A 70,412-nucleotide genomic window follows, 5' to 3' on the forward strand; every position below is an offset into this window, starting at 1 on the left:
AAGAACTATAAAACAACCGATGAATTCCAAATAAATTGACCTCACCGTTCAATCGAAAAAAAACAAAACCCTAAATAAATAAAAATGTGAAATCTCATTCCCATACTCAGGAAAGAAGCCATTAATACAAATCAAAGAATTATCACCGTCGTATTTTGAAATTGAAGCAAGAAACATACCCTAAAAACAAAAATATCGCACAGAAAAATTCTAGGTTGAATCTGAAATAGCGAGAAATTGTAATTAACAAAGAACGAGAAACGAACCTGATATCAGAAGTAGGTTAATCGAAATTGAGAGGAAAGCGAGAGATTTCGTTCTACACATAATTAACCCATAATGTAGCAATCGATACTGACAAATAAATAACCCATAATGTAGCAATGCAAGTCCATTCAAACCAAAATCGACCACCTATTCTTTGACTTCTAGGGCAAAACAGAAAGACACGAAAACCTAACCTTAAAACGCAATGAGATTTCCAGGTATTGAATCCTTCTCTTTCGAATGCAGTCTCTTTCAAATTTGCAGTGTTTATCGTTGAGATTTCCAGGTACTCTGTGGAATTTTTTCCAGGGCAGCGAGAGCTTCGAACGAGAGAGAGTGAAAGAGGGATTTCTGAAAGTCAGGGATTTTGTAATATTAGATTTATTATAATTTTTATAAATGACCTATGAGAGCGCTTTTACCATGAAAGCGCTTTCATAGATGTGAGACTGAGACCTATAAGAGCGCTTTTACCTTAAAAGCGCTTTCATAAGTCTGAAACCCATGAGACCTATAAGAGCGCTTTTACCTCAAAAGCGCTTTCATAAGTGTGAAACCCATGAGACCTATAAGAGCGCTTTTACCTTAAAAGCGCTTTCATAAGTGTGTGAGACTGAGACCTATAAGAGCGCTTTTACCTTAAAAGCGCTTTCATAAGTGTGAAACCCATGAGACCTATAAGAGCGCTTTTACCTTAAAAGCGCTTTCATAAGTGTGAAACTCATAGATGTGAGACTGAGACCTATAAGAGCGCTTTTACCTTAAAAGCGCTTTCATAAGTGGAGACCTATAAGAGCGCTTTTACCTTAAAAGCGCTTTCTTTACATAGGCGAATTTTTTTTCAAGCTATTACAGCGCTTTTTTTAAAAAGCGCTTTCTTTTTGGTGCTGCCAAAAGCACTTTTTGGCGTAGTGCAAAAAGGATCCACATGCACATCTCACCATTTATGCATCACATCATTCATCATACGCAATAATCAATTCAAGTCACAACATCAATAATATCAATAAACAATAAAAACTTATCATCACCTTAACGACACTATCATGATATCATCGACATAACAACATCATTGTCACACAACGGTATTACAACAATGCAATGATTCATCAACCAAACATATAAACCAACACATTTATCGACACAGTCGGAACATAAAATAATATTCAAACATTTCACCAGTCATTATCATATTATATATTTGAGCGCTAGCTTTCCAACGCTTCAAACAACACGTCATTTAGATATACAGATCAAAAGTTATGGTCAAAATCGTCGAACAATGCAAAACAAACATTCTGACAGTTATGTGTCGATGCATGACTCGTATGAGTCAACACATAACTTGTATAACTCGACGCATAACATGTACATGTCGGCACATGTACCTCATTTTTAAAGCTTGTAACATTCTATTTGATGTGCTGAATGCATGTGTCGACTCATGACCTTTACAGGTCGACGCATGCATCGAACAGGTCGACACATGACCTTCATAGGTCGACGCATACTGCTATTTTTTGTCCAAAAATCAGTTTTAATCATACAGGCACTACCTTATAAAACGATAACTTATTTTATGAAAATCTATCATATTAATCTCAAATCTACTACGATCACACCATAAACTCATCTATTACTTCATGGATTTATGAATCAACACATTACAACAATATCATCATATTTATCATCTCTAAATCATCAATTTCCCTCAAATTCAATATGATTCATTTGATTCAAGCACATCAAAACGAAAACATATTAATACACATGGTTACAATTCATGTCACAACATATAAAAACAGTATTATCATCATCAATCAAAGAGATAACAAACCTTATGGAAGATTATGAGTACCTCCACTCTACCCTTTCCATCATACCCCTTATTATTGTAACTATATCCCATCATTAATTGATTTCCAGCAAAATCCCTTTGATCCTTAGAGTTCTTCTTCAACCTCAATCCCTTGTTCTCCCTCTTTGTCTCTTTTACTCAAACTCTCCAAAATACGTACACTCGCAAATTCCCTCTTTTATTCAAAGACCTATTTCCTTCCCAATAGACTCTTCCCTTTTTACCTTCCAACTTTTCCTTGTATCCCTTTCTTATCTTACATATTTTCCTTAATTTCAACCTTGTCCTCAATTTCTCTACACCTTTTATTTCTTATTAATTAATTAATTAATTCAAATAAAAATATTTTTCTAAAATATTATTTATTCTAATAATCAATTAAAATTTTAAATAATTTATAAGCAAATATACCATGCTCTTACTCTCTTTATACCTCCACTTCAAGACACTTACCCCCACAATCACATCATAAAAAATTTAAATTATCAATTAATCAAATAAAATTCTAAATAATTAAATTAAATTGATTAATTGAATTCGGGGTGTTACAAGCTACACATGTTCATCAAGAGGAGGAGTTCGGTATTTCCTACTTTTACGTCGATTTTTCGGCCGAAGAGTCTTGTCTTTCTTCATCCCGCCATGTTCTGGGACGTCAATGCGAGTTTTTCTTGGAGCAACTTCTTGAATTGTATTTTTGCGGGAGGGATCGTTGTGAAGGCTTTCTTCTAGGCATTGAATTCTCACTTTGAAGGCGTGTGAATTTTGCTGTCGAACGATGTTAAACATATTGTTCAGCAGTTCATTAGCACCTTGCATATCGAGGTTTTCCTGAAGAGTGCAGAGGCTAGACAAGTCTTCAGGTTGTCTAATCAGAGGTGGAACATGAGTCTCTATCAGTTTTACTTGAATAGATCAGGTAGACTGCGAAGTTCGAACTAGATACGAATGCAGTGGAACAATCATTTCAAAACCTACAATGCTTTGTGACGGAGGAAAATGTGGTGGATTGGTTGCCGCTAAAGTCGCGACAACAACTTCGCGCACAATGATAGATTTGGTAGCCTTAAATCCAACCATCACCGAAAATTGTAGGAACTAAAAATCTCAAAATGTGAGGAAACGAGATTAAGATTATGCTTAGATGAATCAAGACGTTATGGATCCTCACGTTTGATCACGAGCGCTTTTGTTTCGGTGATCGGAGGAAGTTCTCTCTCTCTCTCTCTCTCTCTCTCTCTCTCTCTCTATATATATATATATATATATATATATAGATAGATAGATAGATAGATAGATAGATAGATAGATAGATAGATAGATAGAGAGAGACTAAATTCATGGAAATCATAGGGATCAAAATCGATTCCCATAGACAACGCCATTGTTACATTTTGAAACCAGAAATAAGAGAAGGAATGACAATGATGGCAAATTGCGATTTCCGATGCAATGAAGTAAGGGGGCATTATGGAAGAAATGAGATCCTCCTTCTTAATGATCAGCCAACATTGATGTAGTCGACCGGATCGACACATAATAATAATAATAATAATAATAATAATAATAATAATAATAATATCTAAAAATATTTAATTTGATTTTGATATTATTAATAAATGATTAGGTAAATATCTAAGATATTAAAAATAACATTAAAAGATAATTTAAATAATATAAAATCATTTAATATTTTTATATCATGTTATTTTTTTAAAATTAATAATGCGATCATTAATCCACTTTTGATAATTAAGTGACTTAATCTATCATATGTTTGAATTATAAGTTCTGTTTGATAATAATAATGGTTGGTTGATAACTTAATTCAGGGCAGTAATTTATAATTTATGATTGATGACGAATGATTATAAAAAAAAAAACAGCATATTTTAAGAAAACATAAAATAAAATGAAATAATTATTTATATTTAATATATAATTATTTTGTTTTATTTGAAAATAAAATTAATTATAAAATGAATTTTAGTTCAAATAATAAAAGTAAAAGTTAATAATAAAAGTAAAAGTTTAAGAAAAAATGATAAATTATAAACTAAAATTTGTTTTTGAAAATAAAGTATAAATTAATAAAATAAATTATAAATTTGTAGAAAACATCGTTATTAATAAGTTATCACTCAAAAAGTGTCCTGCCAAACAGAGTCTTAGATTGCTCGACTGAATATGAAACACCGAATCGGCTTCAGCAACAAGCCAAACAAGTCAAAAGAAGGATCCACCTGCACATACTCTTAACTTTCAAAGGGTGAAAAATGAATAACAAGTCCTTAACAAGGACAAAATCGTAAAAAACACCCAATTCCCCCTTCCGCTGCACAAGAAAAAAAAACACCTTAAACCTCTCTTCCATCTCCATTCTGGTGGCGCTGTTTCTTCTACACTCTTTCTCTCTTCATTCTTCTTCTCAACTTCCACACAATTTATTCTAGTAAGCTCAATCTTCACCATCTAAATTTCATTATCCAAATCTCGCTTACTTCGCAATTTTCTTACACGTTCTCTAAATCACGTATTCAAATTTTTATTTATTTTAGCATGATCGATTCTCTAGGTTATAATCTTATTTTGAATCAGAAATTTGATGTATTTTTGTTATTGAAGATTATTTAGCTTTACAATGGCTTCGAGAGCGATTTTAAGAAGAAGAAGCAATTTCATTCATCAATACTCTAACGCTTCGGGAGCTTCGATTTCATCTTTTCACTCTCCGCAACGTTCTTTCACTACAAAACCTAACACTCCTCAATCAAACGGTACCAATGAAATTTCACGCTACAAAGAGGAGTTATTCAATTTTTCTCCTGTTTTGGGGCAATTCGTCCGTGGATTCGCGAGCGCGGGTTTCCGTGGCGATTTTACGAGATTGAGATTGAATGAGTCCTTAGGTGTGAGGTGGTTGTCGCAGTCGTCGGCGGCTGCTGCGAAGAAAGACGAGGCGGTGAGTGATGATGTGGTTGGGAAGAAGCGGAAAGAAGCTTCTCCGGAGGAATGTGATCAGGCGGTTGAAGGTTTAACCACTGCGAAAGCTAAAGCCGCAATGGCGAAGCGTTCGCAGGAGTCTCAGAAAGTTGTGCAGAGTGTTTTGCAGCGTGTTCGGGCTGTGTTTTTGGGGATTGGTCCGGCTTTGAGAGCGGTTGCTTCCATGAGTAGGTTGGTCACTTCTTTTTCATGATGCCAAGTATTGCTTAATTGCAAACGTTAGTTTTTTTTTCCTGCAAGTGTGGATGACTAGTTTTTGGAAGTATATATGGTTTTAAATTGCAGTTGGGATTATTAAATTTGCAGACATTCTATGATATCAAAATGCGATTGTGCTTGTGTTATGACTATGAATGTGGCAGATATCATGTTATGGGTCCAAAATTATGGACATACTTTCTTTTGAAAGTGTATATGGTTTTAAATTGCAGTTGCGATTATAAAAATTGCAAACATCCTGTGATTTCAGAATGCAGTGTGTTGTGCTTATGAATATTGCAGATATTGTATTTTACAGTTGCATATGCGATTATGGCAGTTAGCGATGATTTATGATTTTAAATTGCACTTACAGTGGTGTTGCAATCATATAGGTTACGGATGTCTTACATTGTGGTTACGGTTGTGTTGTGGTTGTTGAGAATTATAGACTGCAGACTGATGACGGCTTCAATTTGTGGACACTTTGAAAACTATAATATTATGGGCTGCAATTTGAAATCATAATTAATGCTTGGCGATTCTGACATTTGGTTTGCTGCAGAGAGGACTGGGCCAAAAAACTTGTTCATTGGAAAGGGGAGTTCATATCGACGTTGCAGCATTACTGGTTGGGTTGCAAACTGCTGTGGGCTGATGTGAGAATCAGTTCCAGGTTGTTGTTGAAGCTTGCTAATGGAAAGAATCTCTCTAGAAGGGAGAGACAGCAACTGACACGGACTACTGCAGATATCTTCAGGCTAGTTCCTGTCGCTGTTTTCATTATTGTCCCCTTTATGGAATTCCTCTTGCCAGTGTTTCTTAAGGTGTTCCCCAACATGTTACCATCAACATTTCAGGACAAGATGAAAGAACAGGTAGTAGCTAAGAATGTTTATGCTCTTTGTCCATTCTCTTTGCGTATTATGTTTCCTCATAATAAATTGAGCGTACACATGTTTACATGACGATTGTTCTCTCATCTCTTGTTGAAAATAGAATTTTTGAATCATTCTGTCCTTACCAAAGGAAAAATAATAGTATAACTAAACCACTGCAAGGCATGTGCAAGCGAGTGTGGGTGGCCCTGTGTAGAGGACAGCTCCTGAAGATCAAGATTAACATAATGTCCTTTTTGTCACTAATATGCATCTTGGTTTCTAATTGTACATGACTATGTGCTAAGATATGCACTGTTTTCTGGCAGCCACGGGTCATGTATAGTGATTACCTTTATTGGAAACTTTACTTTCTAATGTGACATAATCAATAATATTCATATTAGCTAGTTTATATAAAAAATGCTTTTGTATTATTAATTTGTGGTTGTGATGAATGTGTGGGATTTGATAGTCCATTGTTGGGTGTTTGTGACTTAGTTGCTCAATGTGTAGGAAGCATTGAAACGGAGACTCAAGGCAAGAATAGAGTATGCAAGATTCCTCCAAGATACAGTCAAAGAAATGGCAAAAGAAGTTCAAAACTCCCGTAGTGGAGAACTAAAGAAAACAGCTGAAGATCTTGATGGTTTTTTAAACATGGTTAAATATTCATCTTAACGGATCCTTTGTCAATCTTTTTTTTCCAAATGTCTTTTGTTATATTGTCATATATACCCTTTCTTTTCCTTTTGCAGATTAGAAGGGGTTCAAGTGTCTCTAATGAGGAAATTCTGGGCTTTGCTAAGTTGTTTAATGACGAGCTTACTCTAGATAATATAAACAGGTCAGTTTTTTAAACTCTGTTTGACTTCAATACACTTTTTTTTATTGGTTGTGAGGTCGTATCATGATTTCCAACTGTATCTTCATTGTTTGTAGGCCCCGATTAGTAAATATGTGCAAGTACATGGGCATCAACCCTTTTGGCACTGATGCATACTTACGATATATGCTAAGGAAACGTTTACAGAGGTAAGGCATTTTTCACACTACTTTTTATAACATTTTTATTTACTTTTTGATTGCAAGATGAGATGAAAATTTATTGTAATAAAATCTGGAAAATGTTGAGAATGTTCTGATAAAAATGATCCTTTGTTATTAGGAAAGAATCATTATAGCTAGTCTCCCCTTCTTACTATTTTATTGAAGAACACTAATCCAACTGCTCTAGTATATGGTACACCATTCATTCCGGTGTTATGACTATGATTTGTGTTACTAGTGCAAAGACTCAACTAAACAGTTTATTAACCTTTGAGCTACTTCAATTTCAACTTACTCTGCGACTGCATGATTATGTTTACATGCAACAAATCCCCTTTTTGTTAGCATTAAGGAGGATGATAAGTTGATTCAAGAAGAAGGTGTAGATTCTCTTTCAGAAGCTGAACTCCGGGAAGATTGTAGAGAGCGAGGCATGCTTGGTTTGCTTTCTGTTGAAGAAATGCGCCAACAGGTTTTTGTGCTGTGAACAATTTTATGCTTGTGTTATATTGGAGTACTAAATCTGGATGATGATATTGCAAGTTCGCAACATCATTTGTCACGAATATCAAATGTTACTGTGGTATTTCTATTCTAAAATATGTTCACTTTTCTGTACAGCTTCGAGATTGGTTGGACTTATCTTTGAATCACTCTGTACCATCATCTCTTTTGATACTTTCAAGGTAATTTTAGCCGGGGCCCCCTTGTTGTGAACAAATAATAAAAAATTAAAGATCCTGCTTGATATGCATTTGAATCTTGCTTGGTGACCTTTATAGGGCATTTACTGTTGCTGGGAAATTGAAACCAGAAGAAGCTGTACAGGCTACAATTTCTTCTCTCCCTGATGAGGTTGTAGATACTATACAAGTCACATCTTTACCTTCTGAGGATTCTGTCTCAGAAAGGCGGAGGAAACTGGAGTTCCTTGAAATGCAGGAAGAACGTATTAAGGTAAAATATGGAATTGCATTACTCTTTAGAAGGTTGTTTTGTTTCATTAGGATGATGAAGTTGTCCGCTCATCAGTTTCTGATATTTCCTTTGATTCATGTGACAATTACAAAAAACATTAAATAGAAGTTTAAAGAATAGAAGTTTCAGGTATTGATAAGCAGAGTTCACAATAAAGATCATTTTCTAGGTTTAAAGGCTTCATATTTTGATTATTGATTAAAATTTGGCAACTTCATTTAGAATCAAGATTTCATGGCTCTACACACTGATAAGTCAAGTGATAACTAATATAGTATTATACTTAAAATGCAGAAGGAGGAAGAAAAAGAAGGGGTGGATCAAGCAAGAGTTGAGGCGGATTCTAGTCAAGAAGACAAGGCTTTGAACGAGATGAATATTTCAACAGCAAAAGAAGCACATCAACTCGCTAGAAACAGAGCAGTGGAAAATAAAGAGCAGCTATGTGAAATTAGTCGTGCATTAGCTGTTTTATCTTCTGCATCGGTGAGAGTTTAATGCTTGAAACTCTCAATTGTTACAATTGATGAATCACTTTAATGCATGCTAATACTATTAATTGTGATGGCAGTCTGTAAGTACAGAGCGTGAAGATTTTCTAAGGCTAGTTAATAAAGAGGTAATTTGAAACTTTTAATACTCAGTCATTTGCTTTTAAGTCTTCTATAGTTCTATATATTGGATTTAATAGGTTAAGTTTCTGCATGATTTTGAATAGGTACCTCTAAATCAGCTGATGTTTTTCTCTGTTACGTTACAGGGTGAATTTATAATTTCTTATATTAAAAGTTATCTTATTAGATTTTAAAGTTGGCCGACATCCTATTTCATTTGCTTTTTTTATATTTATAGTAGAATTTGGCTTGAGCTTTACCCAACCAACCGCAAGAGCTAGGTCATGTGGTAAGGGTGTACCCCCACTTATATCACTATCTAAGCCGTATCACTAGTCATTATGGATCTCCAACACACCATTTTCACGTCCAAGACTAGATATTTGGAGTGTGAAATTCGTGGGACGAGACATCTTCTAGTGGCCCAACAATGAATCTAAACAGGCTTTGATATCATCTAAGAATCTGTGCTTGAAATTTAGTCAATCCCAAAACTAGCTTATGGGGGGGCTCCCGTCCCTTATAACCACCATATTGACCATATCACAAATCGATGTGGAGAGTCCAAGATTATACATTTAGAGTAAAGTTCGTGAGACTAGGTGTGAATACAATTATATCATGTAACTGATTTTTTTTTTGTTTGTAAAATGTGAAATCAACCAATCTAAATGTCAAATCATTTAATATTATCTTGATGGCCATATGTACTAAATTTCTTATTATTTTGACTTTCAAAAGCATGCAATCAAATATTAGTATATACCTATTTTTTGCCGTTATGTGGTGCAATGAAATATCCATTTGTTTATGACTTACGTGGAGATTTGTACACTTGATCTACTTCATGAAAAATTTCAATCCAATGGTTGGACTGTTAAATTTATCATTTATAAACGAATTGATAGTTAAAAAAATCACCAAAAAAAGTTATTAATTAATAATCTAAGAATGCCAAGATTTTCACTAGGCCAGTACATTGAGACGCACCCCAAAGTGCCTGTGTCAAGATTCAGTGACACCAAGTGCCAAGTTTCAAACACTTTCTCCATCTAATAACATTTTATAGAATGTGACTTTAATCATTTCAACCGTTGAATCATGTCATAACATTTTGATGAGGATAAATAGCAAAATTTATATATGCTATTAATTGGTATTTATATGTCAAGATAAAATGTTGCAATGAAGTGTCAGGTAATTTTTTAATATTATTGATTTCATTCCAATATCATGAAATTGTTTGAATGAGAAGCATATGATTTTTTATATATTTATTCCAAAAGAAGGCGGAGTTTGCTAATTTGCTCTAGGGAAAGCGGTGTGTGCATGTGTTTGTCATGAATAAATTTCTATGACATAAAATGCATTAATTTCATTTATATATAGTTGTCAAATAAGTAAAAAAACCAATATTTTTTGTTTATTATAAACATATATTTCTTTGAATTTTCTTAAAGTTGGCTTAAAAGATGCTAATTAGCAATATTTTTAATTAGTAAAATTTATTTTCCATAAGAATCTATTGATGTGTTATATCTCACACTGGGGTTAGCAGCCTACCTCAACATGTTTGGTAGTGGGGTTAGGGTCAAAGACATTGCACATATAAAAATACAAATGTTCACATATCATTTCATTTACAAATCAAAGTACAATAATATAAAATAATTAAACCTATGTTCAGTGTTTCTTACGCAATTGCATATATTTGATATTGTCAGTACGCAATTGCATAAAATAATTAAACCTGTGGCTATTAGGCTTCCACTATAGCGAGGTCTAGGGGAAAATTGGACCCATTACGAATCTATAGTATGTAGCTAGCCTTACTTAGCATTTGCAAGAGAGTCATTCTATCTCATGGTATGGTAGCAATTTCAAGAGTTGTGCCAAGGCTTCTCTTCGGCTTACTCAATGGGTGCGCCTCAGTTGGTTATAAACGATATGGAGCTTTTGACACAAGTATAGGTAGCCTTACTTAGCATTTGCTAGAGAGTCATTCTATCTCATGGTATGGTAGCAATTTCAAGAGTTGTGCCAAGGCTTCTCTTCGGCTTACTCAATGGGTGCGCCTCAGTTGGTTATAAACGATATGGAGCTTTTGACACAAGTATAGTAGGTAGCCTTACTTAGCATTTGCTAGAGACTAGTTCTATCACATGGTAGCAACTTCAACAGTTGTGCCAAGGCTTCCCTTAGGCTTTAATCAATGGGGGCAGCTTAGTTGGTTGAACAATATTGAGCTTTTGGAGGAGGATCTCAATTTGACCTCCACATAACACACTCTTGAGAAGAGGCGAAAAACTTTAAAATGATACCTAAGCCCCCGAGCAGGTATTATTCCTTTAACAAATGGCACTACGTTGGCAGGGAATACTCTGAACCCACGGGGGATGCAAATGCTCTAATTACCGTGGGTTAGTGGGCTTACTAGGTTGTTGCCAAAATACATCCTACTCTACCTATTTAATTGATCAAGCATTCTTGAAAGGACCCATCTGTGACGTTATTAAAAAATCACCCTTCTCTACTCCACTGGTAAAAAATCATCCCTTTAACAGGCAGAGGGTGGCTTCTATTGCATGTGTGGGCCACTTGCCCCAATGATCTATAATGTGCCTTTGTTTATGCATGACCGCCATGATGATGTAACTGATCAAATTCTGTGTTATAAATATTCCGTTTGCCACCCTCATCTTGCTGTTATGTATGCCTGCAGATAGAACTCTATAACAGCATGGTAGAAAAGGAGGGTTCAAATGGTGAAAAAGATGCCTTTAAGGCATATAAAGCTGCACATGAGCATGCTGCAGAGTCGGATGATGACGGGGATAAAGTGTCATCCTCACTCATAGAAAGAGTAAGAACCATGTTATTTATCAAGTCTTAGAGAAAACTAGAAACCGATTTTTCACTGATGAATTTAATATTTGAAATCCTGTCAGGTTGATGCAATGCTCCAAAATCTTGAAAAGGAAATAGATGATGTGGATGCCAAAATCGGTGACCGATGGAGGCTGCTGGATAGGTTTGTACTTTCTCTTTGACATTAGTCTTTAATTTTTTTTATGGGGCCACCAAGGTGGTTTATGGGATAAAGTTTTCCTTAAAGGGATTTGGTGCCACATGAGCCAAGGCTCTTTGACACTGTCCTTTTTATTGGCCACAATTTTATCCTTTCTGGCTTACCCTATCGAATCTCTTAAAGTGAAATGTGGTTTTATGATGCATTTGAATAAATTCAGTTAAGCGATTCAAACAGTGATTGTGACTAGAAGCTTAAATGTTCTGCTCTATGATGTCAAGCCCGGATTGCTGAGCGGAGCGACATGCCCCAAAATTGTATTACAGGGTGCGGATAACCGCTATTTGACCCCAAAACTGGGATTTAACGATGAGTCACTGGTCAGTGATGGTTTAGAAGAATTGGAGTTGTCATGGCTATTGGAATGTGAAGAGGCAGGGACGACAGGGACAACAGCTGGCCAGTGAAGCTAGTAGCTGGGACAACAGCGGCTAGCAGTTTTAGTTTGTAGTTCATACGCAGTGATTAGAAAGTAGAGAAGAGAAGAGAAGCTTCACATATTAGAGAAAAGAGGGAAATTGGGGTTTTCCATTTTGCAAAACCCCTAAAATGACTAGATTTTAAGGCTATTTCTGGGTTTTCTATATCCCAACACGGTAGCGCTCATGTCCCAGCAATCCGGACTTGGTGGAAACATGAAACAAGAAGGCGGCTGCGACTCTATTCTGGTCTGGTCTCATGTGTGTGTAGAGTGGCTAGCCATTGTTCCGTTCCACCCCACTGCTATGGCATCACAATGCGCCTCTACTGACAACTTATGTACGCTTATAATGAATTAATAAGTAGGAGTCATTTGAATTTTAAAAAAAAAAAAAGTATAAAACTAAATAGGAGTCATTTGATTTAATTGCTGTTGTTCATTTGCGCCTCTACTGACAACATGTGTACTGCTTATAATGAATTAATAAATAGGAGTCATTCGAATTTTCAAAAAATAAAATAAAAGTAAATAGGAGTCATTTGATTTAATTGCTGTTGTTCATTTGGTTTTTATTAATTTAGTTGGGAATCTTTGTTTAGTCTTTTTCTATCAGTGGTTTGATGTCGCAGAATGGTTTTTTTGTAACTCATGCTCTAACTGAAGAAGAGGGACGAAGTGATCAAGATAGTAAGGTGACTATTGTTGGATAGAATTTGGGGAAAGATATTGTAATTGTTTGAGAGAAGGGACCTTTCTTGGTCAGATCTGAAATTTAGTGAGTGCGCATATTGTTGTGTGTACAAACTCGGGGAAAGAAGTAAAGAAAGTATTCAGCGGCTTACCACCGAAGATACCATGTGTATCCTTTTCTCCTGCTTTTGTTATTCACTTAACTACCAAATAGGGCTCTTTCCATGATAGCTTTCCACAAGAGTCTATAAATTTCACAGCCGGCAGCACTGCTTTGTTGTGCTTTATCATCCACAAAAACATGGATTGCAGTTTAGTTCACTAATACAAAGGGAATTACAAAATTTGATCATATTTTAATTCCATTTTGATTGTGATTTAAGGAGCTGAAGTCTGATGGCAGAGGGATAATAGTTTTTGAACACATTTTCCAAGTTATGACACTGATCACAATCCAAACGGGAAGAATTAATTTTACAGGCTTAGTTATAACTAGTTTGGGATGTCATAGCATGACATTTAATTTCACATCATGATAAATTAGATCATTGTGTAATATTTTTTTTCTTGTTTAACACTTATTCAAGTCTTGTACTTTGGAACATTTTACATTTACAATGATTTACTGTGCAATATGATTGAGAGTTTGGATGTTTATGCAGAGATTATGATGGAAAAGTTACTCCTGAGGAGGTAGCATTGGCTGCAATGTACTTGAAGGATACATTGGGTAAAGAAGGCATCCAAGAACTTGTCAGCAATCTTTCCAAAGATAAAGGTCCGTATCTTCTCTCTCTCAAGCCACCATCATTTTTTAAGTCTTATTAGTTCTAAATTTTGTTTCCTGTGAAGTTCATTTAAAGAAAAGGTCTGTTCTTCATTCTTGCAAATTAAATGACCATGAAACTCATGGAATTTCACCTTCAAAGCAATAGCTGTCTGAACAGAATCTATGACAAACCTTAGTCAACACTATTTATTCTCTATGAAGATTAGTTCTTGAATACAGTAATTACTAATTAGTAATTACTTCTTTTGTTGCTATATATAGATGGGAAAATACTAGTCGAGGACATTGTTAAATTGGGCGGTTGGAGAGAAGATGGTCATACAGCTGAAGACGAGAGACCATGATTCCTCACTTGACTTCCAGATACATCTTATTTATTATTTCATGCTACGGAAAAAGTGTGGCGCAAATATATTTTAGGCCATTCGAAATCCCTTCCTCATTGATTTTGTATTCATGTATTATTACTAATAAGTAGTTCAAGTGTAGCAGTCTGATGAAAATGAAGTGTACACAAGCTCTGTAAATTTTTGACAGCTGATGACACAAGTATTAGCATACTCACATTTACACATGATAGTTAATCAGACAATGTATTATTTTAGTAGTTTTTGCAGAGCTTTTAGAAAGAAACAACATAAATTATTCAATGAAATTAAAGTGTTTAATAAGTTGAGTTCTTTTTATTCCTCAACGATTGCTTTAAGAATACTTGTCAATAATTTTCATTTAATGTGAAATTCTTGAAGGTTTTAGGATCGATGCCATTGACTTGTTCACTTTATCAATTGGATCCCAAGGTATTTGATACATTTAATTTAAGAAAGACTATTTGATTAAAAATCAATTTGTAAACATTGTTTAAATAAATGGTTGAATGGGTTGTTTTATTTACCTTTAAAGCTAAATAGAGAACCAATCACAGATTATAGAGATTCTTATGCATTAAATTTTTATTATTTAATAGTTATAGCTTATAAGATACTGTATAATATAATCATTTATATTAATTTCCATTAGTTTTATAATATTTTATGTCAATTTGTTATTTAATGAATTATATTAATATCATAAAATATGTTAATTTTAGTATTCTCTGTTCAATGACTAGTTGGAAATCAATTTAGGTTTAATATCATCCTGCGTTGGAAATTAATTTAGGTTTAATATCATCCCGTATGTTAAATTTAAGGTTTATTTTAATCTCTTAATTTTAAAAAATATTTATATTAGTCTATCAACTTGTTAAAATGTGTTATATTGATATTTTTAATGATGGAAAAATTTAAAAATAAACTGTTAAATTCGTCGTTAATATGATAGAAAAAATTAAAATGATAAGTTTTAAAGAGTTAGATCATTAGTATAATTTTTTTTATTAAGAGATTAAGAACAACTTATATATAGCATTGGTTAGAGTTGGAACTTGTTAAAATAAAGTATTTGATTTTTAATCAGTTTTTTACTCTCAAGTTGATAAAACACTTAAATATTACCGTGGAACCAGATATTTTAAATTATGGGGCAGTAATTAGTTTATGAATTTGTTATAATTTATTTTTAAAGTATAAACATATATTATATTTATTTTTTATGACATTTATTTTTAAAAAATATTAAATTATTTTTTCAATTTTTTATTTTTGTAATTTTCTCATTTCTTTTCATCAAATCTCTATATATAAATAAATAATGATGATATAATTAGTGATAAAACCTTAATGTTAAAATAAGAACTTATAAATTATAATTTATATTTTAAAATTTTGTGAAAAATTATTTTAAAATTAAACACAAAATCAATTCAACTATATCTTAGTCGAACATATTTTAATTTTAAAATTGACTTTCAAAATAAAAAATCTCACTCCCTCAAAGATGATCCTAAATAATTGTTCATATATTATGTAATTTTATTTTGAATTTTTAATAATATATTTATAGTAAGAATATTATTTCGATTAATTTAAATTATACTATTTTAATTAAATAAATGTATAATGGTATATTTTTTTTAGAAATATAGTGGGCACATGCCCCGTACCAATAAGGAAACCCATCTAATTTGTTTTTTTTTGTCGAGAAAGAATTATTTTCATGAGAAACAATACTTTCTTTAGGATTAATTATTATACATTGTCGGTGTAAATTTTTTTTACACCGTGGATTCATTACTATCATCCGTCTGCATTATTTTATAAATTTTTAAAATAAAAGTCAAATTTATTTTAATATCCACGGTCATGATTAACTGACGGTGTAAAATCTTTTTACATTTCAATGTATTTCAATTAAATTTATTTTCTTTCCTACGTTAACATCTTCATTATTTTTTGCCAATTAAAAACCAACAAATTATCAAATTATAAAAATATATTAAAATTTGAGTCTCATTGGGCAAAATACATGTTGATTGATTCACTCGGTAAAATAATTGTTCACTTAAGATGCATATTTTTTTTTCTCTAATTTTATTAAATTTTATCTACAACTTTCTCCATGCATGAGTTTTATGGTAACAAATTTCATACAGTTAAGAAATAAGAACGAAAATAGGTTTTAAAGTCTATCTATAGGGTTTATAATTTAGCTTTAGAGCATTTAACTTTAACATTTTTAATTAGACCCGATATTTCAATTTTATTTTAAATAATCAATATTTTCAAAAATAATAAAATTTTCAATTTTTTTTCTAAAATAACAACATTTAAAAGAGAATGCGTCAGATGAACCGACACATCTGTTATGGATCAAGAAGAGGCATATAAGGCATTGACGCCTACATTGGTAGCCTCATGAGGAGGCGCCAATGCCCTTGGCGCCTGCATTGGGCCTCATGAGGAGGCGCCAATGCCTCTGGCGCCTGCATGTGTTGCCATGTTAGGCGCATAACCTCTTGGCGTATGCATTTTATATCTCCTCTCTATAAATACGTCGTCTTGGATGCAATATTTTTCACACAAAATCTTCCCCTACTACCATATTTTCTTTCATTCAACTCCACTCTCCTTCAAGTTTTTGTGTTTTAACCATGTCTGAATACATTCACAAGCGAAATGCCGATTTAATATTTTCCGCCGTTGCGTCTCCGATAAAGATTCGACTCTGGAATATAGATTCGTTTGAACGTCTTAATCGGACGTTGAACAGTTTGTTAGATTGAGAAATTGGAGATGGTGAAAGGATTAGAAAAATACAATGCTTTGTATCCACGTTCAACCAAAATGGAGAAGTGCGTGAATGGGTGAATATTACGACTGACCGAGACGTTCGTAGGATGACGCATTACATGTTCAAAATTGTTTTGATGGCTGTAATCGCCTAATTATTGTATTGTAGTTGTTTTAATTGTTTGTGTTGTTGTTTATGTAATGATATTTGCTCACAAACTTATAATATGAAATAAATTTAGTTTTTCATATATTGCAACAGAGGTACATTTGAGTTTATCTAGTTGTACTCGTTCCAACACTAGGACAATTAGTACAGTTAGTACGATTGTGACCTGGCTGACGACATGAACTACATAATCTAACCATTTTGTTCGCCGTATCCATTTCAGATGCTGTTTGGGCGACCCTTTTTCTTCCTTCGCATAACTTCGTTGTGCCAGACGATGTCCCCTTGATATTCTGGCCAGTAATCCTCTTTTGCCACCACGGAAAAACTAATTTTATAAACATTTGATAGGCTGGTGACTTTGTAAACTTCAGATAGCAAGTATGATGTATCCCTTTGAATCTTTCAGCATTGCCACAATGACATGAGAGCAGGGCGTACGAAAGGCTTGGAACTTTCCGCAATCGCACTAACCTCTATATAGTTCGACACTGTACTGTCCCATCGGCATGCCCTCATTGTGATCCATGGACTCGACAACACTATACCAACCTTTAATGCGGTCAAACACCGTAACCACATGTGTGTTTTCTTTGGCAACTTCATGTCTAATGAATTTCATTGAAGTATCACTGAGCAACTGCCCAGATTGCAACACTGAACTCCATTTGGAGCGTCTGGTCTCAAACAACACCATTAGCCTGAAATAAGTTGCCTGCACCAAACCGGTTATAGGTAGGTTACAGATGCCTTTGAAGACAGAGTTCACTGATTCCACAAGATTTGTTGTCATGTGGCCCCAATGTTGACCGTTGTCGTATGCCCTAGTCCATTTCTCCAATGGAATACTATCGATCTGTTGGTGTAAGCCCTAGAGGCCAGTACTTTTGGTACTTGTATCAAATTATTTAAAGGCATTTTCTTTATTATGGTTGATTAATAAAGTCCCTAGAATAGATAGTCCGTTTAATGTATTAAGTGTGACTTAATCATGAGAACACATTAAACATAAGGACACTATTCTTAAAGTATCCGTAGTCGAGCTTTAGTGTGAAGTGAGATAACATTAAAGCATTAAGACTATTATGTTTGTAGACTGATGATCACATCTCATGGATCATGGATAAAGAGTTATCAAGTCTTAAACATAGGTATGAATATTAGGAGTAATATTTATACCGGATTGACCCGCTATGAGAATACTATATAGAAAGTTATGCAAAGTGTCATAAGTTATTCTCATGGTGATAATAGTGTATACCACTCTTCGACCTGAAACCACTATGGATCCTAGATGTAGAGTTGAGTGCCTTATTACTGATCCAACGTTATCCGTAACTGGATGACCATAAAGACAGTTGATGAGTACTCCACGAAGCATGCTGAGGGACATGAGTGTCCTAGATGGAATTTGCCAATCCTGCGTAACAGGATAAATGTCTATGGGTCCAATATTGAACTGGACAAGGGTGACACGGTCTATACCTTGTGTTCAATATAGACATAAGGGCAAAGGGGTAATTATACACATAATTATTATCACAGGAGGTTTTGTCAGATCACATGACATTTTCGTGACTTGGGTAGCAGTGATGTGTTGCTAGATACCGCTCACTGTTTATTATGTTAAATGTGTGATTTAATATAATTGCCAACGTCGCGAAAACCTATAGGGTCACACACAAATGACGGATTGATGAGAGATAGAATAATTAAGGAACATCGTAAGGTACGGTGTACTTAAGTAGAATACGAAATATGGTAAGGTACCAAGTACTTAAGTGATTTTGGCATATTATGAGATATATGCCAAAATGCACTTAAGTGGGCTTTTTGGCTTGAAGCCCACACAAGTGGTTCTATAAATAGAGCTCTTGTGCAGAAGCTTTGTATGGAAAAAAACAACACAACTGAAGAGTTGGAATTTCGTATCTCTCTCTCTCACTCAAAGCCTTCATTCACAAACAGCTAGCACTGCGATTGAAGGAATCCGTTCGTGTGGACTAAGTAGAGACGTTGTCATCGTTCAACGTTCGTGATCGCCCCGTGGATCTGTACCAAAGGTTTTGATCATTATCAGAGATCTGCACCAAAGGTTTGAATCGCCACAAGAGGTAACGATTCTATCACTGATCATGCCCATTCGTAAGGATCACTAAATGGAGAAATTTTTAAATTCCGCTGCGCCTTGGATGGCTATTCTCCAACAGTGGTATCAGAGCCACTTACGAAACCATGAATCTGATATCTGTTTTTGTTATGTAATAATATGATTAAAACAGAATGAATCAAAGGTTAAATTGAGATCGATCAAGTTACATATATGTGATATATGTAACCCTGATGCAAAATACATTATATACGATATAATGTTCTTGTTTCGTTCATTCAAAACCTCGATGATTGTTTTCCTTTGAGCGATCAATGGTCGTTTGCTTCTTGATCCGACATTAGTATGGTGAAGCAAAGACGTGTTGATCAATCATACTGAATTAACAATCGAGACGTGTTTGACGGTCTGAAATTGGTGCATTAGGGTTAGTGACGGCACAAGGGTTGTGTTGTCAGAGAGTTATGCGATTGGGGTTTGAACGCACAAGAGTTGTGCTTCCTAAACATTTTTTGGAACAGTGTTAACCGGTTAACGCGTATGGTTAACCGGTTAACGGAATGCGAAATAATTTTTGAGATTTTCAAACAGTGTTAACCGGTTAACGCATTTGGTTAACCGGTTAACGCAAGGCGGAAAACAGTTTTCCAAGACATTTTCAAACAGTGTTAACCGGTTAACGCATTTGGTTAACCGGTTAACGCAAGGCAGAAAACAATTTTTTCAGATTTCAAAACAGTGTTAACCGGTTAACGCATATGGTTAACCGGTTAACGCATATGGTTAACCGGTTAACGCAAGGAAATTTTCGCCCATTCGGCTAACTCAGTGCTTTAAAAGTGTCAAGTGTTGATACGAAAAGCGACATCGATTTTAAATGAATTGTTCATTAAAATGTGATGATCGGTCGTCGAAATTTAATTTGATTTTAATTAATTAAAGGAATTAATTATAATAATAATAAAGTGTTTATTATTGTCTTGTGGTGATCGGTTATGGCCTTAGTTTTCCTTTGTTTTTGCTTTGGGTTTTTAAAATACGACCTGCGTGTCGTGCCTCTCTTTTAATCTCCCAAATGTAACTTCTTTTCTCATCTCACTCCCTCGTATGTAAAACGAGTTTCTTTCATGTAATGTAATGATATGAAGAAAGCAAAGAAGTCAATGCCAAAGGAGGACAACCTTGAAGATCTTGCTTGGAGAAGCTTAGATCGTTGTAGGTTAGCTTAGGTTCTCTCATTGGCTTGGGAGAACAATTGCGCTAGGGGCCATAACTGTTTCATTTTGTATGTTTGTATGTTGATGCATGTGAATGTATGTTGATGCATGTGAGAGACGGTTTATATGATAAACAAGCCGGTGAGATCAGAAAATTGCAATTCCCTCAAAACTAAATATTAAGTTTTAAGCTTTCCAAGTTTTAACACTCATCAAGACTAGTATCGAATAATGTAGGTTTCGCCTACGCGAGGTGCATGTTCTATATTAGTAAGGTGCGATGGGATAATTGTAATATCCAACTGTTAAAACAATGGGTCAAACTTAACTAAACAAATTATAATAAGATTATATATATGTTTAGAAGCAAGAGTTGGGAATGATCCATTTGGTAGCATGGTATGTTTTAGCATAGAACAAATGAAGGAAATAGCATTAGGGTTAATCTCATATAAATATATTATAAAAAGAGATTAATTACTATACACTGTCAGTGTAAAAAGTTTTACACCGTCGATTCATCACCATCACTCGTTTGTATTACTTTATAGATTTTTAAAATAAAAGTCAAACTTCTTTTAATATCCAACGTCTATAATTAACTGATGGTGTAAAACCCTTTTACACTGAAAGTGTATTTCAATTAATCTCTATTTACATATAAATAAGTTATCAACCAGCAATTTAAAAAAATGTATAATTAGTAGTCTGACTGCTCTTACTTATATTTAAATGAATTAACAAATTAATATATCAATGTTAAGTAAGTTAAAAAAATTATAAATTATTTTAAAACAAAAAATTTAATATAGCAATTATAGTATTGCAAAAATATTATATATATATATATATATATATATATATATATATATATATATATATATATATATATATATATATATATATATATATATTTAAGTAGTTTATGACATATAATCTTATTATAATCTTATTATAATTTGAATTAAAGTCTCCAGATTCATCTAATTCAATTAGCGGTTTAAAAAAAACCTCAACTAATAAATATGAATTGAAATATCTCTATCATTTAAAAATATAAACTAATTAAAATTCCTATAAATCAAACCATTCAACTTTTAAAAATATCTATAATAGATTATAAATTAAACTTAAACCTTAAATTTTTTTAATCAAATTAAACTTTCATTTATTTTATAAAATATAATATCTTATCATAATATTATTAGATTCATTAATACATGTATACAAATCTTTATCGATACTCATTTTCAAAGACTCTACCTCATTCATAATTTCAATGGTACAAGCAAATAGAAACATCAATACTATTATTCATTATATTATTATTAGATTCATTAATTGATTCATTAATACTAGACTCTACCTCATTCATAATATCTTATCATAATATTATTAGATTCATTAATACATGTATAACTAAATAGAAACATCAATGGTACAAGCAAAACAAACTTTTAATATAATCTCAATCCAAAGACTCTACCTCATTCATAATTTCAAGGGAATCCATAGCCAGCATTAACTGAAACCAATAGTAACATATTCAACTTATTTACAGACTCATAATCAATATAAATATGAGTTCAAAATCTCTTCAACTTATTTACAAATTCATTGATATTGTTATCTGAAGTACCACCATGACTTACAGCTTCTACAGCCAATTCTCTCCATTTCTTAGCATGAACCCTCATTTCTCTCCCAACATCATTTTCCAACACTTCCCTAATGCATCTCACAATCTCTTCTCTTGCCACAATCCCATTCTCATTCACCACAACCCTAATTCCCACTTTCCACACATCTTCCACAAACTTAGCATTCAAAGGCTGATCAGTCCATTGTGGAATCCCAATCATAGGCACTCCCAAACACAATGCTTCAAGTGTTGAATTCCATCCACAATGTGTTAAAAAACAACCAATAGCTTTGTTTGACAACACTTCCAATTGTGGTATCCAATTCACTATCAACCCTTTTCCACTTGAAGCAATTTCCTCAACCAACTCTTTTGAGATACTCTTTTTCTCCATATTAGGAATCACCCAAAAGAAATTTGAACCACTTGCTAATAACCCTAATGCTATTTCCTTCATTTGTTCTATGCTAAAACATACCATGCTACCAAATGATACATAAATAACTGACCTATCACCCTTTGATTTCACCCAATCAATGGCTGATGAATCTAATTCAAAGAGATTCAAATCATTCTCTTTGTCATTTGGAACTCCTTTGTCCAAGTAGAATGATGGAACTGCTGGCCCTATTGTCAATATTGGACATACCTTCGACATAGAATCTGCAGCCTATATATGGAAAAATAATAATGAGTACGTCTAATTTACTCACTTTTTCAAATTATTACTGATGTTAACGTGTCAGTGTCAGTATCAGTGTCTTATTTTCAGTGTCTGTGTTTCATCTTATTTTGTTTCCGAAAACCTACCCGGTCCTCAAGCTTGTAGAAGGAATTGACAAGGATGATATCTGCTTTATGGATGTTACAAAATTGATTCATGACCAATTCATAGTAAGCAGGATAGAATTCAGGATGATTAACAAAGGATGGTGTGTCTTTCATCTCAAGCAAAGGAAGCCCTGGAATAGAAATTGGCAATGAAGAAATTGGAAGCTTCAAAAGTCCATGATAAACATAATAATATATGTAATTAACAGCAACCATTTGAGTGAAAAAAGCAACTCCTAGTAAATCAAATTCTTTAGCTACATCCAAAACCCATTGAACCAAAGGGTCATAAACCACACAATCTATAGGGTAATCAGAACTATTGTGTTTTTGAATGAGTTCCTTCAAATTCTTGGAACCAATGGTTTTCATGTGAGATAGATAGGTTGATATGTTGCCAACTTGATAAAAGCCACCTTGGTCATATCCATCAGATATGAAATCAAATTGAAGAGAGGAAGGTAAGGATGATGATGATTTCAGATGCATGGTTTTGGAGATGAAAATGGTTGTAACCATTGTGACTTTAACTCCTTTTGTGCTTAAACGTTTGCTAAATTGAAGCATTGGGTTTATGTGACCTTGGCTTGGATATGGAACCATTAAAACATGCATATTACTACACTTTCTCTCTTCCATTTTTCTATTCTATTATTCACACAAAACCATATGATATGGTTCAAGTGATGAGGAATGTATGATTTTATAAGGTTGCTTATTGCACCCTCAAATTATAAGAGTCATTAATTTTTTTAATATTTTAATAACGCAAGATATTTCACACTACCTTATCTTCTCAAACTTGTGAAAGTTTGTTTTTTAGAATGGACCACTTGAAAAATGTTGTTTTTTTGTTTTAAAAAATTTGTCAATTTTTTTTACGATTATCATTTGCACTGAAATAAGTCGTTCGAAGAAATACACCTTCAAATGGTGTTTAAACCACTCGTAGTATCTGAAAAAATTCAATCGTTGATGGAACAATAAACCACTCGTAAAATAAAGAAGAATATAAATAATTTGAGATGAAGAGAATAAAGAGGGAGAAGAGAGATTCCAAAAATTCAGAAATCTGGAGTAATTTGCAACTGAATTGAGAAACCCTATTTATGGATAAAAGATTCAACTGAGTGGAGAGAAAATAGTCGGAGGTGTTACTCAGTCAAAACTAGGTTTTAATGATTGACACGTTATAATTATTAATTAATTTCTACATAATTAACTTCCATTAATTAATACAAATGGTCCTTTCAAATTCACATAAAGTTTTACAACAATCCCTCACTTGAATTTAAAAGGTGATTTTAGAAGTAACGTTAAACGTTTCTAAGAATGTGTATAAGCAAAGATGTCTACGACTTGAACCTTTGCGTAACAAGTAGGATTCCGATTCAACAAGAGTGACACAATTGTCTTGAACTCTATCTCAGACATCGGACCCACACACAACCTTTTCTTAAGGGGTATTCTAATAGCCTGTGCTTTAATGATCCTGCACGTGTATCCCAATTTAGTGAAGGCTCTAGGAGTTCTGTCCTGAAATTCCATAGGAATTGACCCAAGTTCCACTGTAATGCGAGTCTATCAAGAGTACTCCTGTAGCCTAGGTACTCCCTCATACAAAATATATATTTCATTAAGAACTTATATTATCTCATCCTCTTATTACTTCAGGATTCATGCTTCACTTGCATGATCATCTCATATTACTCGTAACTTGTTATTACATATTGAGCCTATTTCTTGGGATCTCCGGCCATCTAGGTCGGGTTACCATCATGAGCAACTCATTTCTTTATAGGCATTAGTTCCACCTTCTTAGATGTATTGTTGATTTTCTCTCTAACTAATCCTTTTATCAAAGGATCTACTAAATTTTCATCAGTGCGTACATGATCCACTCTTACAGCTCATTTAGAGACACAATCTATGATGGTGTTATGCTTTCTTCTTATTTGACGTCTTTTACCATTATAATAATGATTCTCAATTTTTACAATAGTCGCGGTACTATCATAGTGGATCAACACAACTGGCATAGGTTTTTCCAATAAAGGGATCTTAGCTAGCAAGCATCTTAACCAACTCGCTTCTTCACTAGTTGTGGATAATGCTATCATATTAGACTCCATTGTGGATTGGGGCTGGACAATTTGTTTCTTTAATTTCCAAGATACTGCTCCTCCAGCTATACTAAATATATAGCCACTAGTAGCTTTGGAATCACCCGATAAGGTGTTCCAATTTGCATCACTGTATCCTTCAAGTACAATAGGAAATTTCTGATAATGTAGGCCGAGATCCATGGTCTTTTTAAGGTACCTCATGACTCGCTGAATAGCTTGCCAATGCTCGTTACTCGGTTTACTCGTAAACTTGCACAACAGTCCTACGACATATGCAATATCGGGTCTAGTACAATGAGTGACATGCCTAAGACTGCCAATGATGCTCGCATATTCTGTTTGTCTGACACTTTCACCAGTGTTCTTAAATAATTTCACACTTGGATCATATGGTGTGCACACAGGTTTACGATCAAAGTACTTATATTTGTTTAAGATCTTCTCCACATAGTGTGATTGATCCAAAGAAATTCCTTACTCGGATCTTATGATCTTGATACCAAGGATCACACTTGCTTCTCTGAGGTCTTTCATGTCAAAGTTGTTGCACAATAATGATTTCACATCATTAATGGTCTGAATGTTTGATCCAAATATGAGTAGGTCGTCAACATAGAGACATATGATAGTGCAGATGCGATTCTCAGTTTGTAATAAACACATTTGTCACTTTCATTCACTTTGTACCCATTCAATATCATTAAGTTATTAAACTTTTCATGCCATTGCTTAGGAGCTTGTTTGAGTCCATCTTATCTAACTTACAAACCTTGTTTTCTTGTCCATAGATCACAAACCCTTCCAGTTATTCCATATAGATTTCTTCTTCTAAGTCACAATTTAAAAAAGTTGTTTTAGCATCCACTTTTGTACTATTAAGTTATAAATAATAACTATTAAAATAAGTATCCTAATGGATGTAATTCTAGTGACTGGAGAAAAGGTGTCGAAGAAATCTATATTTTCATTTTTGTCTAAAACCTCTGACTACAAGGCGAGCCTTGTATTTATCAATAATTCCATAAGGTTTTAGTTTCTTTTTCAAAACCCATTTACAACCAATTGATTTGCAACCAGAAGGAAAGTCTACTAAGTGCCATGTCTTATTAGTTTCTAGAGATTCTATCTCATCATTAATAGCCTCTTGCCATAAATATGCATCTAGAGATGACAAGGCTTCTTTTATATTTATTGGATCTTCTTCTACATTATAAGCCGCATAATTGGGCTCATAGTCTTTAGTAATTCTTACTCTTTTACTTAGTCGACATTTTGTTTCTACATTGTCATTGCTTTCTGTGCTTCTAATCATGAGAATGCGACTCGATTGAGTGCCCCCATTATTTTTCGATTTGAAAGGAAATTTGTCTTCATAAAATTCAGCATCATTTGATTCTGTGATCACTTTTGCATTTAGGTCATAAAACCTACATGCCTTACTGTTTACTGCATACCCAATGAATACACATTCATAGGCTCTACTAGCAAGTTTAACTCATTTCGGATCCGGAATTCTGACATAAGCCAAAAAGCCCCAAGTTCTCAAATAAGACAAGTTTGGTTGTCTTTTCTTTAATATCTTATAAGGAGAGATCTTACTTTTTGACTTGGGAACTCTATCAGGACATAACAAACAATCAATAAAATTTCCCCCACCAGTGAGGTGCAACACCAAAATTCATCATGATTGCAACAACAAATTCAGTAAGAGTTTTATTCTTTCTTTATGCTTTACCATTCATTTCAGGAGAATATGGAGCAGTCGTTTCATGTACAATTCCATGTTTACTATAAAAATAATTAAATAACCCAGAATCGTATTCAGTTTCCCTATCACTACGAAGTCTCTTAATCTTCTTACTAAGTTTATTCTCAATTTCAATTACATACATCTTAAATGTGTGCTTCACTTTTATTCTTCATTAAGTACACATAAGTATAATCAAAACAATCGTCAATAAAGGTGATAAAATAACGTTTACTATTTCTAGTTAAAGTTCCATCTAATTCGCATATATTGGAGTGTATAAGATCTAGAGGATCAGATTCTTTAATGATTGATTTATGCGAAGTCTTAGTTATTTTAGCTTGACTACAATATTCACATTTATTTGAATCATTGACATTTAATTTAGGGATTAAGCCTAAGTTACATGCATTAGAAATAACTCGCTTATTAACATGACAAAGTCTAGCATGCCAAATATTAAAATCACACAAAGAGTAAACAGAAGGAGAAATTTTATTCAATTCAACATTCAATTTAAACATGCCATCAGTGGCATATCCTTTCCCAACAAAAATATCATTCTTAATGATGGTGTACAAATCTGCCTCAATAGACTGATTAAACCCTGCCTTATTTAAAAGAAAAACAGAAACAAGATTCTTCCTAATTTTATGAACATGCATGACGTCCTTCAAGATCAAAGTCTTTCCTGAGGTGAAGTTCAACTCAACATCTCAAATTCCAGCAACATTAGAGGTGTGAGCATCTCCCAACAACACTTTCTTATCTTCAACATTCATGTATGTCTTGAACATAACACAATCCTAATATGAGGCGCCAATGTCTATCCACCAACCATCACTTCCATCAATCGTGTTGATTTCAGTGATCATAACAATGAATGGCTCATCAACCAGGTTAACTTGTACATTAGAGTCAACAGGTTTAGGCATGCTCTTACATATGACCCAGTTTTCCATAATTAAAGCAAGTGAAGATCAGAGTGTCATTTCTCTGAGGTGGTGGTTGTTGTCTAGCAATCAGAGCATATGGGGCCCTTGAGGGATTCCCATTCTTAATTTGGTTCACAATATTGCGGTTCTGATTCTTTAATGGTTTGCCCGTAGGCTTCAGAACCGCACCAAATATCTTGTTGTTGTTATAAACAACTAAGACTTCATCTTTCTGATCTTGTCTCCTAGCTTCCTCTTTAATTCAGAGGCGAGTGATCACACTCTTGATTGGAGACTCTTTTGTTTTGTGCCGAAGCAAATTTTTGAAATCTTTCCAACCAGGGGGCAGTTTGTCAATTATAACAGCAATCTAAAATTGTTCATCGAGGGGCATACCTTCAGTTATGATTTCATGAGAATTTTTTTGAATTTCGTGGCTTTGAGCTTCCACAAACCTTCCATCCACCATCTTATAGTTCAAGTAGTAGCTGACAACATATTCCTTTGCACCTGCTTCTTCAATATCATATTTCTTCTGCAGAGCTTCCCATACCTGTTTAGCAGTCTTACAACTACTGTAGTAATCGTACAGATCGTCAGCAAGATGTTCAAAATGTGATTTTTGCATAGATAGTCATTCTCATGCCATCTCATGCATAAGCCGATATCTTTCCTGTGCTGTAAATTACTCGCAAATTCATCAATTTTAGCAATTCCATTTGAATTTGCAGAGTTCTTACCATTAGTTTGTTCGGGTGATCTAGAAGGAGCAACAAAGATATCCTCAGTCAGTCAGAACGTAGGAAACTTTCTTTAAAGTTGAGAAAAATTTCATCTTAGTTTGCCAACATTTGAAGTGAAAAGTCTTAAATTTGAATGGTTTGTCAGAGATAACAGCGTCCGCAGTAGTACCAATAGTTTCCTCAGTAGCCATGACACTTAAAAAAACGTCTTAAAATTGTTTTCGATTTTGAAAAATTTGCCACAGAAAATTATCGGGACGAGTCACGTACTAGGTCGCTTTCTTTAAGACATTTTGTCGTACTGCGAATAATTATACAATGCAGTCGAGTTTCGACGATGTAATAAATCGTTCGAAGAAATACACCTTCAAATCGTTCGAAGAAATACACCACAGACGGCGCCACTGATCTCACCTGATCAGGAGGGCCTTCCAAGGTCTTGGTGAATGGGTCGGAGAATGAAATGAGAGGGGGGTGTACCTGCAAGGTGCTCCAACGCTTAAGTCAGAAAAGGTACAGAATGAGATTATCAGAGTGTGAGTTTGAATACCTGCCCCTTTGCCATGAAAGGGGTATTTATATTGAGCCCCCAGCGCTGGGCCAAGGCTCCTAATGGGCTGGATTAGCTAGGCCCAAGGAGGAGCTGCCAGGGGACGCGTAAGAAGCGTTAAGACCTAGACCAAGGTCTGCCCCCTGGTCCAACTGCCCCTATCCCTAAGGAGACAATATAGGGGAGTTGGGTGACGTGGTGAGTGGGATGCCGTTATGGCTCTGCCCGACACAACTTAGGTGCCCGCGGCGTGGGTTGACGATGAGTGGATGGAGATCATATGAGGAGGACCCGCTCGTTGTCCGACACGTATTTAAGGGGCCGGGGAGACATTCTCCGGGCGGACGGTCGTTCGCCTGACGTGTCCTCGTGGTCGCTTGGATACGGTCGTTTGGACGTGGGCTTGGCGAGCATTGGGCCGTGCCGTGCTAAGTGTCGTGGCCCAGTCCAGAACAGGAGCCCCCCAAGTCGAGTCTCTGAGCCAGAGAGATGACTTATGTTTCAACTAAGGGTTCCCCGAGACGATGGGGAAGCTTGATCGTTAGACAGGTGAGGTCGTAACAGGCCTATTCATGACTGACATTTCTCCGGGAATGTCGGGGATAGAGGTGATCGGTTGATCTGCACCTTCCTTGTAGTAAACGCGGGTATGGCGCGGGGAGGAGGCGTCTTGGTGAGTCGAGGAGACGGACAGGTGCTCGGGTCGTTTCAGCTTCTTGTCTTTGATAGACGTGTCTCACGATTAGTGGCGTCGCTTCGTTTCGCGCGCGAAGACGGCGTAGGCAGGCTAGGCAATGATGACCTAGCGTGTTGGTCCACGTGCCAAGCCCTATAAAAAGGGGTTGAGTAACTTCATTTCTACCTTTTTCTCGCTCATACGTTCACCGGAGATCTCCACCTTCTCTCTCGTTTGCTTGCTCGACCGTCTGGACCGCCGTCTCCGCCCGTCTTCCTATCTGAACCACCGTCTTCTGTTCGGACACCACCGTACCTTTTCAACTTAACTATGTCAGGTATGATTTTCCACTGTGACCCATTCTTTTTCCTTGTTGTTTTCTGTCAAACGCATGATAATGTTGTAGAAATGTGGTTAGGTTTAACTTGGGAACAGTGTAGTGGACTGTAGGTGTATATTAGATGGTAGAAAATAGGGTTGGGATCCTACTGTATCGGGCACAAACTTCATATGCCGGGCAATACTTGCATAGGCTGTATGAAGTTTGTGCCCGGTCTCCATAGAATGCGCGCGCCACCGAGTTGAGCGCGGTTAGTGTCCGTCGCCGCTACGCCCTTTCACTTGACCTGCGGTGGAAGGGTGGATTTGATATGACGTCGAATTCACTCTTTCTGTCTGCGTTTCAGGTGCTACCGGGCGCTTACGACCGAGGAAGGAAGATTCTGGGTCCTCCACCGAAGACGCGACAATCGCTCGTCTCCCTGTCGGGGATGGGAGTGTCCGAGATGGTACCGAACACGCCTCCTCTTCCGGGCAGGTCGACTTCTCCTGGGTTGCGGACGAGCCCTTGGAGGAGGAATCCGACTTCTGTGACGAGGCCATCACTGCTCACGCTATGGTCGAGACCATAAGCCGGGAGGATCCACCAAACTGGTATTGCTGCGCCCCCAAGGAAGAAGACCGCATTTGTCACCATTTCCCGGGGAAGCAGTTCACCATGTATGAATTTGCTTTTCGCGAGGCGGGGATTAGACTGCCCTTCAACTCCTTCCAGATGTCGATCTTCAAGTGGCTCCGGCTGGCGCCGTCCCAACTACATCCTAATGCCCTCGCATTTATGCGGGCATTCGAGTTAGTTTGCCAGTTCCTCGGCATTGGTTGCACCCGGGCTCTCTTCTTCCACGTTTTCCATCTCCAGAGGTCCGGTTCCCATGGTCGCCACAGTTGGGTTTCTTTCAAGCAGCCCGTGCGTCTGTTCAAGACGTACGAGGACTCTGTTCGCCATTTCAAAAGCCGGTGGTACGTGGTGATGCCGATTACCCGGGCTGCCCTTCACTCTCTATACTACTATCAACGGGAACCCAACGGGGAGGAGACGCTGATGTCGAAGATACCGCTGAGGTGGCAGCGTGATCATTTCGATCTCTCCACGGCGCATTACCGGGTCAAGTACGCGATGCTCGGCGAGGAGGATAGGCTCGCGTACAAGAAGCTGGTCGATTACGTGCAGAGCTTCAGCTTGGCGTTCTGGGCGAATCGACAGGGCGTGCCCTACCTGGATGAGGCCGGGGAGCTAATCACCGAGACGCGTTATATCAATACGAAGGCTCTGCTCGAGTGTGATACCGAGGAGGAAGCTCTGGCGTTATTGAGTAGGCAGACTTTGTTTAGCTTTTTATTTCTGTTTATGACTTCGGTCGCTAATGTTTGTGTGTAATTTATTTGCAGGTGCCATGCCCAATGCTCGTGATCGGGTGCTGAAGCTAGCGAATCAGGTCGGCGCTCCTGACCGGGTGCCCAAGAAGAAGAAGAAAACTGCGGCCCGTGTCTCGGAGACTGCTGGCGATGCCGGGGTCGGTCCCTCGCAGGCGGCGAGCGTGATTCCTTCCTCTCCTCCTCGGTCTAACCCGATCAACATTCCTGATAGCAGTCCGTCGCCAGCGGCTTCTCCCCTCCATAAACGGAAGCGTCCGGCTGGGGCCCTTACCAGGTCGTCTCCAGGAAGTTCGCATGGACCGGGCAGCTATCTTCTGCCTCCCTGCTATGTGGAACGGTCGTTCTTCAAGGCCGAGGAGTCGATTGCTGTGCCTGCGCCTGAGGCCAAGGCTATTCTGGACCAGGATGTTGCTGCCCGGAGGAAAGATCTGGCCAGGGATATTGCTGCCGTCATCCGGGTGATGGAGACGGCCATGGTTTTGACCGACACTTCGGTTTCCACCGCCTCGCTGGAGGAAGCCCTTTTGCAGGTTCGGACAGAGAACGAAAGACTATCTCAAGATCTGTCGGACTACAAAGAAGAGCATCAGCTGCAGGAAGGGCTGAGCCAGAAGCTGGAGGAGGTGGAAAAGGAGAGGGACCAGTTGAAGGCTGCTAAGGCGAGCCTGGAAGAGCAGGTGGTCGATCATCAGAAGCTGACCGAGGACAACGCCTACCTACGGGCTCAGGTTGAGTCTCTCGAGGGAAAGGTCCGTCCTCTGGCGGATGAGACCGAGGAGGAACGCGCCCTTGGTTCGCGCGGTGAGCTGCTAGGGCATATTCGGACTCTCAACCAAGATCTCGTGGCCTGCTTCAAAGAGGGTTTCGACAATGCTGTCGAGCAGCTCGGGCTTCTGAACCCTGAGTTGGTGACAGAAGGGTCGGCCTATAACTGCTGCGTCCGGGATGGTGAGATTATCTGCCCGTTTGAAGCGGAGGAGGAGCTGGGGGGAGAAGAAGAAGAAGAGGATGAAGAGGTGCTCCGAGCGGAGTCTTAGTTTATATGTTTTAGTTATCATGGCCTGCGTGCCTTATGTATTTTGGCCTTCGGGCGTTGTAATATGGCCTTCGGGCGTACTTGGCTTCGGCCGCTTTTATCGTTTCTAATGTATGAATATTTTCGTTATCATTCATTGTGCTCGTTTGTGTTTGATACTTGTTTGTATGAATTCGTACTCTGCTCGACTTTGTTAATCTCCTCGGTTTAGGGAACCGACGAAGTGTCGGGCTTTGTGCCCGTGGGTATCGAAGCCCGGGTCCGTTGTTCGAACCCTGGTCCCGAGGCTTGGGTCCTCCCATCGCGAGCTGGGTGCCCTGCCAGTCTTGGTACTTCGACGTTGAGCCTTGGTCAAGATCCCAACCGTCGGGGAGGGTTGTGTTTGTTATGTGACCCCGGATCGTTCCCGGGTCTCGTGGTTCCTCCCTGGGGTTTTGGGGACGAAGAGCGTGGTCGTACCTGCCACGTCTCCCCGTGGTGTATTTAGCTGTAATATTGTCTAAGTTTTTCTGCGTTCCATGGTCGAGCGAGTTGTTCTCCTTGTAGGTTTTCTAGGTAATAGGCCCCGTTGCTCGTTTTGTCGCGAACGCGGTAAGGGCCTTCCCAGTTGGCCGCCAGTTTGCCCTCTCTCGGGTTTTTCTGGTTTCTTCTGAGGACCAGGGTGCCGACCTGGAACTCTCTTTTTATGACTTTCGCGTCATGGCGTAGTGCTATCTTTTGTTTGAGGGTTGTTTCCCGGAGAGCTGCTTCGGAACGTATCTCCTCGACTAGGTCGAGCTCGGCTCTAAGGGTTTCATCGTTCATTTCCTCGTCTAGGGGCTCCTCTGTCCTCCTCGTTGGCGTCCGTATCTCCACCGGGATGACTGCCTCGGTGCCGTAAGTTAGTCGGAACGGGGTTTCCCCGGTGGTAGAATGTGGTGTCGTGCGGTAGGCCCATAGGACGCTATGTAGCTCCTCGACCCATGCCCTCTTTGCCTCGCCGAGTCTGCGTTTGAGGCCACGTAAGATTACCCTGTTGGCCGCCTCTGCCTGCCCGTTCGTCTGCGGATGCTCGACAGACGTGAAATGCTGTGTGGTGCCCAGGCTGGCGATGAAGTCCTGGAATCCTCCGTCCGTGAATTGTGTCCCGTTGTCTGTGACAAGTGCCTGGGGTATACCGAACCGAGCGAGGATGTTGCGTTTGAAGAACCGGAGAATGTTCTGCGCGGTTATTTTAGCCAGTGCCTCCGCCTCGATCCATTTGGTGAAGTAATCCACCCCGACGATGAGGTATTTATTCTGATATGATCCGGTGACGAAGGGTCCGAGGATGTCCATGCCCCACCACGCGAAGGGCCATGGGGAAGACAATGATTTGAGGTCGTTCGGGGGTGCGAGGTGCATGTCGGCATGTCGTTGGCATTTGTCACATCTTTTGACGTGCTCTTTCGAATCGTTTTGCATGGTCGGCCAGTAGTAACCTGCTCGAAGGGCTTTTCGTGCGAGCGATCGTCCGCCGAGGTGTTGAGCGTTAATTCCCCGGTGTATCTCTCCAAGGATGTCGGGGACTTTCTCTTCCTCGACGCATTTGAGTAGTGGGATGGAGAATCCTCTCCGGTAGAGTTTGCCTTCGAGGAGTACGTACGAGCATGCGCGTCGTTTGACAGTGGTCGCCTCTTTCGGGTCAGCCGGGAGTTCGTCTCGTGTGAGGTAATTGTAGATGGGTGTCATCCAACAATGGGCATCTCCAATAGCGTTGACCTCGAGTGGAGGCGGTAGTTTGTCGATGCTGGGCCGCGAGAGAATTTCTTGGATTACTGATTTATTCCCACCCTTTTTCCTCGTGCTGGCTAGTTTCGAGAGAACGTCTGCCCGTGTGTTGTGCTCGCGGGGTATGTGTTGAACTTCCCATTTTTCAAATTTATCAAGTTTTTCTTTGACGAGGGACAAGTACCCGAGGAGGTTGTCGTTCTTGGTTTGGTATTCTCCTCGCACTTGTGAGGCCACGAGCTGGGAGTCGGTGGATATTTTTACCTCTTTTGCTCCCAGGTCCTCGGCTAACCTCAGGCCTGCGAGGAAGGCTTCGTATTCCGCTTGGTTGTTTGATGTTGGGAACGCAAGCGCTAACGATACCTCTATCAGGATCCCTTCTTCATTTTCGAGGATGATCCCGGCCCCGCTGCCTGATGTGCTAGAGGCGCCATCGACGAAGATCGTCCATTTGTGGGCGCTTTCTGCTGGAGTCGGGCAGTGGGTCATCTCCGCGACGAAGTCGGCCAGCGCCTGAGCTTTCAAGGCTTTCCTACCTTCGTATTGTATGTCGAATTCGGAGAGTTCTAGTGACCACTTGAGCATCCTCCCGGCCATATCCGGGCGCCCGAGCAGCTGTTTGATTGGCTGGTCGGTCCTCACCTTTATCGTGTGTGCGAGGAAGTAATATCGTAGTCTCCTCGCTGTGTTGATGAGGGCCAGGGCGACCTTTTCGATTTGCTGATATCGGAGCTCGGGACCTTGGAGTGCTTTACTCGTAAAATAGATGGGCTTTTGTCCTTCGTCGGTTTCTCTTATTAGGACGGCGCTGACGGCCTCGGTCGCCACGGATAGGTATAAGTATAGGGTTTCCTTTTCTGATGGCCGTGATAAGACCGGGGGTTGGGACAGAACCTTCTTTAGATGGAGTAGCGCTTGCTCGCATTCATCGGTCCAGTCGAAGGTAGCCTCTTTGCGAAGGAGTCTGAAGAATGGCAATGCGTGCTGGGCGGACTTGGCGATGAAACGGGAGAGTGAGGCGAGCACTCCATTGAGTGACTGGATCGATTTTTTGGTTTTCGGGGTCGGAAACTCCGAGAATGCCCGGCATTTGTCGGGGTTGGCCTCGATCCCTCTTTCGGTGAGATAGAAACCGAGGAACTTGCCTGCCCGGACTCCGAACGTGCATTTCTCGGGGTTGAACCTCATTTTACACCGTCTCGCCTGCTCGAATACCTTCGTAAGGTGTCGAGCATGGGTTATCTCCTCGTGTGATTTGACGATCATGTCGTCCATGTATACTTCGAGCATGTCCCCTATTTCGTCTTTGAAGACTTTGTTCATCATGCGTTGGTATGTAGCGCCAGCGTTCTTGAGCCCGAACGGCATCACGTTGTAATAGTAATTGCCCGTTGGGGTCATGAACGCTGTGTGTTTCTTGTCTGCGGGCGACATAGGGATCTGGTTGTATCCACTATATGCGTCCATGAAGGACAAGAGTTTAAAACCTGCAGAGTTGTCAACGAGCGAGTCTATATTAGGGAGGGGGAAAGCATCTTTCGGGCAAGCCCTATTAAGATCAGTATAATCAACACACATACGCCATTTTCCATTATTTTTCTTAACGAGGACTACATTAGAGAGCCAGGTTGTGTACTGGGCTTCAGAAATAAAATTTGCCTCTAAGAGGTCTTTTACAGCTCGCTCGGCAGCCTCTGCCTTTTCGGGCGATTGCTTGCGTCTACGCTGTGCTATGGGCTTGGCTGCCCGGTCTACAGCTAGCTTATGACACGCGATCTCGGGGTCCAGCCCGGGCATTTCTGCGGCATTCCACGCGAAGAGGTCGGAGTTCTCTTTGAGGCATGCTACTAGCTCTTCTCTTGTTTCCTCGGGTAGTCCCTTACCTATCTTCACCGTCCTTTCCGGATCGTCCCCAAGAGGAATGAGTTCGAACTCCCCGTCGGGGATTGGTCGGACCGGGTGTTTGAGAGAGCGTTCCTTGGGGAACCTCCCCTCTTCGGTCTCGTCCAGCCCGATGCGACAGTCGAGGTCGATGGCGTTGACTCCTCGGGCAAGATCCTCGGTCTTGAGTTTTTTGTTGTTGCAGTTGCTCTTCGTGCTGACTACGGCCTGTCCTTTTACTGCGGCGTCGTAGCATCGTCGGGCTGCTTCGATGTCACCATGGATGGTGACCACACGTCCCAATTTGGTGTAGTATTTCATCTTCAGGTGGACGGTGGATGGGACCGCAGTGAGTTCGGCCAGTGTCGGGCGTCCAAAGATGCAATTGTAGAGAGACGGACAGTCTACGACCAGGAATTGGATTTTGACTTCCCTGGCCGTTTCTTGTTCGCCGAAGGTGACGAGGAGCTCAACATATCCCCACGGTCTGGTTGTTGCTCCGTTGAATCCTTGGAGATCTGATCCGACGTAGGGGGCTAAGTTGGTCTTGTCTAGCTTCAGAGTCTTGAAGAGGTGGACGTACATGATATCCACTGAGCTGCCTTCGTCGACCAGGATGCGTCGTACGTCGAATCGGGCCATCTTTGCTCTTATCAATAGTGGGATGGCCGAGTTCGGGGATCCGCCCGGGAGTTCCTCCAGGAAGAAGGATATTGGGTTGGATTTTCCCCGGTATTTTGTCAATGTCGCTTTCTGCTCGGGGGCAGTCAGTAGGAGTTCGTCGAACTTACGTTTGACGGAGAGGGTCGCGGATTCCCCGTTAGTTCCTCCTCCTGATATCACCAGTGTGGTAGGGAAGTCTTCCCAGGGGCTGAGTGCAGTGATCTTGCCCTCGGGCAATGGTTCGGGGAGGAAGAAATCTTCCGGTCGTGACACGCAGAGGGCCACTTGATAGGGAGAGTTGTCGGGGGGTGTGTTTTCCCGGGGTCTCTTCTTCTCTGGCTCGTCGTGTCTGGGAGCTTCGTTCTTCCTCGTGTACTGCTTCAGGTGCCCTTCCTGGATTAAAATTTCAATCGCATCTTTCAGGTGGACGCAGTCTTCGGTCACGTGCCCGTGACTTCTGTGGAACCGGCAGTACTTTGATTTGTCGGTGTGGGGCTTTGGTGCAGACGGTTTTGGGAACCTGACCCTGCCCTGCTTAAATTCAGAGTTGATACATTCTGCGAGGATACGCTCTCGAGGAGCTGTCAGTAAGGTGTACTCGCTATATCTGCCCGCGGGGCCTCTTCCTTCCCGGAGCTCGCGAGGTCTTTCTTCTCTTCGTTTGTCTCCGTTGCGACGGGAAATGCTCGTGTCCTCGCGTTTTGAGTGCTCGGTCTCCCCAGCGTTACGTCCGCTGCGGGCATTGTGTGCCACCTGCTTTTCCTCGTATCTGATGTAGGCCTGGGCTTTATGCAGGAGCTCGTTTAAGGTGCGGGGAGGTTCGATCCCTACGGCTCTGCTAAGTTCACTGCCGGGTAAGAGACCTCTCTCGAGGAGATACTTCTTCATGTGCTCGGTGGTATCTACCTCGACAGCTTCCTGGTTGAATCGCTCGATGTATGAGCGCAGTGTTTCATTCTTCTTCTGCACTATGGCTTCAAGGGTCGCCTCAGTCTTGGGGTGACGACGGGAAGCTGTAAAGTGCCGGGTGAACATGGACCTCATGACTCTCCATGACGTAATGGACTCAGGGGCCAAGCTTTTGTACCAGGCCATGGCCCCTTTCCTGAGGGTCGTTGAGAACAGTCGGCATTTGAGGTGCCCGGTTATGTCATTGCGGTAGTCGAGCATCGCGTTGACGTTGTCGACGTGATCGTCGGGATCTGTAGTCCCGTCGTACACAGCTAGGTTTGGCGGTTTCTCCATGCCTTTGGGGAGCAGGGCCTCCATTATTGCCCGAGATAGGGGGCAATGCAAATCTTCCTCGTCGCTCCTTAAGGGAGACAGTTCGTTGTTGTCGGGGCTGTGCCCGCGCCTTGGTGATGTTCTCGCTCGACCACCGTCACGACGGGCGCGTGCCCTGCTGGCGTAGGGTTCGGGAGAGCGACGTCCTCGCTTCTTCGTTGGCTCCGAACGTTGTTGTATCCTACTCACCGGCTGGGGCCGGGCTTCTTGTCGTTCGGCTTCGAGGGCCATGATTCGTTCGTGCTGCTGGTGGAGCATAGAACCGGCTTGATTGAGGGCATTCACCATGGCAATCATTACGGCGTCTCCTTCAACGGGAACGGGAATGGGATGAAATGTCTCTGCCCCTAAATTGTGGGCGTGAGAGGCATCTCCGTTGTTTTGGGGCTCTGGAGACGGGGTGGATGGATGACCGTCCCGAACGTCCGCTTCATGGGATGGCGGGCCGTCGTCCATATTGTAGTTGACGAGGGGACGGCCGTGATCGCTATGTTGTTCTCCGGCCATGTTGGAAGGACAGAAACAAATGAGCTTTTGATCCTCGTTTGATGAAGATGGGGATAGCTAGTTCCCACAGACGGCGCCACTGATCTCACCTGATCAGGAGGGCCTTCCAAGGTCTTGGTGAATGGGCCGGAGAATGAAATGAGAGGGGGGTGTACCTGCAAGGTGCTCCAACGCTTAAGTCAGAAAAGGTACAGAATGAGATTATCAGAGTGTGAGTTTGAATACCTGCCCCTTTGCCATGAAAGGGGTATTTATATTGAGCCCCCAGCGCTGGGCCAAGGCTCCTAATGGGCTGGATTAGCTAGGCCCAAGGAGGAGCTGCCAGGGGACGCGTAAGAAGCGTTAAGACCTAGACCAAGGTCTGCCCCCTGGTCCAACTGCCCCTATCCCTAAGGAGACAATATAGGGGAGTTGGGTGACGTGGTGAGTGGGATGCCGTTATGGCTCTGCCCGACACAACTTAGGTGCCCGCGGCGTGGGTTGACGATGAGTGGATGGAGATCATATGAGGAGGACCCGCTCGTTGTCCGACACGTATTTAAGGGGCCGGGGAGACATTCTCCGGGCGGACGGTCGTTCGCCTGACGTGTCCTCGTGGTCGCTTGGATACGGTCGTTTGGACGTGGGCTTGGCGAGCATTGGGCCGTGCCGTGCTAAGTGTCGTGGCCCAGTCCAGAACAGTATCTAAAAAAATTCAATCGTTGATGGCACAATAAGCCACTCGAAAAATAAAAAAAAACATAAATAATTTGAGATGAAGAAAATAAAGAGAGAGAAGAGAGATTTCAAAAATGCAGAAATTTGAATAATTTACCTCTCAACTGATGAATCCTATTTATGGGTAAGAGATTCAACTGAATGGAGAGAAAATAGCGGAAGAGAGTTACTTAATCAAAACTAAATTAAAACTAAATTTTGATGATCACATATTATAATTATTAATTATTAATTAATTAATATTATTAATTAATTTCTATATAATTAACTTCTATTCATTAATACAAATGACCCTTTCAAACTTACATAAAGACTTTCTCTCCATTTTTTATTATTCACTTTCTCTCCATTTTTCTATTCTATTATTCACACAAAACTATATGATAGGGTTGAAATGATGAGGAATGTATGATATTATAAGATTGCTTGTTGCACTCTCAAACTACAAGAGTCATTCGTTTTTTTCATACTTTAATAATGCAAGATATTTCACACTACCTTATCTTGATCCGTCAAACTGTGAAAAATTGTTTTCTAGAATGGACCACTTGAAAACTACTAGAAAACTAGGACAATGATACTAAATCAATATTAAAATCAATATATACAATCATAATAAATCAATATATGGATATATTATTTTTATACTAAATATGACGAATCAACTAACAGAAATCTATTTTACAAAAGACTTAAGTCGGATCAGATTTTTTTTTAAAATAGAAAAGATGTAAACTTTTTTATAAATTGATTTAATTAATAAGATTTAGATTATAGACTTAAAAAAACTTTTAAACCTACTAAATCGGTTTTTTTAAATAAAAATGAATAATTATTTTAAATTAAAATATTAAAATAAAACTTAATTATCTCAAAAATTTTATAAATATAAATAAAAAAACTCTTATGAACAATGTCAAAATTTGTTTCATAAGTTCTCTAAAAAAATAGTATCACATACTAAGTAAATCGGGATAAGTCGATGCAAACAAATATTTAATCATCATTTGAATTACTTTTTATTAAATGTTCAAATAAAATAACTTTTAAATAGGCTAATAAACCAATCAGACTTTAAAAAAGATCAAACTCAGAATTAAAATTAAACTTATGATAATTTACATGTCAAACTTAAGCTTCAAATTCTTTGGTAGGTTAGACTCTGACTTAAAAAGTTTTGCTCGGCCCAGTCTTCCCATCCATATTAGTTGTTCGATAAGAAATAGACTTTATTAAATTATTATTTATTTATAAGTTTTATAGTATAAAAAACAATTTAAAATATATACATTATATAAATATTATTTATATTTTGTGTTTATTATATAAAAATAGAAATAATGTAGTAATTTGTATCTTACAAAAAAAAATAACACTATATTTTTAACATAATTACAATTTTTTGACTAAACAAAACAAAAGAAAAATCGAGAAAAAAAATAAATATTAATAAAATTTGCGGAGCTTAGAAATCAGTAAAATTAATGTTTCTCTTTTGGTTTTTCATATCCTCAATAGTGATTTTCAATACACAAAACATAGGTAGCTTTTTCGATGATATTCTCGTATATATTAGGATCGAGTTGCAACTTAGGTAACTAAATCTTTGTATTTAAATGTAATTATTAACAACCATCTATTGTAATTTCTTTGATTAAAAATAAATACTCATCAAACATTAATTAATCAAACAACTTAACATAATACACATTATGAATTCAAATATAAGTTGACAACTATAATAATTATTTTCCAACCTAATTTTCTTGCAAGGACTTAGCATCATAAATAAAGAAATTATGTATGATTATAAAGAGCTAATAAAATAATATAATGAAATTAAGGTTAAAAGTTGAAACTGAAAACTATGTTTCTCTCTCTTTTTTCTTTTTCTTTTTAAATGAGAAGTATAATTATATAAATGCATAATTAATCATCATTTTAACTTATATATTTTACTTTAATCCCTTAATTAAAAAAATGTTATAAATTAATTTTTTACTTTATTTCGTTTATTCTATTTGATTCTATCCAAAAACTTAAATTTCAATGACGTGACGGGATAATAAGACAACTTGTACAAATCTGAATGAATATGTAATAGTTAAAAATTGATACACCGTTTAAACGGCGAGAATTTTATTTTCGAAGATTAAAACAAAACTCTCGCAATTTAAATAGTCTATTAATTTTTAATTACATATGCTGACTTAAAATTTACGTACGTCGACTTAAATTTGTATCAATGACCTTCTTGTCACGTTACGTCATCATAACTTAACATTTTTTTTAATCAAAAATGGATAGAAATGATTAAATATGATAACGGAAAAGAAATTAAGAGACTAATTTATAATATTTTTTAATTAAAAAATAAAATAAAATATTATATTAAATTTAAGATTAAAATATATATTTAACCCTAAATAAATAATTCTCTCCTTCCCAGTAAAAACCTCTTTTGAGTGTAGGAACATTTTTCTTCCCAATTAATCAACAATTGATTTAATAGTATGTATTCTATCTATTCAACACTAGAATAGTAGATAATCAAATTGCCTACTATTAAAAGAATTAAGTTCATTTATTAACTCAATTCACAATTGAAATTAAAAAACACAAATGTTGAAATAAAATAAAAATAGAAAAAAAATTAGAAAAATGAATGAAAAAAATGGAGACACTGTAAAGACTTTTCCTTTTCTTTGTGTTACCAACCTTGATTATATTGTCAATGTCCAAACAATATCTTCAATGCAAGTTGATTTTATAATAGTAATAAATTAATAATCCATAAAAATATTGGTCAATCGGGGGTAATAAGAAGTTAGTAACTTCTAAAAATGACTAGTAAAGGACCCGTGCGTTCCCACGGGTCGCGCAAGTGCAATAATTTATTTTTAAAAAAATAAAATATAATATATTTTTTTGTTTATATATATATATATATATATATATATATATATATATATATATATATATATATATATATATATATATATATATATATATGGTTGGATCAACGTACACAAATTTATTGCATAAGAGTTTTTTTTAATGTAATGGATGTTAAATGATCAATAAATGGATTCAAAAAATTTTCACAAATAACTTTTTCCAGTTTGGGACATAATAAAGTAAAACATTATTAATTTATAATAATATAATTTGCTTAATTTTTTTGTATACTATATTAAGGAAATAATCAAAAATATAATACAAAAATATTTTTACAATTTATTGATATATTGATATATAATAAACATTCCATTGTTAATGTTATGAATAAACATTCCATTTATCATTGAGATTTTGGACATAAGAAATAAAAATATATTTATTTAGTAATGGATGAAATTTTCCAATCTGTTACTAATTTGAGGTATAAAAGCGCAAATATTAACCTTCATAATAAATGATTATTTAACCAAAATACATAAACCATGTAAAAGAAATACCAGAACCTCATTTGTTTTAAAATATAGTAATGAATACTACCAAATGTTGAAATTAATTGCAATTGATACAGTAAGGTCTAATGCAACAAAAGATATTGAAACAAAAGATTCACAATTTTAGTTAAAATTGTGAAAAATAAGTCCAGCAACAAAAATGATTTAACTTCGTACAACTCTTTGGTCCTTAAAAAACTGGGTTTATACAAAACCTGCCCGCAACCTTTTAGGAAGTGATGATTCAAAACCTGCCCGCAACCTTAAAAAACTACACTAATAACTAATTTGATTTCAGGATATTGATTTCATTTTGGAATGATAAGATTGCAACAACAATAAAATAACGGTAATATTTTTTAGTAGTATAAATAGGTAATTTATTTTATCACATTTTTCACTCACATCTAGTCTAAATTTGACCAATTTATTTTATTTAATTTTAATTTTTTTGTGTACACATTTCATTTGAAAATGAACCTCACTCAATCAACATAACACATGCTCCAATTTTATGCAAAATGATGGAAGTCCTCTTTGTATCCCAAATCAACAAAACACCCCATATTTTGGAAATTCACCTCTTATTCCAAATCCACACCATAATTCAAGATTTCAAAAGTCTCTTTTTATCCCAAATCCATAAAATAATTCACCCATTGGAAATTACTCATATCATACATCACCTTACCCAATGAAAAACTCTCTTTTAATGTATTTTGATATATTTGAATCAATTTTTTAATTATATTTTATATAATATATAGTGGGATTTAGTGGGGCCCATTTTCTTAGTCCACTTTAATTATTTACAATCATTTTCTTGTACAACTAAATAAATAAAGAATTGATATTCTTATTGATTTATTACAAATCATGCATAACATTAATTATCTTACGGTTGAATTATTTTAATACTCCACTGACCTAGCCAATAGAAAGGAGGCAGTGGACATAATTATTCATTTCAACCCCCAACTATATTTTGGCAAATAAATAATTTAAATATGTTGAGTTATAATACTATATATGATGACATGAGATTAGTAAAAAGTATAGTTGCATGCTTAACTTAATCATTTCAAACAAACAATGTAGATTTTTCATTACCAATCAAAAGACAATTCACTGTATATGATAATTATACATTGTTTTTTTTATAAATCCTTAATTCAGTTGAATGCAAGATTCAAACATTGCTCCAACATTTATGAACTACCTGCAATTTTAACATATGTATTAGACTTTGAAAAAAAATGAAAAAAAATGTGTTTCTATGTGTTTTCTATAATTAGTTTTGAAGGATTTCATAATAAATTTTTATGTAATTGTTTTTTTAATTTCTAACACCATTAGACATGCTGAAACCAAACATGACATGCAATAATCTATTTATAATTTAGTCGTATACACATATTTCATAAGATGACAACGTATTTTGTTATCAATCTAAAATACTTATTAACATTTGAAGATATGATACTCATATAAATTTTGTAGTTGAAAGAACACACAAAACACAATGTTCAACATAACAACATATGATTTTGAATAATTTCACACACATGAATTAAATACTCATTATCATCCTTTAAACCATACATGAAATATAAATGTCAATTGTAATCCCACAAAATAAACACTTCAAAAAAGTAAGAACACATCCTACAACCAAAACATATCATGTTCTTAACAACTTCATACTTAAACTCATTCTGGTGCTAAAAAGTTCATAAAATATATTTCAATATCAAATTTCTGAAAATTCTAATTAAGAAGATGGTTCTATTTTTAATTTCTTGGATGGTTTGGTGCCTGATAATTGCGTAGCGCCAGACGCTTCAAAATCAACTTCTTCACCCTTGTCAGCAATTACAACATCCTTAGCCGGAGTCATTAGAATGATTGATTCTGGATCATTTTCACCAGATGCAGATAATGTTTGCTTGCAATATAAAAAATTAATTGTCAGATATAAAATGAATTATAATAATACAATATTTATCATAGAAAATTATTATGTTAACAAATGAAGATACTTACTGCGGAAGTTTCCAAATTTTCTTTGTTAGGGACCAACTTTGCATATTCAGTTTTAGACTGATTCTGCACATTGAAACATCGAATATTTATTATACTTGTTAAATGTTTAAATAATACATGAATTAAGTGAATATTATACGTCTTCTACTATGTAGTTATTTTCAATCTCTTTAACAAAGGCTTCATCATCACAAAGCTTCCAAACAGACGTTTGGGAAAACTTTGGTTGCACCTTAACTCTAAAAGCCATTTTCTTATTCAACAGCATTTCAAGCTCATCAGGATAAACCATTAGATCATCTTCTCCATTCTAATGGAAAAATAAAATATCAACCATGAGTGATAATCTGAACTTTACAACTCGATAAACTATTAACATTTTAACTTATGTATAACAATGTACCTCCACCATAGAGTTATGCATAAATTCAGCAGTCATTCCAAGTATAGCAGCACATTCAGAATCCCAGAATACAAATCGATACTTAGTAGGCAACCTATAGAAATAAGATTGTTTTTGAAATTAAAAATTATGTATAATAATCTGAATATAAATAAATAAATAAAATCCATACTTAGACATAAAATCTTGAATTTCATGGATGTCTTCATTTATCAACAATTTGGAACCACTCCATGCATTTGACACTGTAAATTGTATAATTAATATAAAAATTATTGAACGTATAATAAAAAATACAAATCAGCTATGTATTTATAAAGTCTGATAGTGTAATACCTTGACCATCTTTTACCATTGCATGAGTGAGCAGAATTACAATAGCTCCATTGTTTTTAGGATCATTGTAGTAAGCCAAAATTTTTGATCCATAGATTTGCCATAAATTGCAATTTATGCAATTACCCCTATTTTGCAATATAAATAAACAATATTATATGATCGGATTCAGTGATGCAAAATATATAAATTTATCAAACACATAAGTTATGAAAACAATGCGCATTACTTCAAATCTTTCAGCACAACAGAAACAACAACTTTCTTCCCCGGAGTGTTGGATTGGATATGGTTTATCTCACTAACAGCACCAATAATATCTACATTAAAGTAAGATTCATTATTGAATGTGTTTGCAAATATATAAGTTATATAAGTTATATTAGAATTTAAATTACCTTACAGTCTATCGGTTTTGCATTTGCCTTGAAGTATCTCACCAAAATCTTTAAAGAAATATCCTTTAGGTGGAATATTTTGAAGTTCGATTGCCTTCATTGTGGTACCACCAAGAAACACAATTTTTTTTGAATGATCACATATCTTCCACTGAAAATCATTGTTATAGACACTGCCATTGTTTATAATGCAGGTCATATTCTCCTTAATGACCTCTTTCCATTTCAGTAAATGGTCATGACGAATAAGGACCTGAATCCGATCACCCTAACAAAATGAAAATAATCTTCTTTTTATATGTTATACAAAAAAACATTTTGTTGTAATTACTAACTATCATACAAAAATCTATACTTAAAAAAAGAAAAGCAATTTACCAAGGAATCCATAACAATCATCTCCAAATGTTCAATACCCTTATTATTCACAACACTCCAAACATCCATTATTCGAACAGCAAGACGCCAAGTTTCTTTTGAGTCATTGATGTCTTTCACAGAATCAACCTTTCTACTCATTTTCACTGAAAACAAATTCAAAAATTAATGTAACTGCAAATTTAGATGACTATAAAATTACAAACCTAATAACCTTGAAAAAAAAAGAGTATATAAATTTGATAGAGGTGTGTGACAAAATGCTGAAAAGGATCCAACCTTTGATGTTACACATATATAACATCGTTTTGATTGTATAATTATATGTTATTAAATTATAACTTTAAATTAAAAATAACTATTTAATATAGTTGATTAATATTAATTGAGTAATTTAATATTATTGTTAATTTACCTACCAATTAATTATTATTATTGTTATTATTATTATTGATATTTACCCGCCATATATGATAAGAATATTTTTAAAATTTAAATAATATATTTATTATTTGATTTGATTTGATTTAATTGAGATCCAAACTCTATAAATTAAAATAGGTTACTTATTATGAACAATAATATAGGGTCATTCCAATGTCAATCTATTATTAATTGAATCATATATGGCGGGTAAATATCAATAATAATAATAACAATAATAATAATTAATTGGTAGGTAAATTAACAATAATATTAAATTACTCAATTAATATTAATCAACTATATTAAATAGTTATTTTTAATTTTAAAGTTATAATTTAATAACATATAATTATACAATTAAATATTTATTTTGTCATTTAAAGAAAATCAAGTAACGATAATATTTGGCAAAAAAACTACAATAATAATTAATTTAATTTCAGAATATTGATTTCATTTTGGAATGATAAGATTGCAACAACAATAAAATAACGGTAATATTTTTTAGTAGTATAAATATAGTTTAGTACGAAATTACTTATAGGAACATGAAAGTAGTTGTATTATGGATTGTAATTAGGGTAATTAAGTAATTATGGTGGTAATTAACTTTTATATATTAAAAGTAGATACGGATAATAGGGAGTAAATGGGAGTGAGTTTTTTACATTAATTATTTTATTTATTAATTAGTAATATTTAATGGGATATAGAAAGTAATTAAATGAATGAGTGGGTTATTTTATTTATTTATTATTTATTAATTTATAATTTTTATTTTTTATTTTATTTATTTATTTTTATTTTGCTAGGAAATTTTAAGAAAAGAATTTATAAAGATGAGAAAAGAAATTGATTAAACTTTTTTAATTCGTTCTAAGATCAATTCTGAGTTGATAGTGCAACATCTTTTTACAGACATTGAACTATCTTTTTGATATCAAAAAATCTATATAATCTTTGAGTAGAATAATGGATTTGAAGTGGATGAAATGTTAATGGCGGACTCCATATATAGTTTGTAACTAGTTGATTTGATCCAATGTCGGGATGATGGTATCTGGAAACACTCTGATGTTTAAGTTAGTAAGAGTTAAATGTGAGAGGTATGTTAAGGTCGGAAAATATGTACCTTGATGTGACGTCTTCCTTGATCTTTTATAGTCAGAAGGATTTTAGAGACCTAGAATCTTTTGCCCCAGACGTGGAGTTGTAAACACAGACTATCCGACATTAAACGGGTTGATCCTGGCAATCCTCTAGCTTTTCAGATTCGGGCCCAAAAAATCTAGATTGAATATGGGCTATAACTTTACTACCCAATCCCAACCTTGTCTGATGGAGAATCCATATAAGGTCCCATAGTTTAAGATTCTTCTCGTAGATTACAACTAACGAGATAACATGTCATTATATTGTGATATTTATTTAATTATTTGTTATTTAAGTATTAAAACTTCTTGAGAACTTTTTATTGGAATGAATCACAAATAATTGGACCTTATGATCTTGTCAGAATAATATCCCCAAGCCTAGTTCGGCGAAGCCGAACCGTGGTTTGCCTTTTAATTTTCTAGGAATTTGGGGCCGCAATCGAGAGGTTTGATTATCCTTGATATGTGCCAATTTAACTTCCTAAGTACTTTTCAAAACCATTGTGAATTTGTATCGTTGATTCGTGGGGGATTGTATGAAGTTGGTACCTTCGGTCCATGGGAACCGTACCTAGGTATCTGTTATGTTGTATACTCCCTCTGGCCTTATTTATAAGCAAAAGTCTTCTAATTTTTTTGTCCTTAAATATAAGTAAATGTCAACAAATCTAGGTACAATTAATGTCTTTATTCCAAAAGTATCCCTGCATTAATTACTTAATATTGTTAGTGGAAGACAATTTCACTGAGGGTATACTAGTAATTGTGTTATCTCTTTCACATGAAATCAAGAAAATTAAATGCACTTAACTAAATTTCTTAATAAGCGTGAAATTTATCTTTTTTGCTTATAAATCAGGCCGGAGTAGTATCTTCTAATTGGTTAGGGTTATTTTGATCATCCCACTCTCGACTCTTGACATCTCTCTTTCATGTTGCAAAAATGGTTGATCACTTTTCGAGACCGCTCATCTTGATGGTGGTCAAGTGGTTTGATGTCTCTATATCTGATTTTTCTCTGTGATAGTAATGATATCCCTGTTTATTCTTACTGTGACGACTTTGAAAATTTCAATGTATCTCAACAATAGGAATGTTTCCAACAAGGGATGCTCTTTGTCTTCCCATGTTCTAGGATTCTGCCTTGGGTATAGCATGGATCGTTTTTTGGGACCATTAATATTTTGTATAGCTAATCGAATAGTGAGGTTTCCATGCCATCTTGGTTGGCTTGTATCATTTTTGGGAGGATAATTTTCCTCAATATTTATTGAATTTCCTCTTTGCCATCAAGTTGCCTAAGAAAGGTCATTTATTTAAATTATACATGAAATTGCGATTGTTAGGTGGTTTGATGATATTTTCGTTTATGAAAAGAATTTATGAAGTTTCATTAGTAATTTCAAATTAACTATCTCGAAGGGGAAATTCCGTATGATAAATTTGAAAACTCATGTGATTGAAATTGAAACAGTGATTAGAAAATTTTGTAATTGGTCTCAAACATAAGTTGAAAGACTAAAGCTTTCAAAGCCAATACTTTTCCTTCTGAGGTTTGACTAAATTTCTAAGATGTGATCATTTAGTCTTCCTACGAACCTCTTCCTTGATCTTACTTATGTCATTTTCTCATTTTAAATCCACATTGAGTCTTACTAATACACCCACGAGGAAAAAATGATCATTCTCCTTCAATTTTTCTTTAAGCTTTTCCTTCTTTGGGATTCCCCTTGGGATGCCAAAAAGCAAGTTTAGCAAGATTTAAAATATGCTTCTATTGTGGCTACCACGTCCTGCTCATTGTTACATTTTAACGTTAGGTGTATTATTGACGACATGACTCCCAAGGTAATCGAAGTAGGCTGACCTATGATGAAAATGTATATTAACATGGAGTCGATCATCAAAAACTACGTCTTCACTTTCTTGGTTTTCTCTTTGTGAATGATACCATGAGCTCCAGGTATCCCCACAACTTGGTTGTTGATCCATGGGATCTTAGAAGGTTTCTTCCTTTGAAGGTGTCACGGTGCGAAAAATACCAGAGTCATAACACACCATGTCGCATCACAAAAAATATGACCCACGAGCGCATCACATGCTCGCGATGATTGAAAAGACTCGCCACCAAACTTTATTTATTCTAGAAGAAAATGGAAGATATCGATAAAACCCTTAAAATAAAAAGAAAATGGTCGTCCAGTCGAATTCTAGTTCAAAAGTCGATTATGTGAGGGGAAGGTATTAATACCCCTCACATCCATTGTACTAAAAGACATTTGTTTAGTTAGATTTGCGCTTGGAATGTTAGCTTACATTATTTGCTTTCTTTGAGTGATTAAAAGTTGAGAAGGGAAAAAGAAAGGGTCACAAAAAGATTTTTATTAGGGTGCTTGACAAGATTGTGGGTCATGCTCCTACGTATCCTCAAGTGTGATGAGGAATTCAAAGCAACATAGTTCTTCGTAGAAAACTACATATTGGTTGGTTGATTTTATGGAACGACTGTTTAGATCGCGTTCTAGCGGTTAAACGTTGCTTGTGCTCGCAATTGAATGCTCTAAGCATTTGTTTGTATTGCGATAGAACGTATTAAATAGGTTTTTTTTGTAAAACGTTTTCAATCGCACGGGGGTGAGAAAATAGAAAGTTTGATGTGTTAGAGTTTTTTTTCTCGAGTGGATGACGATTGCTCGAATGGTTGATATAGACAACTCGTATCCAAACAACCAGGGAAAGAATAGTAGACACTATAACATTCCTTTTTTCACCCAGTTAATTGCAAAAGATTTTGATATGGTTAAGGTGTTTTGAATAAACGACGAATACTCGAACAACTGAGCTATACACCTCGTATCCAAGTATTTGGGGAAAATAATAGTAGACATTAGACCGTCCATTTTTAGTCGTTTTATTGTGAAAACAAGATTGCTTAAGTTTTGATTACGAAAGAAGTTTGAGATGAATCAGGTTGAGAGTTTTAAACGGATGACAATTGCTTGGATGGTCGAGCTAGACAACTCGTATCCAAATAATCAAAGAAAAGAATAGTAGACCCTAGACTGTTCCTTTTTCATCCTTTGAGAAAAGATATTTAGAAGTAATTAGGTATTTTTTGTTTGAATTAGGAAAAACCATTCGATATGGATCGAGGTTTGATTTACGTTAATTCGAAATCGTTCGTAAAAAATGAATTTTGAAAATACCACTTGGCATTGGATCAAAGATTTTTAATTATTGGAAAAAAATTAATTATCACCTATTTATTTAATTAATTCTAATAATTAATAAAATAAATGAAAATGATAAAAATGAATAAAAATTAGAAGGATTGGCTTGCAAACCAGCATTATGGGATTATGGGGCTAGCATAAATAAAATAAAACTATGACCTACGGCCCACAAAATAATAATAAAAACAAGCTGTCGAGAAAAAGAAAGGGGTGTGTAAAAAGGAAAGAGCCCAAGTGGATGGCCCAAGGCGCACCAGGGTCCAACAAGGGGAGAGAGTCAACTTTCATTGACCCAACCTCTGCCACCTGATCAGATTACTAAAAGATCTTATGGTAGAAATAAGGGTCACATCACTATGGCAAAAATGACTTTTAACAGCGCATCTTAGACAGCGCTTTTAAAAGAAAGCGCTGTCTAAGGGTAAAATTAAAATAGCGCGCTGAAAATGTTCCAAGAAAATAATGAAAGCGCTGTCTAAGGGGGGGTCTTAGACAGCGCTTTTAAAAAGCGCTGTCTAAGACCCCCCCTTAGACAGCGCTTTTAGAAAGCGCTTTTAAATATAGACCTTAGACAGCGCTTTTGATAAAGCGCTGTCTAAGGTCTTTAAGTTTTAAAAAAAAATTAAAACCAAAAGCGCTGTCTAAGGGGGGGTTTAGAAAGCGCTTTTGGAAAGCGCTGTCTAAGGCATACCTGAGAAAGCGCTTTCCACAAAAGCGCTGTCTAAGGTGTAATTAAAATAAAATTTCAGACTTCATTTCTATTTTCGTTCTCTGTTCTTTTGTTTTCAAGCTTCAACCAGCGGCGACAACCCTAACGGCGAAAACCAGCGGCGACAACCCTAACGGCGAACACCAGCGAACACGAATACACTTGCGGTATGTTCTTCAATCTTTCTTCATTTCTATTGTTCATGTTATTACAACTGGTTTTTCAAGTACAGTACCCACCACTTCATACATTCTGCAGCGTCATTCCCTTATGCATCATTGTGAAGCTTTAGCTTTTAAGTAGCTGATTGTTGTACTAGTTCATATACAATTTTGATTGGAGTTGTGGTGACTAAGGTAGTATCTCACCATAAGTTAGTGCTTGACAATGTTCTTCATGTGCCCTCTATCACTAGGAACCTGATATCTGTCTCCAAATTTTCTGTTGATAACAATGTTGTTTTTGAGTTTAGGGTTGACAAATTGTGTGAAATGTCAGGTTTCTAAACAAGTTCTTATTGAGGGATTCCTTGATAATAATGGCTTGCACTGCCTTCCCAAGCTCTCATTGAAGCTCTCAGGGTTCAATTGCTTAAATAAATCCTTGCCTACACAGCTTGATGCTCAAGGCTACACTGTTGTCAAACCTAGTTTAGATGAGGTTTCCTCTTGTAATTCTTTGGCTGTATGGCATCATAGATTAGGTCATGCCAATTTCAATTCTGTCAAACAAATTCTCAGAAAGTGTAATGTTTCTCTACCTAATAAACATGATTCTTTGTTGTGTAAATCTTGCAATCTAGGCAAAGCTCATAGATTACATGACCCTACTTCAACTACTGTCTATGATAATGCCTTTGATATTATTTATTCTGACTTGTGGGGTCCCTCTCCTAATCCGTCTAGTCCTGGCTATAGATATTACATTGCCTTTGTAGATGGTCACACTAGGTATACTTGGTTATACTTTCTGAAACAAAAGTCAGAAGCTCTACAATCCTTTAAGCTATTTCATGTGTTTATTCAAACTCAATTTAAGACAACTATCAAGTCAGTCCAATCTGACTATGGAGGTAAACTTAGATCTTTCTCCAAGTTCTTAGTAGACCTAAGCATAAGTCACAGGCTTACCTGCTCACATACATCTCACCAAAGTGGATATGTAGAAAGAAAACACATTCACATAGTTGAAATGAGCCTCACCCTACTTGCTCATTCATCCATTCCTGTAACCTATTGGGATCATAGTTTTTCCACTGCAGTTTATTTGATCAATAGGTTACCATCATCCATACTCACTAAGTTTGATTCACCATACCATGCTCTTTATAACAAACATCCTAGCTATCAAACCTTGAAAGTGTTTACTTTAGTTATGTATTTTCGTCTGGATTAATTGTTTACTTTAATAAGTAGGGAAACCATGGATAAAACATGGATCTGTGCCGATCGAATGACCAAAGAGTACGAGAGTGGGGTTTTGGAATTCGTTAAGTATGCTGTTCAACACGCTGAAAACCCCAGACGAATGCATTGTCCTTGCTTGCGTTGTTGTTATATTGGCAAGGTTGACGCACATGGATTGAAATCGCATTTGCTGAGGCATGGAATTGATCAAAGTTATCAGTGTTGGATATTTCATGGTGAGAAAATTAACGAGAATGTTGAATCGAGTGGAAAAAGTAGTACGACCTATGCTTCATACGACAAAGACACGGAAACATACGATTGTGATCGAGTTGAAGAGATTGTAGAAGCACTGGAAGAAGATCTTCATGATTGTCCTGAAATGTTTGAGAGGATGGTAAGCGATGCAGAGAAACCGTTGTACAAAGGTTGCACTAAATTCTCAAGACTTTCTGCGGTATTAAAGTTGTACAACTTAAAGGCGGGCAATGGATGGTCGGATAAAAGTTTCACAGAGTTGTTGGCCCTTATGAGAGAAATGCTACCGGATGATAATGTTCTTCCTAATCGAACCTATGAGGCAAAAAAAATGTTGTGCTCTATTGGCATGAGCTATGATAAGATACATGCTTGTCCTAACGATTGCATTTTGTTTCGTAACGAATACGCAATGTTAAATGAGTGCCCTAAATGCGGTTTGTCTCGATATAAGAAAAGATTATCTCCCGCAAAAGTCTTATGGTATTTTCCGATAATTCCGAGATTTAGGCGCATGTTTCGTAGTGAAACCGATGCAAGACATCTTACTTGGCATGCAGATGAAAGAATTATTGATGGAATGTATCGGCATCCGGCTGATTCACCACAGTGGTCGAAGATTGATAATGATTATCCTGAGTTTGGATCAGAAGCAAGAAACCTTCGATTGGCATTATCTACTGATGGAATGAACCCACATGGTCTTCAAAGTATCTCACATACCACATGGCCTGTGATTCTTATGATTTATAACCTACCTCCGTGGCTATGTATGAAGCGTAAGTACATGATGTTATCTATGTTAATCTCTGGGCCTAAACAACCAGGGAATGACATTGACGTATACTTGACACCTCTGATCGAAGATTTAAAGATTTTGTGGGAGAACGGTGTGGAGGTTTATGATGGATATAGGAAAGAAAGTTTCAATTTGAGGGCGATGTTGTTTGGCACAATTAATGATTTTCCAGCATACGGGAATCTATCTGGGTATAGCATTAAAGGTCAACGTGCGTGTCCTGTTTGTGAAGACGGAACCGATACGATTCGATTGGAACTTTGCCAGAAGAATGTGTTTCTCGGTCATCGTAGATTCTTACATTCTAAACATCACTACCGTGGGTGGAGAAAAGCATTCAATGGAGACACCGAACATCGTAGAGCTCCACCCGCATTGTCAGGTGAACAAGTTTTTGAAAAGGTGAAAGATGTGCGTACTGAGTTTGGCAAGCCTTTTGCACATAAGATTGTGAAAGGTGGGTGGAAGAAAAGGTCGATATTTTTTGAATTGCCATATTGGAAGTCTTTGTACGTGAGACATTTTCTCGATGTTATGCATATTGAAAAAAACGTATTTGAAAGTGTTATCGGTACATTACTCAATATAAAAGGCAAGTCTAAGGATGGCCTTAAAGCAAGGGAGGACATGTTAAAAATGGGAATGAGAACTGAATTAGCACCCGTGAAGAAAGGAAGACGAACATATCTACCACCTGCTGCTTTTACTTTATCTAGAAAGGAGAAAAAAAATTTGTGTAAGTCTCTGAGTGAAGTTAAGGTTCCAGAAGGATACTCATCTGATATCAGAAGACTTGTTTCTATGAAAGACCTCAAGTTGAAGAATTTGAAGACACATGATTGCCATGTTATAATGGAACATTTTCTACCGATAGGTATACGTTCTATTTTGCCAGAAAAAGTAAGAAGTGCCATAACTAAATTGTGTTTTTTCTTTAGGTCAATTTGTAGTAAGGTGATCGATCCCGAGATCTTACCAACACTACAAAAAGAGATTGTAATTACCTTGTGTGAGCTTGAAATGTATTTTCCTCCGTCTTTTTTTGACATAATGGTTCATTTAGTTGTTCATCTTGTGAAAGAGACACAGTTGTGTGGACCAGCATATATGAGATGGATGTACCCTGCTGAACGGTACATGAAAATATTAAAAGGGTACGTGAAATCCCGAAGTCGACCAGAGGGTTGTATTGTTGAACGATACATTGTTGAAGAAGCTGTTGAGTTTTGTACTGAATATTTGTCTAACGTTCAATCGATTGGACTCCCCAGAGCTCAGATTTTCGACAAAATGGAAGGTAAAAAATTAATTGGGAATAAAATTGTGACAATATCAAGGGATGAACGGGATCAAGTTCATTTGTATGTTCTGCACAATAATAATGAGGTTGAGCCATATGTTGAAATGCACAAGGATGTACTCCGAATGTTAAATCCGAACAGAAATGAAAATTGGATAGTTATAGAGCACAATCAAAGTTTCATACAATGGTTGAAGGATCATATTTATTTGAAGCGCTCTTCAGATCCTTCTTCGGTAACAGAAAGGTTGAGATGTTTGGCGTATGGTCCAAGTTTGCATGTGTTTTCTCATAGCGCATATTCAATTAATGGATACACATTTTATACCAAAGAACAAGATGATAAGAGTACTATGCAAAATAGTGGTGTCACCGTGCTAGCTGAAGCAATGCATATATCAAGTATGAAGGACTTAAACCCCAAATATGCAAATTTGTCATATTTTGGAGTTATAGAGCATATTTGGGTGTTTGATTACGAGAAGTTTCAGATTCCCATCTTTGGTTGCAAGTGGGTGAGTAGTAGTGGCATACAAATGGATAAGTCTGGATTTTTGCAAGTTGATTTTACTAGGGTGGGGTACAAAGATGAACCTTTTATTCTAGCATCTCAAGCTAAACAAGTGTTCTATGTGAATGACCCGAAGAGTACAAAATGGTCTATAGTGCTTTTCTCTAACAAAGTGACTGATGATAGCGGTGTCGATCAATGTGATATTGATGTTGAGAATGAGTCATGCATTAGACGGAATGAGTTGAATAGAAATGATGAAGTTGAGGATCTTATACCGGATGAGTCATATATAAGAAACGATCATAATGAGGGAATTTGGATCAATTCATCCGTACGCATTGCTAAGAAACAAGTGATTAATATTCCAACAAAGAAAAGAAAGAGATGTTAGTGACTTAGGTAAATTATCCATGGTTTCTTTATGTTTTTTTTCATTTGTTTTGATTATAAGTTATATGTGGTAATGCATGATTTCATTATATTTTTGTATTCAATTGCTTTGATTATAAGTTATATCTGATAATGCATGATTTCTTTATTTTTTTGTTTTCAATTGTTTTGATTATAAGTTATATTTGATATTTGATGGTTTCCTTGGTTTATTACAGGTTAGACATGGCTGATGACCAACATGAGGAAGTTAGTAAAGTATCCGCGGAAGAAGAAATCCGAAGAGGCATCACAGTAATGCGAAGGGTGGTCCAAGGAAGATCTCGAGGCATCATACTAGATGTCTCTTGGAACAACCAGGGACAACTTATAGAACCTAATGGGCATACCTTAACTAGTTTCATCGGTGCACTAGTAAGGAATGAAATTCCCATTACGTGTGATGATTGGAGAAATAAAGAGTTGAAAGAGTCCAAAGAAAAAATTTGGAGTGAGATAAAGGTACAATCATTTGGCCCTTAATTATACCGTATCAATTATATTTTTTTCAATTACCGATACTAACTATCAATCTGTATGTTTTTCTTAGCGATGTTTTAACATCGAAGAAGAAAGAAGAGGGTTTTGCATGAAATTGGCCGGAAAGCTTCTTAGAGGGTTTCGGACATTTTTATCATCCAAGTTCCTTAAGGATGCGGATGGTAATTTTGTGGATGCGGAGCTTCCTAGAAAATATGAAAGTTTGATATCGGCTGAAGAATGGGAAGCTTTCAAATCCAAAAGACAAGATCCGACTTTTCAAAGAATAAGTGCTACGAATCGGGAAAGAGCATCGAGTCCCGCATATCCGTACCGAAAAGGACGTGTCGGATATGGACGCTTAGAACAATCCATGGTAAGTATTTATAAATTGCGAAAACAAATTTGTTCATCATATATTAGTTTTATCTGATCAAATTGTATGACTTAATGTGTAGCTGCAGAAGGAGGAAAGTTCAGAAACATCTCTTCCTGCACATGTTTTGTGGAAGGAAGCCCGTGTGGGCAAATCCGGAGTTCCTCAAGAAGACGTTTTAAACGTATACCAGAAATGTGTAAGTATAACATTTTTTCATTAATTGAATAACATTTTTATACACAAATATTTGACAAGTATACGGTATTCATCTGATTTTTCAGGAGGAGCTATCTCAGACTCTATCTCCCGATGATACTAAGAACATACTTAGTCGGGCATTAGATGTCCCTGAGTATTCTGGTCGGGTGAGGGGTAAGGGATTTGGAGTCACTCCGACCTCCCTCAGTGTTAGAAAAGGAAAGGCTCCTAGTAATCGGGAGCTTCATGCAAGATTGGAAGCCATGCAAGCTGAGCTTGATGCACTGAGGAGAGAAAGAGAGGCTAGCGCCTCAACGGTATACAGAGATGCTTCGGACAAAAACAGTATCAACTGTACCTTTCAGCCGAACATTCCAGAGGTAATTACATATAATTGTCTTAAATTGAACTGTTTGCTTAAATTATGTATTTGACATATATACACATTAACGATTTCTTGTTATTATTGGTTTTAGGGCATTTCCCATTGTCAGCTGTATTTGTCGTCACCACACTATCGGATGGTTGGCAAGGGAAAAGTGCATAACGTTAGCGGAGTATTACTCCACACTAGAGAGCTCCCTGCTGGATGTTTGAAGGTATCAGTTGATATTGCAGTTGACCCGAATGCATTATTACCATATCCTAGCGATGATTCGGATGCAACAACGGTGCACGAAGCAGTAGGTTCGTTTGTTGCATGGCCGACAAACCTCATATGCGTAGGATATGAGGTATGCTTAAAACTTATGTTAACTTTAATGTGTATATTCAAAGTTTAAAATTTATGCTTAAAATTTTACTTACATATTTTCCTTGATTATGTTAAATAGACTCCCACAAAATCCAAATCAAGAAAAGAGGTAATATACAATTATATGACATATATTCATGGAAGTTGTTACATTCTTAATTTGATCTAACTATTTATATGACATGTAGGTTCAAGAAAATGAGGTTAGCAATGCCTCCGCACAACAAATAAAGGAGGTTAAGAACGCCTCCGCACGGGTAAAAAGTTCTGGTGCTAAGAAGACCGTAGCTAGGAAAAAACCTACCACCAAGTATAGGTCGTGCCTCAGGACATTTATAGAGATGACCGATATACCGACCGGAGGTGTTCGGACTATACATATGGAGGAAGGGATTTTCGGCTTTGCTCACGACCAAATGATTGGTAATGAAGACTTCATGCAAGTATTTGGTCATGAAGAAATCGGCGTCAACGTTGTCAATACATATATTAGGTAAATCCGGTCTACTTTGTTTTATTAATTCGGTTTACTTTATGTTAATCCGGTTTACTTTATGTTTCAAAAGAGGTGTTAATGATGTTTTTATATTAGGTTTTTGTATGACAAAATGATGCGCCCCAATGATTTGGACCAGTCATTCGGATTCTTAGCACCAGCGAGCATCAACTTAGGTGCAATCTTAAATAACCCGGATTCCGTGACGGAGTACGTTCTTCGGATCCTCAATGACAATAAAAATGCGGAGAAGTTGTTTTTTATACCGTTTAATACCGGGTTAGCATTTCATTCTAAATTCATATTTTATAATTATTTTCCAAGTTACCATCTAACATTTGCCTAATCATTATAGTGGACATTGGTTGTTGCTCGCAATCAATCCTATCCGAGAAATTGTGTATTATCTTGACTCGTTAGGAAATGATTGGACAACATACCCGGATATGAAGCGCCTAATTGACACGTAAGTGAGAATGTTCAAAATTTTTCTTAGTTTATGTTAATTGTTCTAATTGCTTCATTTTTATTTTATTAGCATCCTACAAGCTTTTCGGGCCCAACGAGATATCCAAACCTCAAGGAGGGGCGCCAACCGCATTACATGGATTAAAGTGGCGGTATATTTTTAATTACCACATTTTTTATTATATTAGTGATGACACTTGATAAAACTTAGGATTTATAATCCATATTTTTTTTTCATGTAGTGTCCTCAACAACGTAATCAAATAGATTGCGGGTATTTCGTGTTGAGGTTTATGCGGGATACTCTTGCTTTGGGCCGATTAGTGATTCCCACCGATGTATGTATTACTAACTTATGAGTTAATTTTATATTTACACATATCTCATATAATTAAATAGTTGGAATTAATTCAAAATATTTTTTGCTTCATATGTAGTACTTTGAGGAATTCAAGTGTGCATTTTATACAAAGGATCAAGTGGACGAAATCAAAGAGGAGTGGTGTCAATTCATGATAGAGCTCAAAGTTTTTTCATAAATTTGTGTAATTTTGTAGTATATTTGTAATATATGTAATGACTTGTAAATGTGTACATAAATTTCGAGTATAGGTAATGACTTGTAAATGTGTACATAAATTTGTATATATTTTGATACATTTAAGGCAAAATTGGTTTGAATTGGTATATATATATTTGTTAGCCAAAAATTGGTAGAAAAAAGGCCAAAATGGCATGTATAAAATGTGATTCTGTCTGTCAAAATCTGGTTGAAAACAGGTAGAAATTCTGGTTTATAAACCTGGAAAAAATGTGGTTTAAAACAAAAGCTACAAAAATTTTCGTATACATTAGACAGCGCTTTTGGAAAAAGCGCTGTCTAAGGGGGGGCTTAGAAAGCGCTTTAGGCAAAAGCGCTGTCTAAGGGGGGGGCTTAGACAGCGCTTTTTGAAAAGCGCTGTCTAAGCCCCCCCCTTAGACAGCGCTTTTGCCTAAAGCGCTGTCTAAGGTATACCTAAAAAAATTAAAATAGGGGGGCTTAGACAGCGCTTTTCAAAAAGCGCTGTCTAAGCCCCCCTATTTTAATTTTTTTAGGTATACCTTAGACAGCGCTTTTGCCAAAAGCGCTGTCTAAGGTATACCTAAAAAAATTAAAATAGGAGGGTCTTAGAAAGCGCTTTAGGCCAAAGCGCTGTCTAAGGGGGGGGCTTAGACAGCGCTTTTAAGATTTCAAAAAGCGCTGTCTAAACCTTTAGCAGCGGAGGTTTAGACAGCGCTTTAAAGCGCTGTCTAAGGCTAAAAAAAGCGCTGTCTAAGGTCTTGTTTGGCGTAGTGCATGCTATGAGCTAGAGAGACCAAGCACAAGGTGTAGTCAACTAAAGTTGTGTCAACCAATCATGTGGCCATCAGGCTGGCCACATGTTGACACGTGCCATCAAAAGGGAATGTTGGAGGGAAGTAAAACAAGATGGACCGTTCACGTGGATCATAACACCTACCTCTCTCTCTCTCTCACACACACACACACACACCTCTCTCTCTCTCTCAGTCACACACACACACACAAACACACACACACACACACAACACACACACACACACACACACCGGCCCACTTTGGAAAAATAAATAAACTCAAAAAGCACATCACCGGAGTGGATTAAATACGACGACCAAGCAAGAACATGATGAACACGACTTGGTGTTCATCAACCACAAACCCATACTCACTCAAAAACCATCCAAACATCAACCTAGCCTCAAATTAAACTCTAAATACAAATCTGCAACCAATTTAACCAAACAAACTTGAATAAACGCAAAACAACCCCTAAACATGCAATTCACCCCCAATCATCCAAAACCCAAGAAATTATTACGATTGAGAGCATGATAACAATAATACAACAAGAATAAGTCGAAAAAAGTAAAGCAAAAGAAGGAATCAAAGACTTTGTCGGAGCTTTACAACTCTAGTGAGACCCCGACGAGGAAAAGATACCTCAGGTAAGCCTTAATAAGTCTCTTTCTCTGCTTTGTTGCTTCTATTATTGTGGTCTCTTTCTTCCCCCTTTCTTAGTATATGTACTCCGGTGAGGATGAGAGCAAGCTTCAGTGAGGTTTGAGATAGCTCAACTTACTTAAACTTCAGTGAGAAGTTTGCGAAGTTTTGATGATGAGCTTTTGAGTGAGGGGTGAGGTTGAGGCATAGGTTCAGTAGGGATTCTTCGTACTATTTAGTGTAGTGAAGTGCTCCTTTTATACTCTCTTCGTCCCACAATGAGTGACCCATTTGGAATAAAAGAGTGTCCCAAAATGAATGACCTATTTCAATTTCCAATGCATATTTTCTAATTTTACCCTCTAGTTAATATTACTTTCATCATTCCCCAATACATGATAAGATTAATTTAGTAAACATATAATTCTCTCTCTTTCATTTATTCCTTTTTTTATTTGTATGAAATGATCAACTGAGTCACTCATTGTCGGACAAAGGGAGTAGTTGATTGGGGTGATAAATTAGTGAGAAAAGAGAAGGAAAAGAGTTTTTGTTAGCAATGAAATTGGGGGGGGGGGGGGGGGAACTTGTTGTGATCCATGTGAAAGGATTAGGGGAAGGATTGTGATTAGTTGTGAGAATGAAGTTTGTTAGAAAATGTGTTAGTTTAGGATGTATGTGTGATTGTAAGCAATGAATGATGGTATGCTAATGTTGCTCATGCATTTGCTGCAACTTCTGACTTTGTTTGCTTTTTGTTTGATTTGATTTGATTTGATTTTAATTAAATTTTAACTCAAATGATGTATGTATGTTTGATGTATGTTGAGTGATGTTGATATGGAATGGAGATTGATGAAACCTCGCGCGTTTCTCATGGTTGTTTTAATTAGGATGATTAGTTTGATTATTTTTTTTAATTCATTTTTCAATTCATATGTATGATATGATGTTTATGTTGGTGTAATATGATGATGATGACTTGTGTGTTGTAGGGATGCATTGCACGTTTTCCTTGCCTTGCTTATTTGATTTTTATTTTATTTAATCAAATCTGATGTGTGTTATGCTGGTAATGATAAGATATTCATATTGCTGCTCATGTTTGTGCAAGGCTTCCTTTTCAATTTTCAACTCATCTTATTGATATATTTGATGCAGGGCATGGTGAATGCAAGATAGTGATGCAAGTAAGATGGTGCCAATGTGCGGGTGACATAGACGGTGAAGTGGATGAAAGCTCATGTGGGGGACCTCAAGACTTGGCCACTTTTCTAATTTTGTATTTTCTTTTTTTGTACGCTATTGTAAGATAAAAACATATGTAACCAAACCATGTAAAATGCACTCTTTTCTCAACTTGAATTATCCTATATTAATTTAATTATTTTGTAACTTTATCATAAAAAATGATGTAAATGATGCATTGTAAAACAACTATTTTAAAATTAATGAATGGAGCATTGACTTTAAAAACTGAAATGCAAATTACTTCAAATGAAAAGCCTCTCTTTTTTAAGCCTTTTGAGTTGAATAATGTCAAATATAACTTTAGAATAAAACATATCATTCAAACCCAAATGATTTGTGAAATCACTAAGTCTTGAACAAAGATAAAAAAATGACCAAAAGAGATGAAAAACACACATGCATGAGATGATGAATGCACCAGTTGACTAAAAAATGGAACATAACAAATATTAAACAATGTTTAAATGCAAGAATAAGGTAAATGTCATATGATCTATGATAAACTAAGGGCTTAAAGAACAAGGTCATACATAAAGTCTAAGCATGGATGCCCATGGCTAAATGCCAAATGACTTATTATAAATGCAAGTGTGAATGCAGATGAGACTAATTGTTTCAAGAGGTAGGATGAATACTTTAAACATTTATTTTAATAAGAGCTTCTCTGTAAAAAAAAACTCCGCCTTTTAATGGTGAAGAGTTTATCATTTAAAAAACGAGAATGAAAATACTTTTAAATGTTATTGATTTTAATTTGCGGGATTATGGTTTAGACAATCCTTTTGTTTATACTCATTTCATTAATAATGAAGTAGTGAACAAGCTAAAAAGTTTATGGACCACAAAAGAAAAAGAAAAAGAAAAAGTGCAAATAGATTTTAAAGTTAGGTATTTGATGATAATTATGTTAAGTATTTGTAGATGTTTGATTGGTTGCATTTTATGTTAAAACACTAGATGGACTCTAATGTCTTGACTGATGTCATGACATGCTTTGGAGATGTTTGATTGGCTGCATTGTATGTTAGAACATCTAACTATACTCTGATGTCTTGACTGATGTCATGACATACTTGAGTAGTATGCTGCAGGTTTAGCTAATACAGGATTTACTGAATGTCAAACTAGATGTAATGATATTCATCCTTGACAGCAGATACTGAGGTGTAGAACAGTTGGTTTTCTGCTATAACTCAGTATTTAATTTCAGTCTGTTTATCAAGGGAATAACAGACCTGGCATAAGGCCTACTGTCTGAATGTCAAGCTGGATGTTATGACATTCATCATTGACAGCATATACTGAATAATAGGCAGGTTGATTTTCTGCTACAGTTCAGTATGTATCTCAGTCTGTTCTTCAGGAGGATAACAGACCTGGCATAAGGCCCATTATGTAAATGTCAAATTGGATGTTTTGACATTTGTTACTGTAAGCTGATACTGAAGTATAGACTGGTTGGTCTTTTACAGTACAGCATTTTGTACAGTCTGTTTTCAGAAAAATAGCAGACTTAGCATATGGTCTATGTTCTGGACGTCAAACTAAATGTTGTGACATTCATTCCTGACAGCATATGCTAAATTGTAGGATGGTTAGTTTTTCTGTTTCAGTATTTTTCTCAGGCTATTTTTCAGGAATCCAACAGCTGAGCTAAAATCCAGGAAACTAACAACTGAGCTACAATTAATGAACCTAACAAATAGCCTATTTGTTAGTACCCTAATATGTGGAAATTAGGTTAACTTGCTTGACCTTAATTTTAGGAAATACAAGTACAAGGCCCAAGTGCTGCAATATAAAAGGATGGCAATCCTTCACTCAGAACTCGGGGATTTTTAGGCGTGAAGATTTTATTGTTCCATCATACTTCACTGCTGTATTTTTTGTGTGTCTTGTATTAGGTGTATCTTGTGAGCTAAGCAATTATCACCTAGATGATTGCATTGGACTAGGGTGTTCATTGAGTTGTAAGTGTTGTGTCACTCTAAGCTTTTAAGCGCGAGTGCTGTGTATCTTGATTAAAGTTGTTAAGCACAATCAAGAGTTGTTTGAAGTGTGACTTCACTATTATCTTTAAACTTAATTAAAGGTTGTAATCACTGAGGTGATTGAGGGGGAGTGAGTAGGAACTTTGATCTTAGTGTAAGATTGAAATTGCATTGGGTAGGTATTAAGTGATAGGATTAAACAGTTGTTTTAAGGTCTGAATTAATACTACTAATAGTGGATTTCCTCCCTGGCTTGGTAGCCCCCAGACGTAGGTGTGTGTGACACCGAACTGGGTAAACAATTCCTTGTGTTGTTTACTGCACTTTATTTTTAAGTTATGCATAATTCTTGTCTGCGCAGAATTGGATGTCATAGCATCCCGTGTGACATCGAAAGTCTGTTAACTAGAATTTCAATTGGCATCAGAGCAGGCACCCTGCCTGTTAATTTCTGGGTGAGATCTAGGGAAGTTACTTTCTAGTACCATGGACAAGGATGTAGGATACTCAAATAGACCACCCATGCTGGATGGTTCTAATTATGATGACTGGAAGCCTCGTATGATAGCCTTCTTGAGGTCTCTAGATAGCAAAGTCTAGAGAGTTGTCAACAAAGGATGGGAATATCCAACGAAGACAGGGAAAGATGGAATCACTATGCAAATTCTAGAAGAAGAGTGGGACAAGGAGCAAGAGGCTTTAGCCCTTGGAAACTCTAAGGCCTTGAATGCACTGTTCAATGGAATAAGTAAGAACATCTTCAGACTGGTGCATCATTGTGAGCTGGCTAAAGAAGTTTGGGATACCCTCAAGATAACTCATGAAGGTACCTCCAAGGTGAGGATGTCTAAACTTCAGATGCTGACCACCAAGTTTAAAAATCTGAGGATGAAAGAGGATGAGACTATTCATGACTTCCACATGAGTATTCTTGAAATTGCCAACACTTCTGGTGGCTTAGGTGAGAAAATGGCTGAAGAGAAACTTGTAAGAAAGATTCCCAGGTCATTACCTAAGAGATTTGCCATGAAGGTCACTGTTATAGAAGAGGCTCAGGATATCTGCAATATGAAGGTGAATGATCTTATTGGTTCTCTCCAAACTTTTGAAATGGGCTTGTGTGAGAATGTTGAAAAGAAGAACAAAAGCGTAGCTTTTGTATCAAATACTGAAGAGGATTCAGAAGCAGGAAGTACTGGAGGTGATGAAAGCATATCAGAAGCCATATCCATGCTTGGGAGACAGTTCAACAAGTTCGTAAAGAAGATTGATCAAAAAGGTAGACCAAATGTCAAGAACATCTCGTCTGACATCAGGAAAAGATCAACTTCTGAAGAAAAGTTCAACCAAGGCAAGGGAATCCAGTGTCATGGATGTGAAGGTTTTGGACACGTTAGAGCTGAATGTCCTACTTACCTCAAGATGCAAAAGAAGGGGCTATCTGTCACATGGTCTGAAGGAGATTCTGAGAGTGAATCTGAAGGAGAATCTGCTAAACATGTCACTGCACTAACTAGTGTTTGTGCCACTGATGATGACTCAAGTGGAGATGAACTGACCTTTGATGAACTTGCTGCATCATATAAAGAGCTATGTGTCAAAAGTGCAGAAGTGTGTGTACAAGGAGAAAAGCAGAAGAAACTCATCAGGGAGCTGGAGGATGAGAAACAGAAGCATCTGACAGTCATAGATGGTCTAAATATTGAGATAACCTTGCTGACCTCCAAGCTAGATCAAATGACAAAATCCATCAGAATGCTAAATAAAGGAACGAACACTTTGGAAGAGATCCTAAAGGTGGGACAGAAGTCAGGAACCATGTCTGGTTTAGGCTTTGTGAAGAAATCCTCAGCTGAACTCAAACGCTCAAAGGCTGAAGTTCAAAAATTCAAGCAGAAGTCACACCCAATGTCTCAACATCAGGGAACCAGGATGAGTAACCATCAGAAGAAAAAATTTCAGAGATGGAGATGTCACTACTGTGGTAGGTTTGGTCATATAAAAGCCTTCTGCTACAGGCTGCATGGTTATCCTAACCAAACCCCTCATGTCAGACCTAAGCATAAGGCATATAAGCATAATGCCCCCATCAAGAAACGACAATGGTTTGCTAGGTCAGCTCACACAGCTCTAAGGGCATCTACCAGAGAAGATTGGTATTTTGATAGTGGTTGCTCAAGACATATGACTGGTATGGAGAATTTATTGGTGGATATACAACTTCACACTACCAGTTATGTGACCTTTAGTGATGGTGCTAAAGGAAAAATCAAAGGTGTGGGTAAGTTGGACAGCTCTGGAGTTCCAGAACTGAATAATGTGATGTTAGTAAAAGGACTAACTGCTAATCTCATCAGCATAAGCCAGCTGTGTGATCAAGGGTTCTATGTTCAATTCACTAAGGAGCTATGTGTTGTGACGAATGGAGATAATCAGGAAGTTATGAGAGGATCCAGATCCAAAGATAACTGTTATCTGTGGGAACCTAAAGTCTCAAACTACTCCACAATTTGCTCCTCAGCCAAGGAAGAACAGGAGGTGAAGTTGTGGCATAGACGTCTTGGTCATCTCCATTTAAGGGGAATGAGAAAGATCATATCCAAGGAAGCAGTTAGAGGAATCCCAAAGCTGCTTATTGATGAAGGAAGAGTCTGTGGAGAATGCCAGGTTGGCAAGCAAACGAAGATGTCACATCCTAAGCTGGGACATCCTACAACATCCAAAACTCTGGAACTGTTGCACATGGACTTAATGGGACCTATGCAGGTTGAAAGTCTGGGTGGAAAGAGGTATGCCTATGTGGTTGTTGATGACCATTCCAGATACACTTGGATAAACTTCATCAGAGAAAAGTCCGATGCATTTGATGTCTTCAAAGAACTGTGCATCAGACTTCAAAGGGAAAAGGACAGTTGTGTTGTCCGAATTAGGAGTGACCATGGGACGGAGTTTAAGAATTCCAAGTTTGATGAGTTTTGCTCGTCTGAAGGGATAAGTCATGAGTTTTCCTCTCCTATAACTCCTCAGCAAAATGGGATAGTTGAAAGGAAAAACAGAACTATTCAAGAATCTGCCAGGGCAATGATTCATGCAAAGAAGCTTCCTATGCACTTTTGGGTCGAAGCTATGAATACAGCTTGCTATGTTCACAATAGAGTTACCTTGAGAAAAGGAACCTCTTCCACTCTGTATGAAATATGGAAAGGCAGAAAACCCACTGTGAAGTACTTTCATATCTTTGGAAGCAAGTGTTACATTCTTACAGATCATGAACAGAGAAGGAAAATGGATCCCAAAAGTGATGAGGGTATATTCCTAGGATACTCAACTAACAGCAGAGCCTACAGAGTGTTCAACTACAGGACCAATGTCCTGATGGAATCCATAAATGTTATTGTGGATGATAAAGAGGAAGGAATCAATGTCATAGAGGATGTTGGAACATTCCTTGATACGTCAACAGACATTTCAGTCAAGTCCGAAGAGGTACAGGAGACTCCTCCTGAATGTGAGGTAGATGCATCCAACAAAGTGCCTTCTATCAGAATTCAGAAGGATCACCCCAAGGATCTTATCATAGGGGATCCCAATAGTGGTGTGACTACCAGATCAAGGGAGAATAGCTCAAATTCCTGTTTTGTATCCAAGGTTGAACCAAAAAATGTGAAAGAAGCCCTGACTGATGAATATTGGATCAATGCCATGCAAGATGAACTGGAGCAGTTTAAACGGAATGAAGTATGGGAGTTAGTTCCACGACCTGAAGGGACTAACATCATTGGTACCAAGTGGATTTACAAGAACAAGTCTGATGAGAAAGGAGTAATCACTAGGAATAAAGCAAGACTAGTGGCACAAGGATATACTCAAGTTGAAGGGGTTGATTTTGATGAGACGTTTGCACCTGTTGCTAGACTTGAGTCAATCAGATTGCTGTTAGGTGTGGCCTGCATTCTGAAGTTCAAATTGTTCCAAATGGATGTGAAGAGTGCCTTTTTAAATGGCTACTTGAATGAGGAAGTCTATGTGGAACAACCTAAAGGGTTCTGTGATCCTAACTTGCCTAAACATGTGTACAAGTTGAGGAAAGCTTTGTATGGGTTAAAGCAAGCTCCTAGAGCTTGGTATGAAAGGTTGACTGAATTTCTGACCTCTCATGGGTATAGGAAAGGAGGGATAGATAAGACCCTGTTTGTGAAGGATGAAGATGGCAAAATCATGATTGCCCAAATTTATGTGGATGATATTGTCTTTGGTGGAATGTCAGAGCAAATGGTGAAACATTTTGTTCACCAGATGCAATCTGAGTTTGAAATGAGTCTGGTTGGGGAATTGACTTACTTTCTTGGAATGCAAGCTAACCAAATGGAGGATTCTATGTTTCTCTCCCAAAGCAAATATGCCAAAAACATAGTTAAGAAGTTTGGTATGGATAATTCTAGACACAAAAGAACTCTTGCACCTACTCATTTAAAATTAACCAAAGATGAAGGAGGTCCCAGTGTTGATCAATGCTTGTATAGAAGCATGATAGGTAGTCTACTATATCTAACTGCAAGTAGACCTGATATTTCCTATGCAGTTGGAGTGTGTGCTAGATACCAAGCAGAACCCAAAGTGATCCACTTAAATCAAGTCAAGAGGATTCTCAAGTATGTCAATGGGACTTGTGACTATGGTATGCTATACTCTCATGGCTCTGAGCCTGTCTTATCTGGGTATTGTGATGCTGATTGGGCTGGGAGTGTTGATGACAGAAAAAGCACATCAGGAGGATGTTTCTTCTTGGGAAACAATCTCATATCATGGTTCAGCAAGAAACAGAATTGTGTATCACTGTCCACTGCAGAGGCTGAGTACATAGCAGCTGGAAGCAGTTGTTCCCAACTGGTGTGGATGAAACAGATGCTTACTGAGTACAATGTCTCTCAGAATGTCATGACATTATTCTGTGACAATCTCAGTGCCATCAATATTTCCAAGAATCCCATCCAACACAGCAGGACCAAACATATTTACATTAGACATCACTTCATCAGAGATCTGGTGGAAGACAAAGTGATTACCTTGGAACATGTAGCCACTGAACTACAACTCGCTGACATATTCACAAAGGCTCTGGATGCTACTCAGTTTGAAAAGTTAAGGGGCAAATTGAGAATATGCCTGTCTGAGGATTTATAGCAACCAATGATGTTTGGGATGTATTTTTTAATATCTCAACCTATTAAACAATTGAAAGTGTGCTATGACTGGACAACAGATCACAGCTATGTTACTTGCTGCAAGTGTAGTAACAAGATGTTAAGGGGATATCCTAACATGAGACAGCCTATGTGCCTGCTGGACTTCAAGAAAGTGCTCATGCAGGAGTGGTTCAAGATGTCAGACTCAAAGTCATGGCATCTGATATGTGTGTACCAGCTGTAAAGCAAGAGTGTGTGACTACTTGATCAAAGTTGTGAAGCAAGATCAAGTGGGTGGTGTCTTGATCAAAGCTGTAAAGCAAGATCAAGAATGTGGTTCTGTCATTTGTGTGTAATTCTGTTTATTTTGGTCTGTAATTTATGGTGTTGCTTTGGCAACATTTTTGACAAAAAGGGGGAGTAACACATGTGATGCCCCAGGACAACAGATTATGTGATTAAACAGATATTGAACATCCTCTAATCCAGAGGTTGTGCTGCAGCTGATGTTCCACTTCGATGTGTGATGAATGTGAGTGTGTTACCTGTATGTGTGCTGCTGTTAGAAGTTTTTATTTAACTTCTATATGTGTTGAGTGTGTAGCTGCTCTGAGTGTATTAGCTAGGTTTTTTCCCTGCTAGATGTGTGTGTAGCTGCTCTGAGT

The 70,412-nt window shown here is 36.9% G+C and overlaps 3 protein-coding genes across 3 annotated transcripts; 1 reads left to right on the plus strand and 2 right to left on the minus strand.

Moving 5' to 3' along the window:
* Positions 1-4,341: 4,341 nt before the first annotated feature.
* On the plus strand, positions 4,342-14,506 carry LOC127101577 (uncharacterized). The gene is made up of 15 exons (XM_051039027.1): positions 4,342-4,577; positions 4,751-5,299; positions 5,892-6,204; positions 6,721-6,867; positions 6,963-7,051; positions 7,147-7,239; positions 7,600-7,726; positions 7,876-7,940; positions 8,037-8,211; positions 8,527-8,718; positions 8,804-8,851; positions 11,569-11,709; positions 11,795-11,877; positions 13,708-13,823; positions 14,097-14,506. Exons 2-15 carry the CDS (start codon positions 4,767-4,769, stop codon positions 14,177-14,179), a joined length of 2,205 nt encoding a protein of 734 aa, XP_050894984.1. The 5' UTR covers positions 4,342-4,577; positions 4,751-4,766; the 3' UTR covers positions 14,180-14,506.
* A 7,434-nt stretch (positions 14,507-21,940) lies between these two features.
* Positions 21,941-23,704, minus strand: LOC127101578 (flavonol 7-O-beta-glucosyltransferase UGT74F1). Its single transcript, XM_051039028.1, has 2 exons — positions 22,954-23,704; positions 21,941-22,813 (listed from the first exon to the last, which is right to left on the minus strand). Exons 1-2 carry the CDS (start codon positions 23,611-23,613, stop codon positions 22,088-22,090), a joined length of 1,386 nt encoding a protein of 461 aa, XP_050894985.1. The 5' UTR covers positions 23,614-23,704; the 3' UTR covers positions 21,941-22,087.
* Positions 23,705-32,986: 9,282 nt separating this feature from the next.
* On the minus strand, positions 32,987-38,587 carry LOC127102285 (uncharacterized). The gene is made up of 2 exons (XM_051039672.1): positions 34,128-38,587; positions 32,987-33,488 (listed from the first exon to the last, which is right to left on the minus strand). Exons 1-2 carry the CDS (start codon positions 38,585-38,587, stop codon positions 32,987-32,989), a joined length of 4,962 nt encoding a protein of 1,653 aa, XP_050895629.1.
* Between the last annotated feature and the right edge of the window lie 31,825 nt (positions 38,588-70,412).

Source organism: Lathyrus oleraceus, chromosome 7 (assembly GCF_024323335.1).
Source record: "Lathyrus oleraceus cultivar Zhongwan6 chromosome 7, CAAS_Psat_ZW6_1.0, whole genome shotgun sequence".
Lineage (NCBI taxonomy): Eukaryota > Viridiplantae > Streptophyta > Magnoliopsida > Fabales > Fabaceae > Lathyrus > Lathyrus oleraceus.

Coding starts and splice junctions, on each gene's coding strand:
- LOC127101578 (XM_051039028.1), bottom strand. CDS start 23,613: ATGGAAGAGAGAAAGTGTAGTAATATGCATGTTTTAATGGTTCCATAT. Junction 22,814..22,953: donor TCTACAAGCTTGAGGACCGG/GTAGGTTTTCGG, acceptor TTCCATATATAG/GCTGCAGATTCTATGTCGAA.
- LOC127102285 (XM_051039672.1), bottom strand. CDS start 38,587: ATGGCCGGAGAACAACATAGCGATCACGGCCGTCCCCTCGTCAACTAC. Junction 33,489..34,127: donor GTCAAACGACGCGCATGCTC/GTACGTACTCCT, acceptor CCTCAAACGCAG/ACTCGGCGAGGCAAAGAGGG.
- LOC127101577 (XM_051039027.1), top strand. CDS start 4,767: ATGGCTTCGAGAGCGATTTTAAGAAGAAGAAGCAATTTCATTCATCAA. Junction 6,205..6,720: donor AGGACAAGATGAAAGAACAG/GTAGTAGCTAAG, acceptor CTCAATGTGTAG/GAAGCATTGAAACGGAGACT. Junction 8,852..11,568: donor TAAGGCTAGTTAATAAAGAG/GTAATTTGAAAC, acceptor GTATGCCTGCAG/ATAGAACTCTATAACAGCAT.